This window comes from Magallana gigas, chromosome 4 (genome assembly GCF_963853765.1).
Source record: "Magallana gigas chromosome 4, xbMagGiga1.1, whole genome shotgun sequence".
Taxonomy (NCBI): domain Eukaryota; kingdom Metazoa; phylum Mollusca; class Bivalvia; order Ostreida; family Ostreidae; genus Magallana; species Magallana gigas.
This window is the reverse complement of record NC_088856.1, coordinates 20,196,379-20,268,467: the sequence shown is the minus strand read 5'-3', so window position 1 is coordinate 20,268,467 and position 72,089 is coordinate 20,196,379. Positions and strand designations below refer to the sequence as shown.

Here is a 72,089-nt window from a genome sequence, read left to right as displayed (position 1 = left end):
GCAATGAGTTCGCTTCCACAATGAAACGAACATGTAGAAAAACTACAGAAGTGGTTAATATGTGACAGATAGAATCTAATCTAAAGTTGTTTAAAACTCATGTGAATATTCTTTTTAAATAATCATCGAATGCCTCAACTCAGGACATTCTTTTATCGTGCTAGCACCTACCGCAAACATGTACATTTTTGTAACATGGAACTTTGATTATAATTTGATTTGAGTTTAAAACTACCTTGTACACTATCGTATACATCAATGCTTAATCAACTGTACAAGTAAAATAAATCTATCTTTTCACCTTAAACCAATGTAATAGTTGAAAACATAATAAAATATAGTTGTGTCCGTGCAAAATATGAAACATGAACGCGTGATAAGGTACATGCAGAAGATCACGAACCGACCGCCGATCACTTGTCCACTCGCGCCGGATCTCCTCAGCCATGTGCGATGGGTGATCATCATTTAAATGTTTAATATTTAGGGGTTGATGTTTTTGTTGATTTAAAGCATTATTAGTACAGTTTATAAAATATTTTACATTTACAAACCAACCATTAATTTATGTCTGACGATGTTTCCGATTTGGAGTAATATCGTTCATTAATATTCATTTACACTCAAATTTAATTAAATAAATACAAAATGGACAAACTTTGGTAACATAAAATTAAAACAGTTCTTGTATTTACGGTTATATTAACTCAAACACGTTCATGTTCATGGAAGTGTGCGTCTCGGTGTGCGAATCTTGTGTATTAAATAACCGCTAGGTAGTGCAGCCGTGGCTGAGATCCTCGGCCGTGGGCGAAGGATAGATTACGTAAAGGTACAACGCACAGACTCGCACAGCTCAGAACCCAGGAAGCTTTGAAAAGATTGCAGTATAATGACCTTACTCTATCAAATTGAAGTTCTTTATTTTAAACTTAAAACCCACAATTGATCTATGTTTATTATTGCTTTAGATTGAAAATGACATTCCTTTATTAATTAACTGAACGATTTCTTAATTGACACCCAATCGTTTAATCCATAAAAAAATATGTGTAATCAAAACGAAAACAATTCTTGAGTTCTTAAATAAACTCGATCATTTATGAGAGACGCAACTCTCGTGTATTAGATAACCGCTGACCGCTAGGTAGTCCAGCCGCGACAATGGTGACCGATTTTCTCGGCCGCGGGCGAGGGAGAGCTTACGTAATGGCACACACACAGCTCTGATTCAAGGTAGATTTTAAATGCATGGAGTTAATAACTAAAATGTAATGCATAATTTTTTTTTTAATTCCATATTTTGTGGTTTACTAGAAAAGAAAACAATGATTTGTTTTCCAAATCCCGTTTTTAAGGATTGTGCATTATAAGAACTTAACAACAATGACTTAAACTCCTAAAACAAAGCACGTATTCTAAAAAAAAAAGAATTCTTATGAATTAATGTCGTTTGTATAAACCACCATACTTTAGGCGGTAACTTTATGCCAGTTGTACGCGCAAAGACTTTTGTTAACTTGTCAAATGAAAACATGTACATGTTAACATGTAAAGCTTTTTACACTCATAGTACACAATTCTCATACAAAATAACATTGTAACGACCTTTATGAGATCCCAACAAACAACTTTTCCAGCGACAGCCATATCGAAATCCTAACCGTTTTTGAGTTATTAAGCAAACACTTTTAGGGGCCATTGGCCCTTGATTTAAGGGACCAGCCCTTTTTTATTGGTGTCAAATGAAAGCCCTTGATATTTTGCACAACTTTTATTCTACATGTCTTAACAAAATATTTTTCGTTTAAAAGATATAAAGGAAAACATGTCTAAATTTTTGCACTTTTTTGAATCCTGTTTTTTGACCCCCTACCCTCTCCTAAATAAAAAAACGTAATCTAAAAACAAAAACAGATGTGCACAACTACAATGTGTCTGTTATTCAAATTCGTTGGATTCTCATTTACTGCTATCATAGTCTCGGAGCCTTTGTCTGGAAACAAAAGGCCCTAAAAAAATTTAAAAGGGAAATAACTCTTTAACGGAAAGGGAATTCTAAATTTTATGAATTGCTTAAGATAGTGTTTTGTAAAGTACATTAGCCCTAAAAATTTGAGCAAAAACTGTTCAGAAATGAGCAAGATATGAAGCCTCAAAGTTCGCGTCTAGGAAACAAAAAAAAAAAAGAAAAACTAGAGCAAAGCTCGTTGCAAAGCAACGAGTGGGTCTTCCGTTAATGTCGTAAGTAAAGCTTGAAGTTTCTGTAAGAAGCAGAACTCTTAAACCAATAACAAGAGTAACTAAAATATAAAATATGAAAAGAATCGAATTATTCCTGGTACGACTTAACAAAATACGAATGCTTTTAAGTACGACTTAACAAACACCTTTTCCGATTTCAAGAACGACTTAACAAAAAAAAATCCGAATGTGTTCAAGTACGACTTAACAATTATTTTTGGTACGAGTTAATGTTGCTTTAAACATTACGCTATTTTTTAAACCAAGGACGCGGAATCAAAATTTCCGGAAAAATCAATTTTTAAACCCCGATATCTCTGTAATGCATCGTCCGATTTTAAAACGGGTTTCGGTTTTAAATAAAGCTTAATAAAAGCTTCTCTGCTGCTTTATGATTAATATCAAATTATTAGTCAGAAAATAGTTATTATGAAAAGATTTAGTAGCCCTTCTGGCCCCTAATTTGAGGGGTCAGCCCCTTTTTCTTGATATCAAATAAAAAGTCTCGCTACTATAAACATATTTTGTTCTACAAGTGTTCATGAATTGTAAACCGTTATCGAGATATCTAAACAACTGTATTTTAGGGGCCGACCCTTTAACTCTTTACCGGGGCCACTAACAAAAAAAATTAATGTATCATATTGTTTAGAACATTATTTTGAAGAACTTTTGTTCTACATTGCTTTTAAAAATATTTCTCCTTTTTCAGTTATTAATGATCAGAGTTTTGAGTTCTGGCCCCTTGAAACCCCTAATTACGTAATATATGACTTAGGTGTGGTAATGTATAGATGGACAGCTGTACAATGAACATTTTTGCTTCTATAATTAATAACAAAATATTGTTCAGTAAAGAGTTATTGTAAGAAGACATTAGAGCCCTCTTGACCCCTAATTTGAGGGGCCAGCCCCTTTTTCTTGACATCAAATGAAAGGTCTTGTAAATATAAACATATTTTGTTCAACAAGTGTTCACAAAATGTTTACCGTTCTGGAGATATCTGTACAAATGTGTTTCAGGGGCCGGCCCTTTAACTCCTAAATGGGGTCATAAACAAAAACATATAAGGTAACATATTGTACAAAACATTATTTTGAACAACTTTTGTTCTACATTTCTTTTCAAAATATTTCTCTTTTTTTTAGATATTAATGATCAAAGTTTTGAACTTCTGGCTCCTTGAAACCCCTAATTACGTAATATATGACTTAAGTATGGTACTGTATAGATAAACAGCTGTACAGTGAGCATTTTTGCTTCTATAATTGATAACAAATTATTGTTCACTAAAAAGTTATTGCTAAAAGACTTTAGAGCCCTCTTGGCCCCTAATTTGAGGGGCCAGCCCCTTTTTCTTGATATCAAATAAAAGCCCGTGCAAATTGAAACAGCTTTTGCATTACATGTTTTAACAAAATATTTATACGTCAAAAGATATTACGGAAAATGTGCGAAAATTTTGTGAAAAAATTTGGTGCTAATTTTCAGGTTCAGGCGAGCTTCTAGGCCTTGCGCATTTTTCGCAATTGGAAGCATGGAGGGAAATCTACAGACATTCATCTACAATCCCTACAAATTTCAAGCTTTTATCATGATTAGTTTCAGAGGAGATGCGTGGACAAAATGACCGTTAAAAATTTACAAAATCGTCCATATCTGAAACCGGAAGTGACGTAATCATTTGAAATTTTAAAAATTAGTAGCGACATTGATGCTTTATATCTCTTAAAAATTTTGTGTAAATCGGTTGAATAGTTTCTGAGCAATAACGCTCCAAAAAAGTCAGAAAAAGAAAAAAAAAGTATAATAATAAAGAAAAAGAAACCGTAGAATAACAGAAGGGTTTTCCGTTGAAAACGGAAAACCCTAATAAGAAAAATCTTAACCCGCACAATAATAGAAAGGTCTTCCGTTGGAAACGGAAGACCTTAAATATTGAACTTACATGAATCTGGTCAGCGATAACCTCCGTCCGTATTCATCGAAAGACATTAGGTCAATAAGCCGTATTTTGAAGTGTATTTCTCCTTTAGTTGGTACGTGTAGTAACTGATAATTGTGAAAACCATAGAGGAAAGCATGATCTGCATATAATAACTGCTTGATACAATATTTCTTTTTTCCAACATCCTTTTTGTCTATTATGATAAGAAAATAGCTTGACTTCAGATAGGAAATTACTCATTTTCTTTATTCCCCTTTTCAATAAACAAAACAAACCAACAAACAAAATTTATCCAGATAAATAAAATTATCCAAAAAAAGCCTCCAAAACAAACTACACAGTCATTCACCCACAATATTGCCTTTTCGATATTTGTCATCGTTGTAGATTCAGTTGATTCATAATTTTACTTTTATCATGATTAGAATATAATAACGGTATATTTTGTATATTTTCTCAATTAATGCTGAAACCTCAATACATGCATTTATACGCAAGGCTTAGGCACATTTAGTCTTTCCTGGCAACTTGTCGGCTGTGTTGTTTGAGCATTTTGAATTCATCACGAGAGAGAGAGAGAGAGAGAGAGAGAGAGAGAGAGAGAGAGAGAGAGAGAGAGAGAGAGAGAGAGTGAGAGAATTTGTCCTTTTTACATTGATATCATAGTATGGATAACTCTGTTTGTGTACAAAATCGTATATATTATTGGTATATAGTGAATACTAAAAAAAATCCAAAAGAGAGAAGCAATCTTCAAAGACCCATGTAATCTTTTAAGTAGGTGCTTGCATGACATAGAACCCCTTGCTGATCAACGTTTTCATTAACGCATATACAGAAATTTTTTTTAGATTTTTTCTTGAATTTCTTTTGATTTAAAAAAGAAGTTGTTCTCAGTCTCTCTTCAGGCTTGTTTGTTAGCAGTTTAATTAATCTAAGTTCATATTGTGCATATCTTTTTGTAATCTAAAAAAGAGATGTAAATCTTTGTCCCATGAAACGTTTCGGATAAAGCAATGAAGAGTTGTATCTTGAAACCTCAAAAAACAAATTATAAGACCCTGAAATTGTAAAATGCTAACACTGAAAATTGTGCCCGATTTCTTCCTTTTTTAAGGGAAAATCTCATGATGTAAAACAAATGACTCTTTAAGACAAAATAAATTGACATACTCATTAAGAGTTTGACAATCTCTAGCTGCCGATCTGTAGCTCCTAGTCTAAAAACGAATTTGATGGACGACCTAGGACCCAGATCATCCATCCTTATTTCTTGAATATTGCCATTTCTTTCGTACGCGGACGCATGTCGACCGAATACCCACTGAGACTAAATAGTTCGTTTTTTAAGTTTTAACTACGTTTTGAAAGGTAATATTACATTGGCATTCCGATAATTTTGAAAATGGTTAATTAAATAAAAATGATTAAAATTACCGAAAAATTACTGGCATCGGTTTCCCCCTCTAGAAAGGAAGGGGGAGCTCTCCTCTCCACCCTCAGCAAAATTCAAATTTCTTTAAATGACATGCAGATTATAAAATTACCAAAAATATGCCTAATTCATCCTGTGGCAAGCTTATCCGCCCCCCCCCCCCCCCGGGAAAAATTGTATGATCTGCGCATGCTCCCCCTCCTAAGAAAACAAAATTATTCTTCAAAACTCCCTGTAAAATTTCCAGGATCTCCGCATATATTTTAAAAGGTTCATTGGCGCTTGCCACGTTCGATAAAAAATGCGTGTAAAATGTTGTCTTTTAACTTTCATACCGGGTAAACCCACAGTGTAAATATTATCGTCTTCCTTTTTCTGTATGAATTGTATTTCACAAAGAAATCACCATGAAACAAACTCTTACGTATATCGAAAGCATTTGTCTCTTTTGCTCAGTGTTTATACATCTAATATTGTACCATAGTATAAAGCTACTTCACAAGTATGACGCAGCTACGACGGAAGACTTAATCGTTGCTCGCAACAAGTTCGTCTCTAGTTCTAGGCTATTTCTTATCCTGATATAATTAAGGTCTTCTGTTTCCAACGGAAGACCTTATAGTGATTGTAATGTTTCTTTTAATTATTTAGGTCTTCCGTTTCCAACGGAAGACCTTATAGTGATTGTAAGGTTTTTTAAGGTCTTCCGTTTCCAACGGAAGACCTTATAGTGATTATAAGGTTTTAAGGGTTTTCCGTTTTTCAACGGAAAACCCTTCTGTTATTCTACTGTTTCTTATTATTAGGGTTTTCCGTTTTTCAACGGAAAACCCTTCTGTTATTCTACTGTTTCTTATTAGGGTTTTCCGTTTTTCAACGGAAAACCCTTCTGTTATTCTACTGTTTCTTATTATTAGGGTTTTCCGTTTTTCAACGGAAAACCCTTCTGTTATTCTACTGTTTCTTATTATTATTTTTTTTTTTTTCCCGCAAATTTTGTGCACGAGATTTCTCGAACATTTTTTGTATGATTGCTATGAAACTTTCAGGGTATGTAGATGATATTAATATCTCTAGACGTTTTTTTCAAATTTTTAAAATTCACTTCCGGTTATGAGTTATTGCCCTTTAATTGAAAATTGGGGGGTCTTTTGTCCAGAGTTGATCTCGGGAACTACAGATGATAGATGCATGAAATTTAACGAAATTGTCGGTAACATTTTATAGTTTTGCTGGCATGAAAATTTTGGTAATTTCTTTGTTAGTTTTTGAGCTATTTGTCGCCAAAGTTTAAGATTTTTTCGGGGCTGAAATTTTGTTGCTTTTTGTATTATAACCTTTAAACTAAAAATATTTTGTTAATACATATAGAACAAAAGTTGTTTAGAATAACGAGAGCTTTCATTTAAAATTAAGAAAAAAGGGCTGGCCCCTATAATTAGGGGTCAGCAGCTCATACACGTATTTTTCTGATAGCAAAAATCGTTATCATTTTATGAAAAAAAATTAATTCAGTTATTGTTAATATATTAAATAATGTCATTTGGTATCAAATTTAAAAAGTTCTGTGCCCTATTTTTTTCAAATTTCATAAAACAAATATGTGTGAATCGTAACGTTACATGAACGAGTTAATTTGTCTACATAGACACACAAGCGAACAAATGCCACTTTAAGGCCCAGGCATATACTGCATTACGTTGTGTTGCGTCTTAGATAAATAGTTGTGATTCAATTTCATTTTTTTCATCTATATCATTTATGAATTCAATGAACACACATGTGCAACTATTTGTCGGGGCGCCCCTGTTTGTAACCCCCGCGCGCGCGCCGAATGTAAACAGTAACGAACGGCATTGTAGAAAAGAGAGAGCCGTAATGCAGAAGAGAAGTTGTGTATTCTTTCGACGTACAAATGCATTTTCAATTTACTGTGAAACATATGAACATGCACAGGGAACAATACTACATATTTGTTTAAGGAGGATATTTTTCTCGTGTGAATCGTTTACGAGGAAATTCTGACAGCCACACTTCTGTCGACGATAAAGGGGAAAAGATGGACATTAAAGTGTGTGATTTATGTGGATGTTACTGAAGAAGGTGAGGCTTTTACTCCTTTTAAAGTTTAAAAAAGTTAAAGTTAAAATTTAGTATATAGTATAGATGTACATGTAAGTACGTGCACACTGTTTGTTTTTGTTATGGTGTGGGTGTTTGTTTACTAGGCTAACGTGTAATTTTTACATGTTTCATGGATGTTTAGACTTTTATTAAATGATAAGAAATGAAGATACGTGCATACGCGCATTGATGAAGTTTTCCGCTCAATTTTTTCTTTGATACTTCGATCAATGAAAAAATTATTATCTTCATTTCTTAAATCTATTAGAGTGTCAACCAGGTACGTTTGGGGTTAACTGTACTGGAACATGTGTCCCATTTTATTACGGAAGACTGTGTCGCAGCAAATGTGATTGTCCTCTACACCAGTGTGATTTAAACGTGTAATTTTTTACATGTTTCATGGATGTTTAGACTCGCTCGAGGTTCATGGGGGACTGGAAAGGGTAACTGAATTTATCTATTGAAAAAAATAACAGATTGTGAATTTTCAACTCAAAATTCAAAGCAGGGTCTAATTAGAAACATATCATAAATTCTTGTGCAGAAGACTCCAAATGTAGTCATGAATATCCTGTAGACATAACTTCAAGTAAATAAAATTGTATACTTCAGACTTCAGAGTTAAAGCATGACTTTAATATCTTTATGATGCCAATCATTGTATCATTAGAAAGGTTTAGCAGACCAACGGGTACCCGGTACATGTACTTGTACATGTAGGTTACAAGTTAGAACTATGCGTACTATTCTACCAGTTCACATAATTTTTCTTGTTTAGCAGTTATGATGTGTACTTAAATTGTCCTTGTTAATGTTTTAAATGTAATTTTTTATTCTCTTTTTTTAATCTGACTACTGGCAGTACTGGCCTGCGAGCAGTTCTCGTCGAGGACCATTTCTCGCTGGTGCACTGTAACATCATATTTTCGTATATAATTTTATGTGTTGATAAAATGACGTAACAATGCACTGGTGAGAAATGGTACTCGGCGAGAACTGATCGCACGCCAATATTGATTAATTACAGACAAAAACTGAAGGTTGCGCGTGTTATTTTTTATTGAACAACATTGTTTAAAATAATTCTTTATATATGTGATGATCAGACCGGTTTGAATACCAGTGCCAGATAGCTCAGTTGGTAGAGCACCTGACTAGAGATTCAGGGGGCCCAGGTTCAAATCCCGGTTTGGTCCTTCATTATTTCTCCCATCCTGTTACAATATTGGTGTTGTGACCAACCCCTGGAACTAACAGGTTAACTCCTGCCAGGGGTGATCTTCGAGGGTGAAGATCATTTAAGGGGGAAGGAATGTGACGGTCAGACTGGTTTGAATACCGGTGACAGATACATGTAGCTCAGTTGGTAGAGCACTTGACTAGAGATTCAGAGGGCCAGGTTCGAATCCCAGTTTGTTCCGTCGTTATTTCTCCCATCTTTTACATATACATGTATATCAGATATATGACAGATGATTAAGGGTCATCACATGTTTTGCAAGATGCAATAAGTGTTAAAAACCTTTACTTTACAACACAATACATATAAGTGAATATTTATGTTTCCTGTTATTATTTGGTGTGGTTTTCTTGACAGTGTCGCATAAACAATTTACCCGCTCCTAAAACACAAACTTTCTTTTTGTGGATTCAGCTTACCGCTGATTGGCTGCTGTTGCAGCAGACAAATAAGATATGCACGCACAAAACACAATGAACTTATCAGAGAATGAGTTGAGTTTATTTCAACTGTTGGAATTTGGGGTTGTTTTTTTTTAAATGTATACTTGTGACAAAACATATATGTGGTACATACAGCTGTAACTTTGTGAAGAAAATTTTGGTTAGACCATATATACCTATCATGCAAGTAAATGATATTTACAAAAAACTTGCAATTTATGGCGCACAAAATATACGCTAGTTTTATAAAGATTGACATACATGTAATGTACCACATTCTGTGAAAAATAATCTATTAAAAATTCTTCATTAAGTTTACTCATACATGTTTTATGCTTATTACACATAGTATTGTTTTTAAAACATGTAATTTATAAGAAAATAAGCAAAAACCCTTGCTAAATTTATTTGCAAAAAAAAAAACACAGTAGAATTGATAAAAAATGGTATACCAGAAGCTAATACCAGTACATGTACTTTGACGCTGTTCGGTGGGTAATATTCGTTTGTAATTTACGAATTGAAATATTGACTGTTGCACTACAAGTACGGTAATAAACTCTCTCTCTCTCTCAAACTCTCTCTCTCTCAATTTGATAAGTGTTTATACCTATGAAAATTTTTTAATATTATATTATGACTTGATATGCAAATTTTTGATCTTGTACTGCCTAAATGTTATGTCATGTATTGGGATATGTCATACCTATTACACTGCATGGTCAGTGTATTTTTTCCAGAAATACTATGCATATGTTAATGTAAACACAGCTATTACTAGTACATGTATGTAAACACAGCTAATTATTATTTTTTTTTTTTTTCAGCTCAAAACAGACTCTTGTTACCACATGGCTTTTACCGGTACCTGTTGATTCTTGTGGGTCAGCTCCTGAGATTAACCTGTCACCTCTATCCACATGCATATTCCTTGTGTTCTACACACTATTTACCGGTAATTCAAATTAAATCCGATAATGCATAAACAATAATGGAACTTGAAGAAAGCATCATGCCATGTTCTGGTTTGTGTTTGATAAGAAATTATGAAAACAAAATTAAGGCTGTTTATAAAGAAATTCATAATTGCTGTGAAAATTTGTTTTTCAATAAAAGTATGCAATTATGTTTCCTTTATTTTTTATTTCATAAAGATATTTAGATGTGTTTACATAATTGAAAAATCCCCCCCCCCCTCTATTTAATTGTCTGCATTAAGATTACATGTAGGATATGTAAATGTACATTTGACTTTGAAATAACATCTGCTATGATAATTACTTTTGAAATGAACAAGAAACAACCTATTTCTACCTTTCTAAGGTATATATGCATAAAAAAAAGTAGAAAAACATGTCAAATTTGAAAATTTTTCATTGAAATCAACTCGATCTGTCTCCAGCTACCTGGGTGTGTTTAAATTTACTTTTAATTTAAGGCAGATGTCTAACTTGTAGGTTGTAACTTACTGTTTTAGCATGGTTAGAAGGAGACTAGAAATCAGAATAGATTAGATATTCACTAAATATGATTGTTAGCTTACTTTTTTCATGAAAACAAGAAATCACAAGCAGGACAGCTGTCTATTTGTTAATTAAAATGGTACAAATCATACAATAAACAAATAAAGATCAAATTTTAGAATCATTGATGATTGTTTTCATATGTGTGAGAAATTACTCAAGGAAATTGCCACACGTTTCATAAAATTAGGTAAAACATTTCAAACCATGACTTTTTATGAAAATCAAAAGATTGGGGGGTGGGGGGTATACATGTAAGGGTATTTCTAAGTGATGTGAAGCTTTTATCATGATTATATCATGTAGGGGTATGTTGTATTGAATAAGGTTTCTTTTTAAAGGTGGTTGAACAAAAGTTGACCTCTAAAAGGTCAGGTAAAGATGTTTTACTATGGAGAACCCTGTAAATCTGTGTTTACTAAAGGAAATTGGAAATGGTGGGTTCACTTAAATGGCCATATTTTTATTAAACCTCAATGGAATTGGCAATATGTGGTATTCTTTTTCTCAGAATTGCATTAGCTTTCTTAGTCTTTTCATAAAAATGTTAGTGTACTAAGTTAAAGGTACAAGGAACAGTTTCGGATAAAGTACCGTCAATATTTTTGTAAAATTGAGAGTGACTGTACTTGAAGGTTTATCATTGTTGCGTAGATTCATGAAATGAATTTTAATGATTATCAATAGTTAGAGGGATGTCTCTTGTTGGAATTGGTAAGCAATATTAAGGCCCCTGATTTTAAGTACATGAGAAGCAGAAATAAATTGTGAAACTTGCGGCTATGACAGATATGTTGACTTTACAGTGAAATTGAAGGTTACAAACGGGAGGTTATATAACATGAAATGTAGGTGGATGGGATATTATATGCCTACCGGGGTATTTAGTATTTACTGGGTATGAGGACAATAGCAAGTTTATTGTCCCCAAAGACAGCAACTATTTAATGAAGCAAAGCCAAGGGAAATAGTTGCTGTGGAGTGGGACAATAAACTTGCTATTGTCCGAATAGTCAGTTAATTGGTATTTCATTATACAGAAGAAAACTTTATTTGTCAGCGATGCACAATTTCTTGATGATAAACAAATTAGAGTTAAATCAAACTTTGTATTTAATGATGCGATCTTATTAGGTCAGAGGTGTTCCGAGTTTAAGGTGATATGGGACACTTCCATGTTGTGACGTATTGTTTATCGAAATAAACAATAAAATAAAGTGTAATTATATAAGTACATGTAGTTTCTTTTCAAAAATGGTCACATAACTCCTTAGCACAGTGGGTTAGAGGGTTACTAGGAACCTGTAAGTCATGAGTTCGAATCCCGCTGGGGTTTTTACAATTTTTACCTTTTCAAATATTTTTAAAAGCTATTTTTTGGTTAAATATTGTAAATATTGATGACTATTCACCATGGGCAGATAGCATGGATACTATTTTAAATTAGATAAAAAGGCATGTTTATGCGGGCGCCTTCTAGTGATCAATTTGTCCGTCTGTCCATCCGAGATGGCTTGACAGGAGCATAGCTTCTCTCCCCTTGGCCCAATCTGGCTCATACCTCATCCACAGGGTTCCTTTGGTTGAAGGATGTGCAGTGACCTTGAACCATGTTTTTAGGTATAAGGTTAAGGTCATAGCAGAATTATATATATAAAATCCTTGTCTGGGGCATATCTTTTTTCCCTTTGGTCCAATCTGGCTAATACTCACAGAGTGTCTCTATGGTTAAACGATGTGCAGTGACCTTGCATGAAATTTCTAGGTAAAGGGTGAAGATCATATCGGATCATGCAAAAATCCTTTTTTGAGAGCATATATAATTTCTACTAACCCTTATTTGGCTCAGACTTCACATAAGCAGAGCGTTTGAGTAAAGGGTGAAAGGGTGTGTAGTGACCTTGAACCTATTTTCAGTGAAAAGAAACTGTGAAGGTCATAGCAGAATTATATTTTTAAAAATCCTTGTCCGGAGTATATCTTCTCTCCCTTTGCTCCATTCAGCCTCATACTTCACCCACATGATGCCTTTGATCAAAATATATGCAATGACCTCGAATGATATTTGTAGATGAAGAGTCAAGGTCATATCAGATCACACAAAAATCCATATTTTAAGAGCATAGATATACTCTCCTTTTAGCCCCAATTTGGCTAATATTTTACCTTTACAGAGTTTATTGGTTAATGGCGTGCAGTGACCTTGAACCAAGTCTGTCAATGTGAAGGCAGGGCTCGACATTAACGCTTGTCCGCTTGTCCGGTACCAGTTAAAAAAATATGCGGACAAGTGAATATTGCTGGCCACTTGTCCGACTGGACAAGTGCATTTTTTATAGTAAGAAGTCTCCAACATTTAAAAAAGAAAAGAAAGTTTTGTGATAAGTTTATCTGTAGTCTCGTTATAAGTTTATCGATTAGTTATTTTGAATTTCGATCCCGACATCAAATTGCAATGCAATTGAGTTACTCTTGATCGGGATTGAAGTTCACTAATTTCAAACAACTTTCAAGGTGTGGATCTTAGTTCTTACAAAGTACCAAACACATATGTTAAGAAAAAGAAAGGAAGAAAAGGTAGCAAAGATAAAGGATTATGGAAAGAAATGTAACTTATTTTAGGTTTCATTCATCATTGATAGACTATGATGGCATTCCATGTTTAGTTTAAAAAACAGCTGAGAAATCAATATAACAGTTACATGTATTTTTAAACCTGATGCTAAATTTAAGATGTCTTGTAATTTGCCATGACAAAGCTACAGCTGACAAATCATGTTTAATGTTATATAGAACAAATACATGTACATAATTATAGGAAAGACACTTTAAGTTTCCATTTAAAAAGTCAGGTTATTAATTATAGCTAGAGTATTAATCAATAAATGATTTTATTTTAGTGATAGAGTACTGTAGTTCTCAAGTTGACAATATTTGATCTTTAATATTGAAAATTTTTCGGACAAGTGAAGTTGAAGTTCGGACAAGTAAATGTTTTGGTCACTTGTCCGAATGGACAAGTAGGAAAAAAAGTTAATGTAGAGCCCTGGAAGGTCATAGCAGATCTTTTTAAAATTAGTTTTAGACAGTAGATTATTTTCCAAATATGCTTAATCTTGGTCAGATTGAACAAAAATGCATGTATGTTAGGAGGAATGAAATTGAATTAAAAGTTCTATGCCAGCTGGAAAAATTTCAAGTTATAGCTCAAGGTCAAAGCAGAATTCTCTGAAATTACATAAGCGGGGCCCTTTGAAATGTTCACCATTTCAATGTTGTCTGGTTCATAGTAATTTTACATAGAAAATATTCACAGAGGTACAGTAAAGTAAACTTAACATCGATAAGTTTCTGACAATTAATGACGCAACGAGCACACAGTACGAAAGGTCAACCCTTTGAAAAGAAGTGAAGAGAAAAAGTTGCTCAGAATTATGTTTTAAACAAAATTGATTTTTTACGTAAATTTTAATTTTGCATTCCGGGTTAAGAAAAAAGATGTTAGTTCAAGGTAAAGTAAACTTGTACCTAAAATGAAGTCAAATTTGTTAAGTCGTACTTAAACACATTGGTTTTTTTTTGTTAAGTCGTTCTTGAAATGGTTAAGGGTTTTTGGTTAAGTCGTACTTAAAAACATTCGGATTATGTTAAGTTGTACCAAGAATCATTCGATTTTTTTTATCTTTTTGTACTTAGGTTTCTTTGTTACTAGATAAAGAACTCTGCTTCTTAGACGTACTTCTAGCGTTGCTTTCGACATTAGCGGAAAACCCACTCGTTGCTTTGCAACGAGCTTTGCTCTAGTTATTTTTTTTTTTTCCCGCAAATTTTGTGCACGAGATTTCTCGAACATTTTTTGTCTGATTGCTATGAAACTTTCAGGGTATGTAGATGATATTATTATCTCTAGACGTTTTTTTCAAATTTTTAAAATTCACTTCCGGTTCTGAGTTATTCCCCTTTAATTGAAAATTGGGGGGTCTTTTGTCCAGAGTTGATCTCGGGAACTACAGATGATAGATGCATGAAATTTGGCGAAATTGTCGGTAACATTTCATAATTTTGCTGGCATGAAAATTTTGGTAATTTCTTTGTTAGTTTTTGAGCTATTTGTCGCCAAAGTTTAAGATTTTTTCGGGGCTGAAATTTTGTTGCTTTTTGTATTATAACCTTTAAACTAAAAATATTTTGTTAATACATATAGAACAAAAGTTGTTTAGAATAACGAGAGCTTTCATTTAAAATTAAGAAAAAAGGGCTGGCCCCTATAATTAGGGGTCAGCAGCTCATACACGTATTTTTCTGATAGCAAAAATCGTTATCATTTTATGAAAAAAAATTAATTTAGTTATTGTTAATATATTAAATAATGTCATTTGGTATCAAATTAAACAAGTTCTGTCCTATATTTTTTTTTCAAATTTCATAAAACAAATATGTGAGAATCGTACATGAACGAGTTAATATGTCTACATAGACACACAAGCGAACAAATGCCACATTAAGGCCCAGGCATTTACTGCATTACGTTGTGTTGCGTCTTAGATAAATTGTTGTGATTCAATTTCATTTTTTTCATCTATATCATTTATGAATTCAATGAACACACATTATTTAAACGTTCTATGTGCAACTATTTGTCGGGGCGCCCCTGTTTGTGACCCCCGCGCGCGCGCGCCGAATGTAAACAGTAATGAACGGCATTGTAGAAAAGAGAGAGCCGTAATGCAGAAGAGAAGTTGTGTATTCTTTCGGTGTACACATGCATTTTCAATTTGCTGTGAAACATATGAACATGCACAGGGAACAATACTACATATTTGTTTAAGGAGGATATTTTTCTCGTGTGAATCGTTTACGAGGAAATTCTGACAGCCACACTTCTGTCGACGATCAGCCGTTGATAAGCTACGAGTAATAAAGGAGAAAAGATGGACATTAAAGTGTGTGATTTATGTGGATGTTACTGAAGAAGGTGAGGCTTTTACTCCTTTTAAAGTTTCTTGTTAACTGGTTAAAATTTAGTATATAGTATAGATGTACATGTAAGTACGTGCACACTGTTATACAGATGTTTTTGTTATGGTGTGGGTGTTTGTTTACTAACGTGTAATTTTTACATGTTTCATGGGTGTTTAGACTCGCTCGAGGTTCATGGGGGACTGGAAAGGGTAACTGAATTTATCTATTAAAAAAAATAACAGATTGTGAATTTTCAACTCAAAATTCAAAGCAGGGTCTAATTAGAAACATATCATATATTCTTGTGCAGAGGACTCCAAATGTAGTCATGAATACCCTGTAGACATAACTTCAAGTAAATAAAATTGTATACTTCAGACTTCAGAGTTAAAACATGACTTTAATATCTTTATGATGCCGATCATTGTATCATTAAAGAGGTATAGCAGACCAACGGGTACCCGGTACATGTACTTGTACATGTAGGTTACAAGTTAGAACTATGCCTACCATTCTACCAGTTCACATAATTTTTCTTGTTTAGCAGTTATGATGTGTACTTAAATTCAATCTAATTAAAATTAGATGTTTGATCCGCTCGCTTACTCGCTTTTTGTGTAGCGAGTAAGCGAGCGGATCAAACATCTAATTTTAATTAGATTGACTTAAATTGTCCTTGTTAATGTTTTAAATGTAATTTTTTATTCTCTTTTTTTAATCTGACTACTGGCAGTACTGGTGTGCGAGCAGTTCTCGCCGAGGACCATTTCTCGCTGGTGCACTGTTACATCATATTTTCGTATATAGTTTTATGTGTTGATAAAATGACGTAACAATGCACTGGTGAGAAATGGTACTCGGCGAGAACTGATCGCACGCCAATATTGATTAATTTCAGACAAAAACTGAAGGTTGCGAGTGTTATTTTTAATTGAACAACATTGTTTAAAATAATTCTTTATATATGTGACGATCAGACCGGTTTGAATACCAGTGCCAGATAGCTCAGTTGGTAGAGCACCTGACTAGAGATTCATGGGGCCCATGCAGGTTCAAATCCCTTCATTATTTCTCCCATCCTGTTACAATATTGGTGTTGTGACCAACCCCTGGAACTAACAGGTTAACTCGATCCTGCCAGGGATGATCTTCGAGGGTGAAGATCATTTAAGGGGGAGGAATGTGACGGTCAGACTGGTTTGAATACCGGTGCCAGATACATGTAGCTCAGTTGGTAGAGCACTTGACTAGAGATTCAGAGGGCCAGGTTCGAATCCCACTTTGTTCTGTCGTTATTTCTCCCATCTTTTACATATACATGTATATCAGATATATGACAGATGATTAAGGTCATCACATGTTTTGCAAGATGCAATAAGTGTTAAAAACCTTTACTTTACAACACAATACATTTAAGTGAATATTTATGTTTCTTGTTATTATTTGGTGTGGTTTTCTTGACAGTGTCGCATAAACAATTTACCCGCTCCTAAAACACAAACTTTCTTTTTGTGGATTCAGCTTACCGCTGATTGGCTGCTGTTGCAGCAGACAAATAAGATATGCATGCACAAAACACAATGAACTTATCAGAGAATGAGTTGAGTTTATTTAAACTGTTGGAATTTGGTTTTTTTTTTTAAAATGTATACTTGTGACAAAACATATATGTGGTACATACAGCTGTAGCTTTATGAAGAAAATTTTGGTTAGACCATATATACCTATCATGCAAGTAAATGATATTTACAAAAAACTTGCAATTTATGGCGCACGAAATATACGCTAGTTTTATAAAGATTGACATACATGTAATGTACCACATTCTTTGAAAAATAATCTATTAAAAATTCTTCATTAAGTTTACTCATACATGTTTTATGCTTATTACACGTAGTATTGTTTTTAAAACATGTAATTTATAAGAAAATAAACAAAAACCCTCGCTAAATTTATTTGCAAACAAAAAATACACAGTAGAATTGATTAAAAATGGTATACCAGAAGCTAATACCAGTACATGTACTTTGACGCTGTTCGGTGGGTAATATTCGTTTGTAATTTACGAATTGAAATATTGACTGTTGCACTACAAGTATGGTAATAAACTCTCTTTCTCTCAAACTCTCTCTCTTTCTCAATTTGATAAGTGTTTATACCTATGAAATTTTTTTAATATTATATTATGACTTGATATGCAAATTTTTGATCTTGTACTGCCTAAATGTTATGTCATGTATTGGGATATGTCATACTTATTACACTGCTCATCTTCGAAGATGTACACTGCATGGTCAGTGTATTTTTTACAGAAATACTATGCATATGTTAATGTAAACACAGCTATTACTAGTACATGTATGTAAACACAGCTAATTATTTTTTTTATTTATTTCAGCTCAAAACAGACTCTTGTTACCACATGGCTTTTACCGGTACCTGTTGAATCTTGTGGGTCAGCTCCTGAGATTAACCTGTCACCTCTATCCACATGCATATTCCTTGTGTTCTACAGACTATTTACTGGTAATTCAAATTAAATCCGATAATGCATGAACAATAATGGAACTTGAAGAAAGCATCATGCCATGTTGTGGTTTGTGTTTGATAAGAAATTATGAAAACAAAATTAAGGCTGTTTAAAGAAATTCATAATTGCTGTAAAAATTTGTTTTTCAATAAAAGTATACAATTATGTTTCCTTTATTTTTTATTTCATAAAGATATTTAGATGTGTTTACACAATTGAAACCCCCCCCCCCCCCCTATTTAATTGTCTGCATTAAGATTACATGTAGGATATGTAAATGTACATTTGACTTTGAAATAACATCTGCTATGATAATTACTTTTGAAATGAACAAGAAACAACCTATTTCTACCTTTCTAAGGTATATATGCATAAAAAAGTAGAAAAACATGTCAAATTTGAACATTTTTCATTGAAATCAACTCTGTCTCCAGCTACCTGGGTGTGTTTGAATTTAATTCTAATTTAAGGCAGATGTCTAACTTGTAGGTTGTAACTTACTGTTTTAGCATGGTTAGAAGAAGACTAGAAATCAGAATAGATTAGATATTCACTAAATATGATTGTTAGCTTACTTTTTTCATGAAAACAAGAAATCACAAGCAGGACAGCTGTCTATTTGTTAATTAAAATGGTACAAATCATACAATAAACAAATAAAGATCACATTTTAGAATCATTGATGATTGTTTTCAAATATGTGTGAGAAATGACTCAAGGAAATTGCCACATGTTTCATAAAATTAGGTAAAACATTTCAAACCATGACTTTTTATGAAAATCAAAAGATTGGGGGGTGGGGGGTATACATGTAAGGGTATTTCTAAGTGATGTGAAGCTTTTATCATGATTATATCATGTAGGCATATGTTGTATTGAATAAGGTTTCTTTTTAAAGGTGGTTGAACAAAAGTTGACCTCTAAAAGGTCAGATAAAGATGTTTTACTATGGAGAACCCTGTAAATCTGTGTTTACTAAAGGAAATTGGAAATGGTGGGTTCACTTAAATGGCCATATTTTTATTAAACCTCAATGGAATTGGCAATATGTGGTATTCTTTTTCTCAGAATTGCATTAGCTTTCTTATTCTAAGACAAACCGTCTTTTCATAAAAATGTTAGTGTACTAAGTTAAAGATACAAGGAACAGTTTCGGATAAAGTACCGTCAATATTTTTGTAAAATTGAGAGTGACTGTACTTGAAGGTTTATCATTGTTGCATAGATTCATGAAATGAATTTTAATGATTACCAATAGTTAGAGGGATGTCTCTTGTTGGAATTGGTAAGCAATATTAAGGCCCCTAATTTTAAGTACATGAGAAGCAGAAATAAATTGTGAAACTTGCGGCTATGACAGATATGTTGACTTTACAGTGAAATTGAAGGTTACAAACGGGAGGTTATATAACATGAAATGTAGGTGGATGGGATATTATATGCCTATTTAGTATTTACTGGGTATGAGGACAATAGCAAGTTTATTGTCCCCCAAGACAGCAAATATTTAATGAGGCAAAGCCAAGGGAAATAGTAGCTGTTGAATGGGACAATAAACTTGCTATTGTCCGAATAGTCAGTTAATTGGTATTTCATTATACAGAAGAAAACTTTATTTGTCAGCGATGCAGAATTTCTTGATGATAAACAAATTAGAGTTAAATCAAACTTTGTATTTAATGCGGCGATCTTATTAGGTCAGAGGTGTTCCGAGTTTAAGGTGATATGGGACACTTCCATGTTGTGACGTATTGTTTATTGAAATAAACAATAAAATAAAGTGTAATTATATAAGTACATGTAGTTTCTTCTCAAAAATGGTCACCTAACTCCTTAGCACAGTGGGTTAGAGGGTTTACTAGGAACCTGTAAGTCATGAGTTCGAATCCCGCTGGGGTTTTTACAATTTTTACCTTTTCAAATATTTTTAAAAGCTATTTTTTGGTTAAATATTGTAAAATTTGAAAATTCTAAACCGGTGAAAAGTTTTCAATTATATACATGTAGTACTTTAATCCACATTAATATCGACAGATGTCCCATACCACCTTAAAAAGGAGGGAAATCAAATTCTGCTGATGAATGGTTTTGATGACTATTCACCATGGGCAGATAGCATGGATACTATTTTAGATAAAAAGGCATGTTTATGCGGGCGCTTTCTAGTGATCAATTTGTCGGTCTGTCCATCCGAGATGGCTTGACAGGAGCATAGCTTCTCTCCCCTTGGCCCAATCTGGCTCATACCTCATCCACAGGGTTCCTTTGGTTGAAGGATGTGCAGTGACCTTGAACCATGTTTTTAGGTATAAGGTTAAGGTCATAGCAGAATTATATACATAAAATCCTTGTCTGGGGCATATCTTTTTTCCCTTTGGTCCAATCTGGCTAATACTCACAGAGTGTCTCTATGGTTAAACGATGTGCAGTGACCTTGCATGAAATTTCTAGGTAACGGGTGAAGATCATATCGGATCATGCAAAAATCCTTTTTTGAGAGCATATATAATTTCTACTAACCCCTATTTGGCTCAGACTTCACATAAGCAGAGCTTTTGAGTAAAGGGTGAAAGGGTGTGTAGTGACCTTGAACCTATTTTCAGTGAAAAGAAACTGTGAAGGTCATATCAGAATTATATTTTTAAAAATCCTTGTCCGGAGTATATCTTCTCTCCCTTTGCTCCATTCAGCCTCATACTTTACCCACATGATGCCTTTGTTCAAAATATATGCAATGACCTCGAATGATATTTGTAGATGAAGAGTCAAGGTCATATCAGATCACACAAAAATCCATATTTTAAGAGCATAGATATACTCTCCTTTTAGCCCCTATTTGGATAATATTTTACCTTTACAGAGTTTATTGGTTAATGGCGTGCAGTGACCTTGAACCAAGTCTGTCAATGTGAAGGTCATAGCAGATCTTTTTAAAATTAGTTTTAAATAGTAGATTATTTTCCAAATATGCTTAATCTTGGTCAGATTGAACAAAAATGCATGTATGTTAGGGGGAATGAAATTGAATTAAAAGTTCTATGCCAGCTGGAAAAATTTCAAGTTATAGGTCAAGGTCAAAGCAGAATTCTCTGAAATAACATAAGCGGGGCCCTTTGAAATGTTCACCATTTCAATGTTGTCTGGTTCATAGTAATTTTACATAGAAAATATTCACAGAAGTACAGTAAAGTAAACTTAACATCGATAAGTTTCTGACAATTAATGACGCAACGAGCACACAGTACGAAAGGTCAACCTTTTGAAAAGCAGTGAAGAGGAAAAATTGCTCAGAATTATGTTTTAAACAAAATTGATTTTTTACATAAATTTTTATTTTGCATTCTGGGTTAAGAAAAAAGATGTTAGTTCAAGGTAAAGTAAACTTGTACCTAAAATGAAGTCAAATTTGTTAAGTCGTACTTAAACACATTGGTTTTTTTGTTAAGTCGTTCTTGAAATGGTTAAGGGTTTTTGGTTAAGTCGTACGTAAAAACATTCGGATCATGTTAAGTTGTACCAAGAATCATTCGATTTTTTTTTATCTTTTTGTACTTAGGTTTCTTTGTTACTAGATTAAGAACTCTGCTTCTTAGACGTACTTCTAGCGTTGCTTTCGACATTAGCGGAAAACCCACTCGTTGCTTTGCAACGAGCTTTGCTCTAGTTATTATTTTTTTTTTTCCCGCAAATTTTGTGCACGAGATTTCTCGAATATTTTTTGTCTGATTGCTATGAAACTTTCAGGGTATGTAGATGATCTTAATATCTCTAGACGTTTTTTTTCAAATTTTTAAAATTCACTTCCAGTTATGAGTTATTGCCCTTTAATTGAAAATTGGGGGGTCTTTTGTCCAGAGTTGATCTCGGGAACTACAGATGATAGATGCATGAAATTTCGCGAAATTGTCGGTAACATTTTATAGTTTTGCTGGCATGAAAAGTTTGGTAATTTCTTTGTTAGTTTTTGAGCTATTTGTCGCCAAAGTTTAAGATTTTTTCGGGGCTGAAATTTTGTTGCTTTTTGTATTATAACCTTTAAACTAAAAATATTTTGTTAATACATATAGAACAAAAGTTGTTTAGAATAACGAGAGCTTTCATTTAAAATTAAGAAAAAAGGGCTGGCCCCTATAATTAGGGGTCAGCAGCTCATACACGTATTTTTCTGATAGCAAAAATCGTTATCATTTTATGAAAAAAAATAAATTCAGTTATTGTTAATATATTACATAATGTCATTTGGTATCAAATTAAACAAGTTCTGTGCTATATTTTTTTTCAAATTTCATAAAACAAATATGTGAGAATCGTACATGAACGAGTTAATATGTCTACATAGACACACAAGCATTAAGGCCCAGGCATTTACTGCATTACGTTGTGTTGCATCTTAGATAAATTGTTGTGATTCAATTTCATTTTTTTCATCTATATCATTTATGAATTCAATGAACACACATTATTTAAACGTTCTATGTGCAACTATTTGTCGGGGCGCCCCTGTTTGTAACCCCCGCGCGCGCGCCGAATGTAAACAGTAACGAACGGCATTGTAGAAAAGAAAGAGCCGTAATGCAGAAGAGAAGTTGTGTATTCTTTCGGTGTACACATGCATTTTCAATTTGCTGTGAAACATATGAGCATGCACAGGGAACAATACTACATATTTGTTTAAGGAGGATATTTTTCTCGTGTGAATCGTTTACGAGGAAATTCTGACAGCCACACTTCTGTCGACGATCAGCCGTTGATAAGCTACGAGTAATAAAGGAGAAAAGATGGACATTAAAGTGTGTGATTTATGTGGATGTTACTGAAGAAGGTGAGGCTTTTACTCCTTTTAAAGTTTCTTGTTAACTGGTTAAAATTTAGTATATAGTATAGATGTACATGTAAGTACGTGCACACTGTTAGATGTTTTTGTTATGGTGTGGGTGTTTGTTTACTAACGTGTAATTTTTACATGTTTCATGGATGTTTAGACTCGCTCGAGGTTCATGGGGGACTGGAAAGGGTAACTGAATTTATCTATTTAAAAAAATAACAGATTGTGAATTTTCAACTCAAAATTCAAAGCAGGGTCTAATTAGAAACATATCATATATTCTTGTGCAGAAGACTCCAAATTTAGTCATGAATACCCTGTAGACATAACTTCAAGTAAATAAAATTGTATACTTCAGACTTCAGAGTTAAAACATGACTTTAATATCTTTATGATGCCGATCATTGTATCATTAAAGAGGTTTAGCAGACCAACGGGTACCCGGTACATGTACTTGTACATGTAGGTTACAAGTTAGAACTATGCCTACCATTCTACCAGTTCACATAATTTTTCTTGTTTAGCAGTTATGATGTGTACTTAAATTGTCCTTGTTAATGTTTTAAATGTAATTTTTTATTCTCTTTTTTTAATCTGACTACTGGCAGTACTGGCGTGCGAGCAGTTCTCGCCGAGGACCATTTCTCGCTGGTGCACTGTTACATCATATTTTGGTATATAATTTTATGTGTTGATAAAATGATGTAACAATGCACTGGTTAGAAATGGTACTCGGCGAGAACTGATCGCACGCCAATATTGATTAATTACAGACAAAAACTGAAGGTTGCGAGTGTTATTTTTTATAGAACAACATTGTTTAAAATAATTCTTTATATATGTGACGATCAGACCGGTTTGAATACCAGTGCCAGATAGCTCAGTTGGTAGAGCACCTGACTAGAGATTCAGGGGGCCCAGGTTCAAATCCCGGTTTGGTCCTTCATTATTTCTCCCATCCTGTTACAATATTGGTGTTGTGACCAACCCCTGGAACTAACAGGTTAACTCGATCCTGCCAGGGATGATCTTCGAGGGTGAAGATCATTTAAGGGGGAGGAATGTGACGGTCAGACTGGTTTGAATACCGGTGCCAGATACATGTAGCTCAGTTGGTAGAGCACTTGACTAGAGATTCAGAGGGCCAGGTTCGAATCCCACTTTGTTCCGTCGTTATTTCTCCCATCTTTTACATATACATGTATATCAGATATATGACAGATGATTAAGGTCATCACATGTTTTGCAAGATGCAATAAGTGTTAAAAACCTTTACTTTACAACAGAATACATTTAAGTGAATATTTATGTTTCTTGTTATTATTTGGTGTGGTTTTCTTGACAGTGTCGCATAAACAATTTACCCGCTCCTAAAACACAAACTTTCTTTTTGTGGATTCAGCTTACCGCTGATTGGCTGTTGTTGCAGCAGACAAATAAGATATGCACGCACAAAACACAATGAACTTATCAGAGAATAAGTTGAGTTTATTTAAACTGTTGGAATTTGGGTATTTTTTTTTTTGAAATGTATACTTGTGACAAAACATATATGTGGTACATACAGCTGTAGCTTTATGAAGAAAATTTTGGTTAGACCATATATACCTATCATGCAAGTAAATGATATTTACAAAAAACTTGCAATTTATGGCGCACGAAATATACGCTAGTTTTATAAAGATTGACATACATGTAATGTACCACATTCTTTGAAAAATAATCTATTAAAAATTCTTCATTAAGTTTACTCATACATGTTTTATGCTTATTACACATAGTATTGTTTTTAAAACATGTAATTTATAAGAAAATAAACAAAAACCCTCGCTAAATTTATTTGAAAAAAAAAACAAAACACATTAGAATTGATAAAAAATGGTATACCAGAAGCTAATACCAGTACATGTACTTTGACGCTGTTCGGTGGGTAATATTCGTTTGTAATTTACGAATTGAAATATTGACTGTTGCACTACAAGTACGGTAATAAACTCTCTCTCTCTCTCAAACTCTCTCTCTTTCTCAATTTGATAAGTGTTTATACCTCTGAAAATTTTTTAATATTATATTATGACTTGATATGCAAATTGTTGATCTTGTACTGCCTAAATGTTATGTCATGTATTGGGATATGTCATACTTATTACACTGCATGGTCAGTGTATTTTTTACAGAAATACTATGCATATGTTAACCCTTACCAAAATATAAGGCCTCTGGCAAACAGTTGCCGCAAATTTGCAGAGAGGTTGCTGCAAATTTGCGACAAACAGTTGCAGCAAATTTGCGGCAAGTTCAGAATTCGTATGCAAATTAGCTTCTGGCAAACTGTTTGCTGCAAAGTTGCGGCAAGTTCAGAATTCGTATGCAAATTAGCTTCTGGGAAACTGTTTGCGGCAAAGTTGCGGCAAGTTCAGAATTCGTATGCAAATTAGCTTTTGGCAAACTGTTTGCGGCAAATTTGCAGCAAGTTCAGAATTCGTATGCAAATTAGCTTCCGGCAAACTGTTTGCGGCAAATTTGCCGCAAGCTTACAGATAGACATAGCAACTTTAAGATATTACAACATAAGAAAAACAATTAATAAACACTAATAATCATTTAATAATGAGTTACTAATACATGTACTATGCTTTTCAATCAATTAACAAATAACTTCTACTGGTGATTGACAAAGATGTTGTTTAACTTAAACAGTTGCAGCAAAATTAGAGATAAAGGACACAAGTAATTAACTTAAAATTTTACACATTTTATAAATTTCAAAAATAAACACAAAACTGATGAACAAACCATATTGAAATTTGACAAATAGTACTCAACCGATAGGTGATGATTTGTTGCTGCAGATCGATAAACTTGAATGCAGTTTGATCACAACATGCATGCACAGATGGACTTGTCAAAAGTTCACAATGAGCGAAGTTCAAACCATATACCATATTTTTCGGAAATTAGGTCGATACTTTTACCGGTAGTTCACAATTAAGCCCTGCACGGTCACTGGTCATGTTACAATTAATCACGGATTCTTTAAGGCATTCTCGATGTCTTTTTTATGACGGTCTCCTGTACGTGCTCTCCGATTTAATTTCACACATAAACAATATCACACAAATAGCCGAATATCACAATAATACCCACAATGGAATGGTCAGACTTCAGCACTGTTGTTTATATGCTTTTCTACGTAAGTCTTACACAAATTCTGTCTTCACTCTTTTTTGGTTGCATCATTTGATCATAAAATCAGTGGGTTTTTTTTTTTGCATGGTTTTCTTTAGGTCTGTGTAACCCAGTCACCAGGGCAGACACCTATTGGGAAGATAAATGGATTTCATATAAGCACAAATTGTTATCAGATTAAAACAAGTTAGCCTATCATATACTTACTCGATCTATAAATCTATATAAAGCTACAAATTTGCACTAGGCCTACTCTAACTCTGACTATGCGAGTAGAACATGAATTCTTTTATTTAAGTAATAAAAATGTAAATCATATAAAATGTACTTTTACACTATGTAATGATAATTTCCTAAATTTGGCGTTGTTTAAATAAATTTTAATCATTTGTTCATGCATCACAACGATGTCAATAACGAGCGTTTTGCTCGATTCGACACCCCGCATTGTCATAGGGACGGCCTTATACTGTTAAACTCATTATAAAAGATCACAGTCTTTCGTTTTATATTCCAATAACTGTTTAAACTGCCATTCAACGAATATGTTTTCATTACTTCACTTACTTTTTCAAAAACGTGCTCATGATCATGCAGATGGTGCATGCAGTGGCCATGGGTGTTGAGACTCGATTCATTCACTTATATTCGTCCTCTGTTTAGCCGTGGATTTTCCAAAAGTAAACACTCCATTGACAATGTTTCTTTTACCTTGTGCACAGCCTTATTCCCTTATTTTCATTCACTTTACCATCTCGGTGATGGCAGACAACATGGCAGCATCGAATGTGAAAATTGGCGGCTAGCTATTGATCGACCAATCAGCGCGCGCGTAGCTTAACATTGAAACAAAAGTAAAAGTAGAAACAAACACTGAACAGCATAACGTTACGGGGGGGTCATTACGAATTAAGCATCATGCGATTAAAGTTGATCTTATTTTCGTAATAATAAGCATTTTTATCGAGACTATCTTAGAATAAAACTTAAATCCAAAAATATTAATTAGATTTATTTTTTCTCTATACACAAATTATAAAAGCAATTCATTATAATTGACAGTCTTAAATTTGTGCTGAATGTGTATATGAAATTGTATAAGTCTTATTTCTGGTAAAGCTTTGGCAAGCTCACGAAGTAAAAAAAACAGAGAAAAAAGAAGAAATGTTTGTGATAAACTTCTGGCAAATTTTTAGGTGTTTGCCAAAAGTTTGCCACTTCTGGCGAAGAAGCTGCAAACATAATTGGGTGTCTGGTAAACTTTTGGCAAAATATAAGAGGTTTACCAGAAGTTCGCTACTACTGGCAAAGATCGGCAAACAAGTTCGAAAGTTTTCTGGTAAACTAATCAGTTTGCCGAAAATTTGCGGCAAGTTTGCTGCAAGTTTGCCGCAAACAATTCATTTTGGTAAGGGAATGTAAACACAGCTATTACTAGTACATGTATGTAAACACAGCTAATTATTTTTTTTATTTATTTCAGCTCAAAACAGACTCTTGTTACCACATGGCTTTTACCGGTACCTGTTGATTCTTGTGGGTCAGCTCCTGAGATTAACCTGTCACCTCTATCCACATGCATATTCCTTGTGTTCTACAGACTATTTACCGGTAATTCAAATTAAATCCGATAATGCATGAACAATAATGGAACTTGAAGAAAGCATCATGCCATGTTGTGGTTTGTGTTTGATAAGAAATTATGAAAACAAAATTAAGGCTGTTTAAAGAAATTCATAATTGCTGTGAAAATTTGTTTTTCAATAAAAGTATACAATTATGTTTCCTTTATTTTTTATTTCATAAAGATATTTAGATGTGTTTACATAATTGAACCCCCCCCCCCCTCTATTTAATTGTCTGCATTAAGATTACATGTAGGATATGTAAATGTACATTTGACTTTGAAATAACATCTGCTATGATAATTACTTTTGAAATGAACAAGAAACAACCTATTTCTACCTTTCTAAGGTATATATGCATAAAAAAGTAGAAAAACATGTCAAATTTGAACATTGTTCATTGAAATCAACATTGTCTCCAGCTACCTGGGTGTGTTTGAATTTATTTCTAATTTAAGGCAGATGTCTAACTTGTAGGTTGTAACTTACTGTTTTAGCATGGTTAGAAGAAGACTAGAAATCAGAATAGATTAGATCCTCAATGGAATTGGCAATATGTGGTATTCTTTTTCTCAGAATTGCATTAGCTTTCTAATTCTAAGACAAACCGTCTTTTCATAAAAATGTTAGTGTACTAAGTTAAAGATACAAGGAACAGTTTCGGATAAAGTACCGTCAATATGTTTGTAAAATTGAGAGTGACTGTACTTGAAGGTTTATCATTGTTGCGTAGATTCATGAAATGAATTTAAATGATTATCAATAGTTAGAGGGATGTATCTTGTTGGAATTGGTAAGCAATATTAAGGCCCCTAATTTTAAGTACATGAGAAGCAGAAATAAATTGTGAAACTTGCGGCTATGACAGATATGTTGACTTTACAGTGAAATTGAAGGTTACAAACGGGAGGTTATATAACATGAAATGTAGGTGGATGGGATATTATATGCCTATTTAGTATTTACTGGGTATGAGGACAATAGCAAGTTTATTGTCCCCCAAGACAGCAACTATTTAATGAGGCAAAGCCAAGGGAAATAGTTGCTGTGGAATGGGACAATAAACTTGCTATTGTCCGAATAGTCAGTTAATTGGTATTTCATTATACAGGAGAAAACTTTATTTGTCAGCGATGCAGAATTTCTTGATGATAAACAAATTAGAGTTAAATCAAACTTTGTATTTAATGCGGCGATCTTATTAGGTCAGAGGTGTTCCGACTTTAAGGTGATATGGGACACTTCCATGTTGTGACGTATTGATTATCGAAATAAACAATAAAATAAAGTGTAATTATATAAGTACATGTAGTTTCTTTTCAAAAATGGTCACCTAACTCCTTAGCACAGTGGGTTAGAGGGTTTACTAGGAACCTGTAAGTCATGAGTTCAAATCCCGCTGGGGTTTTTACAATTTTTACCTTTTCAAATATTTTTAAAAGCTATTTTTTGGTTAAATATTGTAAAATTTGAAAATTCTAAACCGGTGAAAAGTTTTCAATTATATAGTACTTTAATCCACATTAATATCGACAGATGTCCCATACCACCTTAAAAAGGAGGGAAATCAAATTCTGCTGATGAATGGTTTTGATGACTATTCACCATGGGCAGATAGCATGGATACTATTTTAAATTAGATAAAAAGGCATGTTTATGCGGGCGCCTTCTAGTGATCAATTTGTCCGTCTGTCCATCCGAGATGGCTTGACAGGAGCATAGCTTCTCTCCCCTTGGCCCAATCTGGCTCATACCTCATCCACAGGGTTCCTTTGGTTGAAGGATGTGCAGTGACCTTGAACCATGTTTTTAGGTATAAGGTTAAGGTCATAGCAGAATTATATATATAAAATCCTTGTCTGGGGCATATCTTTTTTCCCTTTGGTCCAATCTGGCTAATACTCACAGAGTGTCTCTATGGTTAAACGATGTGCAGTGACCTTGCATGAAATTTCTAGGTAACGGGTGAAGATCATATCGGATCATGCAAAAATCCTTTTTTGAGAGCATATATAATTTCTACTAACCCCTATTTGGCTCAGAATTCACATAAGCAGAGCTTTTGAGTAAAGGGTGAAAGGGTGTTGTAGTGACCTTGAACCTATTTTCAGTGAAAAGAAACTGCGAAGGTCATACCAGAATTATATTTTTAAAAATCCTTGTCCGGAGTATAGCTTCTCTCCCTTTGCTCCATTCAGCCTCATACTTCACCCACATGATGCCTTTGTTCAAAATATATGCAATGACCTCGAATGATATTTGTAGATGAAGAGTCAAGGTCATATCAGATCACACAAAAATCCATATTTTAAGAGCATAGATATATGCCTTTTAGCCCCTATTTGGCTAATATTTTACCTTTACAGAGTTTATTGGTTAATGGCGTGCAGTGACCTTGAACCAAGTACGTCAATGTGAAGGTCATAGCAGATCTTTTTAAAATTAGTTTTAAATAGTAGATTATTTTCCAAATATGCTTAATCTTGGTCAGATTGAACAAAAATGCATGTATGTTAGGGGGAATGAAATTGAATTAAAAGTTCTATGCCAGCTGGAAAAATTTCAAGTTATAGGTCAAGGTCAAAGCAGAATTCTCTGAAATAACATAAGCGGGGCCCTTTCAAATGTTCACCATTTCAATGTTGTCTGGTTCATAGTAATTTTACATAGAAAATATTCACAGAAGTACAGTAAAGTAAACTTTACATCGATAAGTTTCTGACAATTAATGACGCAACGAGCACACAGTACGAAAGGTCAACCTTTTGAAAAGCAGTGAAGAGGAAAAGTTGCTCAGAATTATGTTTTAAACAAAATTGATTTTTTACATAAATTTTAATTTTGTATTCTGGGTTAAGAAAAAAGATGTTAGTTCAAGGTAAAGTAAACTTGTACCTAAAATGAAGTCAAATAAGTTAAGTCGTACTTAAACACATTGTTTTTTTTTTGTTAAGTCGTTCTTGAAATGGTTAAGGGTTTTTGGTTAAGTCGTACTTAAAAACATTCGGATCATGTTAAGTTGTACCAAGAATCATTCGATTTTTTTTTATCTTTTTGTACTTAGGTTTTTTTGTTACTAGATTAAGAACTCTGCTTCTTAGACGTACTTCTAGCGTTGCTTTCGACATTAGCGGAAAACACACTCGTTGCTTTGCAACGAGCTTTGCTCTAGTTTATTATTATTATTTTTTTTTTTCCCCCTTTTTTTGTCCACAAGATTTCTCAGAGATAGCTGGATAGATTTTCTTGAAATTTTCAGGACTAATAGAAAGTGTTAATATCTCGAGGCGTTTTTTTCATTTTGTCAAAAATCATTTCCGGTCGTCCGTTTCCTGTCCCGCGATGAAAAAGCTTGTACATTCGAGATCTCAGAAACGGTAGAGACTTAAACATCCAAACTTTGTGGGATGATAGACCTATAGTTGTAAATGTGTTTAAACTATTTTGTTTTGTTCGTCGTAACTTCCGGTCGTCACCGGAAGTACTTCAACATTAACAACTTTTACGCATTAAATTCCTTTTCAATAGAATAAATATTTTAGCATAAATATACACAAAAGTAATCTTTGCGATGTTATATCAACAACAAAATTCCACTTCCGGTGAAATATCTCAAATATCTCAGGAAGCTTTTTTGAAACACATTTTGTACAAACGAGATATCAGTGATTATAAGAGATCAAAAGACAAGACTTTTATGGATGATAAACATTGGATTGGGGATGTGTTTAACCGGTTTCATTTTGTCTTCCGTCACTTCCGGTCCACACAGGAAGAGTTCAAACAAATCGAGCTGTTTATCAGTTTAACTTTTTGTTTTTGATATCTGTAGTGTGCTCGATGAACAATAAATGCAAAGGGCAAGTATACAAAAAATAACTAATAAAATTTACATTAAGCACTTCCGTTTGTCCGTTTCCTGTCCCGAGACAAAATACCTTATTTCGATGAGATCTCAAAAACGGTGACAACTTGAACAATCAAACTTTGTGGGATGATAAACCTATGTATGTACATGTGTTTACACTAATTTGTTTTGCTCGGCGTAACTTCCGGTCGTCACCGGAAGCTCTTCAAAAATAACTATTTTTACGCATTAGATTATTTTGCCATAGAATTTATATATAAGTATAAATCTATACATACGTTATCAATGCAATGCTATATCAACAAAAAAATTCTACTTCCGGTGAGATATCTCAAATATCTCAGGTAGCTTTTTTGAAACACATTTTGTACAAACGAGTTCTCAGAAACTATAAGTGATCATAGCGCAAAACGTTCATGGATGATAGACATTTTATTGAAGATATGTTTAACCGGTTTCATTTTGTCTTCCGTCACTTCCGGTCCACACAAGAGGAGTTCAAACAAATCGAACTTTTTATCAGTTTAACTGTTTTTCTTTGATATTTGTAGTGAGCTCGATGAACAATAATGTACAAAAGACAAGTATACAAGAAATATTTAATACAATTTACATTGAACACTTCCGTTTGTCTGTTTCCTGTCCAGAGACAAAAAACTTTATTTCGACGAGATCTCATAAACGATGTCGACTTGAACAATCCAACTTTGTGGGATGATAGACCTATATATGTACATGTTTTTAAACTATTTTATTTTGTTCGGCGTAACTTCCGGTTGTCACCGGAAGCACTACAAATGATATGTTTTTTCTTTATTTATTTCTTTTACATGGAATGAATATATCAGTATACAATCTTAGATGTGTTATCTTTATAATGTTAAATTTTCAAATAACTGTTCCTTCCGATGAGATATCTCAAATATCTCTATGTAGCTTTCCGTTTTACAAATTTGATGCCCGCAAGATTTTTGTCACTGTAAGTGAATGAGACACAAAGTTTCATGAATGATAGACATTTGATTGATGATATGTTTAGTGGGTTTTATTTTGTCAACTGCCACTTCCGATTTTCACCGGAAGGATTAAAAAAAATCATATTTTTAACAACCAAACTTTGTAACCTGTTTTGTTTAGTTCGGCATTACTTCCGGTCGTCACATAAAGTACTTCAAAAATTGATTTATTTTTCAATCTCGTTGTTTTACATGGAAGTAACGTCTGGATATATCATTTACAATACTTATCATATTAACTATTTTCTGTATGTAAGAGAAGCAATGTCTACGGTTAAATTGATTCCTGTATATCAAAACGGAAGACCTTTTTGTTGCTTTTGCAACAAGAGTCTAGTTATTATTATTTTTTTCCCAGTTTTTGTCCACAAGATTTCTCAGAAATGGCTGAATAGATTTACTTGAAGTTTTCAGGACTGATAGAAAATGATCATATCTCTAGGCGTTTTTTTCATTTTTTCAAAATTCATTTCCTGTTGTCCGTTTCCTGTCCCGCAACAAAAAGCTTGTCACATCCAGATCTCAAAATCGGTAAAGACTTGAACATCCACACTTTGTGGGATGATAGACCTATAGTTGTAGATGTGTTTAAACTATTTTGTTTTGTTCGGCGTAACTTCCGGTCGTCACCGGAAGCATTTCAATTTTTTTTGTTTTTACGTATTTAATTTATTTTCAGTAGAATAAAGGTATTAGTATAGATCTACTTATATGTCATCTTTGCGATGTTAAAGAAAGAAAAAAAATCTACTTCCGGTGAGATATCTCGGTTATCTCGGGAAGCTTTTTTAAAACATATTTTGTACCCGCAAGTTCTCAGGTACTGTACTTGATCAAGGCACACAATTTTCAACAATCATAGACATTTGATTGAAGATGTGTTTAAACAGTTTCATTTTGTCCTCTGTCACTTTCGGTCCACAGCGGAAGAGTTCAAACAAATCAAACTGTTTCTCCGTTAAACTGTTTTTATTGGATAGTTTTAGCTATTTCGATGACTAATAATGTAAAATAGGAAAGTAAACAATATATAAAAAAATTAAGTTTCATTATGCACTTCCGTTTGTCTGTTTCCTGTCCCGAGACAAAAAACCTTATATCGACGAGATCTCTAAAACGGTAACGACTTCAACAACCAAACTTTGTAGGATGATAGACCTGTGTATGGGCATGTGTTAACACTATTATGTTTTATCCGGCGTAACTTCCGGTCATCACAGGAAGTACGCAAAATTTTGATTTTTTAAAAATATGTTGGTTATTTAGCAGGGAAGTAACATTTTGGTTATAAAAATACAAGAGGTCATCTACACATGGTTAAAAAACAAAAAAAGTTCTACTTCCGGTGAGACACCTCAAATATCTCAAGTAGCCTTCTTTTTAAAAAAAAAACTACCCCCAAGATCTCAGAAACTGTGAGAGATCAAGACACAAAACTTGTATGGATAATGGACATTTGAATGAACATATGTTTAACGGGTTCCATTGGTCGTACGTCACTTCCGGTTTTCACTCGAAGCGTTCAAGCAATAAAAGGTTTTTTTTCTTTTGAATTTTTTAAGCATTTTATTCAATGTGATGAACAATAACGTATCATAGGTAAATGTACTAAAATACGTATTTTCAATTTCTTAATCACTTCCGTTTGATCGTTTCCGGTACCGAGACAAAAACCTTTTCTCAACGAGATATTGTAACTAACAAAAACTTGAACATCCAAATTAAACTTTGAGGAAAGACAAGGCAATGTATGAAGATATGTTTACTATGTTTTGTATGATCCGGCGTGACTTCCAGTCGTCACAGAAAGTACTCAAAAAATGACGTTTTGTCTTTTTGTTTTGTTTATTTCTTGGGAATTCCTTTACAGTATAAATTATATCCATTTTCTGTTTACAAGAAAAATGGATCTTTTACACAGATTTATACATAAGGAACGGAAGACCTTTTTGTTGCTATAGCAACAAGAGTCTAGTTATTATTATTATTAGGGTCTTCCGTCTTCAGTGGAAGACCCTTCTATTATTGTAATGTTTCTTTTTCACTTTTTTAGGGTCTTCCGCTTTTTTTTATTTTGTAAAAATCATTTCCGGTTCGGACTAATCCGCCATTTTGTCATTTTTAAAAAAGTTCTTGTCCACACATTTTCTCAAAAACGAGCAAAGATAGGAAGCTGAAATTTTCAGAAATGATAGATGATATGAACATCTAGCCTCACGAGGAAAATCATTGTCCGGAAATTCCGAGTACGGAAGCTAGCTGGGGTCAAAATACAGGACACGTTTTTTACGAATACTCCTTGTCCACACATTTCCTGAAAAACGAGCAAAGATAGGAAGCTGACATTTTCAGAAATGATAGATGACATGAACATCTAGCCTCACGAGGAAAATTATTGTCCGGAAATTCCGAGTACGGAAGCTAGCTGGGGTCAAAATATAGGACACGTTTTTTACGAATACTCCTTGTCCACACATTTCCTCAAAAACGAGCAGAGATAGGAAGCTGAATTTTCAGAAATGATAGATAACATGAACATCTAGCCTCACGAGGAAAATCATTGTCCGGAAATTCCGAGTACGGAAGCTAGCTGGGGTCAAAATATAGAACACGTTTTTGACGAATTCTCCTTGTCCACACATTTCCTCAATAACAAGCAAAGATAAGAAGCTGAATTTTCCTAAATGATAGATGACATGAACATCTAGCCTCACGAGGAAAATCATTGTCCGGAAATTCCGAGTAGGGAAGCTAAATTTTAAAACTCAAGAAATGTGTTATAATGACCTCAGAATAATTTTAATACATATTATCTAAGTTGCACTTTAATTCTGCGTCTAATAAAATCGTTTTCAAATTGATGGGATGAAATTTAATTTTTTTGAAAATTTTAAATTTAATTAAATTGTAATAAAATGACATCAGACTAATTTTAAAACATAATATCTAAGTTGCACTAACAATTTTGTGTCCAATGAAATCTTTCTCGAATAAATTAGATGAAATTTAATTTTTTTAAAAATTTAAAATTTAATTAAATCGTGTTAAAATGATCTCAGACTAATTTTAAAACATGATATCCAGGTTGCGCTTACAATTCTGCGTCTGATGACATCTTTTTCGAATTGATTGGATAAATTTTAAATTTTAAAAAAAAATTAAATTTAATTAAATCTTTATAAATTGACATCAGACTAATTTATAAATGTGATATTGAAGCTGCGTTTACGATTCAGCTTCTAATGACATTTTTCTCAAATTGACTGAATGATTTTTAAATTTTAAATTTTTTAAAATTTAATTAAATCGTGTTTAAATGACTTCAGACTTATTTCAAAACATAACATTTAGGTTGCGCTAACAATTTTGCGTCTGATGACATCTTTTTCGAATTGATCGAATGAATTTTAAATTTTTTAAAAATTTTAAACTCATTTAAATCGCGTTAAAATGACCTCAGACTAATTTTAAAACATGATATCTAAGTTGTGCTTAGAATTCTGCGTCTAATGACATCCTTCTTGAATTGATTGGATGAATTTAAAAATTTTCAAAATTTTTAAACTCATTTAAATCGCGTTAAAATGACCTCAGACTAACTTTAAAACATGATATTTAAGTTGTGCTTAGAATTCTGCGTCTAATGACATCCTTCTTAAATTGGTTGGATGAATTTAAAAATTTTCAAAATTTTTAAACTCATTTAAATCGCGTTAAAATGACCTCAGACTAATTTTAAAACATGATATTTAAGTTGTGCTTAGAATTCTGCGTCTAATGACATCCTTTTCGAATTGATTGGATGAATTTAAAAATTTTTTAAATTTTTAAACTCATTTAAATCGCGTTAAAATGACCTCAGACTAATTTTAAAACATGATATCTAAGTTGTGCTTAGAATTCTGCGTCTAATGACATCCTTCTTGAATTGATTGGATGAATTTAAAAATTTTCAAAATTTTTAATTTCATTTAAATCACGTGAAAATGACCTCAGACTAGTTTTGAAACATGATTACTAAGTTGCGCTTACAATTCTGCGTCTAATGACATCTTTGTTGAATTGATTGGATGATTTTTAATTTTTTTGAAAATTTTGAATTTAAAATTAAATCATGTTAAAATGAGCTAAAACTAATTTAAAAACATAATATTTAAGTTGTGCTTAGAATTCTGCGTCTAATGACATCCTTCTTAAATTGGTTGGATGAATTTAAAAATTTTCAAAATTTTTAAACTCATTTAAATCGCGTTAAAATGACCTCAGACTAATTTTAAAACATGATATTTAAGTTGTGCTTAGAATTCTGCGTCTAATGACATCCTTTTCGAATTGATTGGATGAATTTAAAAAATTTTTAAATTTTTAAACTCATTTAAATCGCGTTAAAATGACCTCAGACTAATTTTAAAACATGATATCTAAGTTGTGCTTAGAATTCTGCGTCTAATGACATCCTTCTTGAATTGATTGGATGAATTTAAAAATTTTCAAAATTTTTAATTTCATTTAAATCACGTGAAAATGACCTCAGACTAGTTTTGAAACATGATTACTAAGTTGCGCTTACAATTCTGCGTCTAATGACATCTTTGTTGAATTGATTGGATGATTTTTAATTTTTTTGAAAATTTTGAATTTAAAATTAAATCATGTTAAAATGAGCTAAAACTAATTTAAAAACATAATATTTAAGTTACGCTTACAATTCTGCGTCTGATGACATCTTTTCAGAATTGATCGAATGAATTTTAAATTTTTCAAAAATTTTAAACTCATTTAAATCGCGTTAAAATGACCTCAGACTAATATTAAAATATGATATCTAAGTTGCGCTTACAATTCTGCGTCTAACGACATCTTTGTTGAATTGATTGGATGATTTTTAAATTTTTTGAAAATTTTAGATTTAATTAAATCGTGTTTAAATTACCTCAAACTAATTTTTAAACATTATATCTAAGTTGCGCTTAGAATTCTGCGTCTAATGACATCTTTCTCGAATTAATTGAATGAATGTTTAATTTTTTGAAATTTTAAATTTTCTTTAATCATGTTAAAATGAGCTGAGACTTATTTAAAAACTTAATATTTAAGTTACGCTTACAAATATGCGTTTGGTGACATCTTTTTCGAATTGATCAAATGAATTTTAAATTTTTCAAAAAAATTAAACTCATTCAAATCGCGCTAAAATGACCTCAGACTAATTTCAAAACATGATATCTAAGTTGCGCTTACAATTTTGCGTCTAATGACATCTTTGTTGAATTGATTGGATGATTTTTAAATTTTTTGAAAATTTTAAGTTTAATTAAATCGTGTTAAAATGACCTTTGACTAATTTTAAAACATAATATTCAGGTAACGCTTACAATTCTGCGTCTGATGACATTTTTTTCGAATTGATTAGATGAGTTTTAAATTTGTCAACATTTTTAAACTCATTTTAATTGCGTTAAAATGACTTCAGACTAATTTTAGAACATAATATCTAAGTTGCCCTTTAAATTCTGCGTCTAATTACATAATTTTTGAAATGATTGGATGAATTTTAAATTTTAGATTTTTTTTAAATTTAATTAAATCGTGTTTAAATGACATCATAATAATTTGTAAACATGATATCTAAGTTGCGCTTACAATTCTGCGTCAAATGACATCTTTGTTAAATTGATTGGATGATTTTAAATTTTTTTGAAAATTTTAAATTTAAGTAAATCTTAATAAATTGACCCGAGACTAATTTTTAAATGTAATATTGAAGTTGTGCTTACAATTTTGCTTCTAATGACATCTTTCTCGAATTGATTGGATGATTTTTAAATTTTTTGAAAATTTTAAATTTAATTAAATCGTGTTTAAATGACCTCAGACTAATTTCAAAACATAATATTTAGGTTACGCTTACAATTCTGCGTCTGATGACATCTTTCTCGAATTGATTGGATGAATTTTAAATTTTAAAAAAATCTTAAAACTCATTTAAATTGCATTAAAATGACCTCAGACTAATTTTAAAACATAATATCTAAGTTGTGCTTACAATTCTGCGTCTGATGACATCTTTCTATAATTAATTGAATGAATTTTAAATTTTTAAAAAATTTTAAACTCATTTAAATCGCGTTAAAATGACCTCAGCCTAATTTTAAAACATGGTATCTAAGTTGTGCTTAGAATTTCGCGTCTAATGACATTTTTGTCGAAATGATTGGATGATTTTTAAATTTTCAAAAATTTTAATTTCATTTCAATCGCGTTAAAATGACCTCAGACTAATTTTAAAACATAATATCTAAGTTGCACTTACAATTCTGCATCAAAAGATATCTTTGTCGAACTGATTGGATGATTTTTAAATTTTTTGAAAATTTTAATTTAACTAAATCGTGTTTAAATGACATCAGACTACTTTTAAAACATAATATCTAAGTTGCGCTTACAATTCTGCGTCTAATGACATCTTTTTCGAATTGATGGGATGAATTTAATTTTTTTTTTTTAATTTAAATTTAATTAAATTGTGTTAAATGACATCAGAATAATTTTCAAACATGATATCTAAGTTGCGCTTACATTTCTGCGTCTAATGACATCTTTGTTGAATTGATTGGATGATTTTTAAATTTTTTGAAAATTTTAAATTTAATTAAATCGTGTTTAAATGACATCAGACTAGTTCTTAAACATAATATCTAAGTTGCGCTTTGAATTCTGCGTCTAATGACATCTTTCTTAAATTAATTGGATGAATTTAAAAAATTTTTAAAAATTTAAATTTAATTAAATCGTGTTTAAATGAGATCATAAAAAATTTTGAACATTATATCTTAGTTGCGCTTTGAATTCTGCGTCTAATGACATCTTTGTCGAATTGATTGGATGATTTTTCATTTTCTTGAAAATTTTAAATTTAATTAAATCGTGTTTAAATGACATCAGACTAATTTTTTAACATAATATCTAAGTTGCGCTTTGAATTCTGCGTCCAATGACAACTTTCTCGAATTGATTGGATGAATTTAAATTTTTTTTAAAAATTTAAATTTAATTTAATCGTGTTTGAATGAGATCAGAAAATTTTTTGAACATGATATCCAAGTTGCGCTTTGAATTCTGCGTCTAATGACATCTTTCTTGAAATGATTGGATGAATTTTAAAATTTTTGAAAATTTTATTAAAAATTTAAATCATGTGAAAATAAATTATTGAACGGAAGACCCACTCGTTGCTCGCAACGAGATCGAATCTAGTTATTATTATTATTCTTATTTTTTTCCCCGATTTTCTCAGAGATGACTGGATATTTTTTCTTGAAATTTTCAGGGATAATAGGAAATGATAAAATCTAGGGACTTTTTTTCATATTTTAAAAATTCATTTCCGGTCGTCCGTTTCCTGTCCCGCAACGAAAAAGCTTGTCACCTCGAGATCTCAAAAATGGTAAAGACTTGAACCACCATTCTTTGTACGATGATAGACTTGTGTATGTAGATGTGTTTAAACACTTTTGTTTTGTTCGTCGTTACTTCCGGTCGTCACCGGAAGCACTTCAAAAATAGTAATTTTACGCATTTAATTCATTTTCCATAAATTAAATATATAAGTATAAATCTATACATTAGTTATGCGATGTTTCATCAACAAAAAATTTCTACTTCCGGTGAGATATCTCAATCATCTCAGGAGCTTTTTTAAAACACATTTTGTACCCGCGAGATCTCAGAAACTATAAGTGATCAAGACACGAAACTTTCGTGGATGATAGACATTTGATTGAAGGTGTGTTTAACCGGTTTCATTTTGTCTTCCGTCGCTTCCGGGCCACACTAACAAATGGAGCTGTTTATCAGTTTAACTGTTTTTCTTTGGTATGTTTAGTTAGATAAATGAAAAATAATGTACAAAAGGCAAGTATTCAAGAAATGTTTAATACAATTTACATTGAACACTTCCGTTTGGCCGTTTCCTGTCCAGAGACCAAAAACCTGATTTCGACGAGATCTCAAAAACTATAACAACTTGAACAACCAAACTTTGTGGGATGATAGACAAATGTATGTACATCTGTTAACACTATTTTGTTTTATCCGGCGTAACTTCCGGTCGTCACAGGAAGTACACCCACTTTTGATTATTTAAAAATATTTTGGTGTTTTAGCATTGAAGTAACATTTTAGCTATAGAAATACAAAATGGTCTTCTACACATGGTAAAAAAAAGTTCTACTTCCGGTGAGACATCTCAAATATCTCAGGTAGCCTTTTTTTTCAACAAAGTACCCACAAGATCTCAGAAACTGTGATAGATCAAGACACAAAACTTATATAGATAATGGACATTGATTGAACATGTGTTTTACGCGTTTCATTTGGTCCTACGTCACTTCCGGTTATTACTAGAAACGTTCAAGCAATAGAACTTTTTTTTTAAATTTTTACTTTTTTAAAACATTTTACTCAATGTGGTGAACAGTAACGTACTGTAGGTAAATGTACTAATATATATACTTTCCCTTTTATAAATCACTTCCGTTTGTTTGTTTCCGGTCCCGAGACAAAAACCTTTTTTTCAACGAGATATCATAACTAACAAAAACTTGAACATCCAAACTTTGAGGAAAGACAAAATGTACATATCATATCCATTTTCTGTTTACAAGATAACTGGATTTTTTGTGCAAATTAATACATGAGGAACGGAAGACCTTTTTGTTGCTATAGCAACAAGAGTCTAGTTTGACTATTATTTCTTGAAAATTTATCTACTTTCCATCATACAGTAAATAGCTAATACTGAAATATTATGCGATTAAACTCGTACCGACTTTTGCAGCAAACATTAAGGAAGTAGTTTCCTCATGGGTTTAGTTGTCAAATTCAAAATATTGTTAAGTTTATTGTCATAAGTAAAATTTGTTCTGCACAAAATATTATTAAACGATATTAATATAGTTTCGCATTTTTTGGTTTAAACCTATTTAAAAATAAATCTAAAGCAAAACAGAGGACATTCGATCAAATTTCCTTAGTTGTTTTCTTCAAGACTATTTTTGAACTAAAAAAAAGTTAAAATGTATTTGTTAGTCAAAATAATTTGCATGATTTTTGTTGATTCTTTTCTTTCTGATGAATTTACGACAATTATATGGCACGCAATTTAAACATGTTAAAAAAAGCTGTAAATTCACCACAGTTGTCATCTGTCAAATTCTGCAAACTCATAGAGATTTAATGCAAGAAAAATAACTTCAGCATAAAAAGTTAAGGATAATAAATATTTAAGTATTATCATTTCTTGTTACTTTTAGCGCAAAACCTAATGCTTTTAGTTTGTTGAGCTTCACCGCCCATCGTGAGTAAGCAATAAATGGTAAAAAGAATATTCGATAAATAAACAGTAAAATGTGTCGTTTCTATTTACGTCTAGTCATTAAACATTTTCTGTGGTTGAACAAAGGCATTTAAAAGTAAATGCTTTTAAATGGTATACATAATACATAGAAATAAGTGATGTTGAAAAACAATTTGTTTTAGAAATTAATCAATACAGCTGTGTGTTTACGTTATTTGTGTAAATACTTCATGATATCCCCTGCAAGCGCGGAAATTTACACTTTACACATGAATATTATACAATGCGGTTTTGTTCATTTTTGTATATTCTGTGTCCAACATTTTTCTTAATGACTTAAAATATTCTTGAAACTTCAAATACAAAAAAACCCCTAAATACATTGCTGAGTATTTAGAAGAGCGGACAGGGATGAAAAATCTAAACTAAATTGAATGATGTATACATGTACAATTGTGGCCTTAATTTCTTTTAGTTGAAGTTATTTATTGTTGTGGTTATTCCATATTTATTGTTATTTAAGTTTTAAACTTTAAAACAGTTATAACAAAAAGTATCTTGAATTGAACGCGATTCAACAGATTTGTTTAATTTGTATACAAATTAAACCACTACCACATCAATGTTAAAAGCTGAATAAAGCCTGTAAAGGTGTTAATTCAATTGAAAAAACTACTGCTAGAAATAAAGTATGAAACAACTGTATTTACATGTAGGTATATCTTACTACATGTGTTTTTTTCTGATTCCTGAGTAAAATTTAGATTACTAGATAACCCACCTCGAATACAATGGACGTTCTTACTGGAGAGCGTCACACACTGATCGTCAGTAGAACCCGTCAGGCATTCACCTGGTACATTGGCAGTCTACAAAACGGTCACGATGGTTGCTATTGACATGAATCAACAATATCATGAACATGAAAGATGTCGTTGATTATTTGCAAAGTTTATTTTAACCATTGTAATAAACTCTCTGAAATCTAGTTAATGAATATTTGTGACTACCATAATTCAAAAAGCGAATATCTAAACAGTTGATAACAAAAAATTATAATTATCAAAAACATAAGTCATAAACAACATCTCTGGAGAATGTAGGTAGAAAGATCCTAAATTGAAAGTCCATAAAAGGATGTGAATTTAAACTCCAAATATTCTTAAAATCAACATAAGTGGTGTATGGTCACGATTTTAGTCAAGTTTTATTTTCCTTTTTTTTTTATTGTTTACAAAGCTTTAGAAATGCACTTCTACGATCAAGGAAAATTCGAGTATCAGTTAAACAGTTATAAACAAGATACAGAGCTCACTATTCTTTTAATGAAAACAAGGTTTGTGCCTTGCATTTGTTTACATCAATTCAATAACACGGTAAGAATTCTTTTTCAAGCTGATTTCTGTCTGTTCTCATTCATTTTAAGCATGAATAAATAGTTTAAATATAGTTAACTAGTTAGCATTTATCAGATTTATTTCAGGTCTTAAACTGGAATTATTACTTCAATTCAAAGAAAAAGAATCGCGAGATGTGTATCTCGCTTATAACATGACCATCAACATTTGGTTGAATATTAGAAATGCCATACAGAAGCATCGTAAACAATTAAGCGTTGGCCTTTGGTTAAAGATCATACTGAGCTGTTGCCTGGACCTTGGGAAAAATATTCTGGTATATTGACTTCTGAAGCAATAAATAATTGTATACTATTATAAAGTTCTATAGAAATTCCACCCTCTCCATCCTGGCCTCACTCTACCTCCAGGAATCATGATTTGAATTAACTAGAATATTCACCATTAAGATGCTTTCATACAACTTACACTATTTCTGTCGAAATTGTTTTCGAAAAGAACATCTTAATTTATTATGTCTCCCCTTTCAAAGGGGAGACATATTGTTTTTGTCGACTTTCTTATTAAGGTCTTCCGTTTCCAACGGAAGACCTTATAGTGATTGTAAGGTTTTTTTTATTAAGGTCTTCCGTTTCCAACGGAAGACCTTATAGTGATTGTAATGTTTCTTTTTATTATTATTATTTTTTCCCCCGTTTTTCTCAGAGATGACTTAATTTATTTTCTTGAAATTTTCAGGAATGATAGAGAATGATAATATCTCGAGCCCTTTTTTTTAATTTTTGAAAATTTATTTGCGGTTTTCCGTTTCCTGTCCCGGGACGAAAAAGCTTGTCACCTCGAGATCTCAAAAATGGTAAACACTTGAACAAAGAAACTTTGTACGATGATAGACCTGTGTATGGAGATGTGTTTAAACTATTTTGTTTTGTTCGTCGTAACTTCCGGTCGTCACTGGAAGCACTTCAAAAATAGTAATTTTACGCATTAAATTCATTTTCCATTAATGAAATATATAAGTAAAAATCTATACATAGGTTATCGTTGCGATGTTAAACCAACAAAAAAATTCTACTTCCGGTGAGATATCTCAATTATCTCAGGTAGCTTTTTTTTGTACCCGCGAGATCTCAGAAACTATAAGTGAGCAAGACACGAATCTTTCATGGATGAAAGACATTTGATTGAAGATGTGTTTAACCTGTTTTTTTTTTGTCTTCCGTCGCTTCCGGGCCACAGCGGAAGAGTTCAAACAAATCGAGATGTTTATCAGTTTAACTGTTTCCCTTTGACATTTTTAGTTAGATAAATGAAAAATAATGTATAAAAGGCAGGTATACAAGAAATATATAATACAATTTACATTGAGCACTTCCGTTTGTGTCCGTTTCCTGTCCCGAGACAAAAAACCTTATTTCGACGAGATCTCAAAAACGGTGACGACTTGAACAACCAAACTTTGTGGAATGATAGACCTATGTATGAACATGTGTTAACAATATTTGGTTTTTTTTCGGTATTACTTCCGGTCGTCACAGGAAGTACATCCAATTTTATTTGTTTAAAAATATTTTGGTTATTTAGCATGGAAGTAACATTTTAGCTATAGAATTACAAAAGGTCATCTACACATGGTAAAACAACTAAAAAAAGTTAAACTTCCGGTGAGACATCTCAAATATCATAGGTTGCCTTCCTTTCTAAAAACAAAGCACCCACAAGATCTCAGAAACTGTGAGAGATCATGACACGAAAATATATGGATTATGGACATTTGATGGAACATGTGTTAAACGGGTTTCATTTGGTCGTACATCACTTCCGGTTCTCACTCGAAGCGTTCAAGCAATAGAAGTTGTTTTTTTTAAACTTTAATTCTTTTTTAAACACTTTACTCAATTTGATGAAAAGTAACGTACCGTAGGTAAATGTACCAAAATATCTACTTTCAATTTCTTAAATCACTTCTGTTTGCTCTTTTCCGGTCCCAAGAGAAAAACCTTTTCTCAACGAGATATTATAACTGAATTTTTGTTTTGTTTAACTTAGAAATAATTTCTTTGGATTCCTTTACAGTATATATTATATCCCTTTTCTTTTCACAAGTGAAATGGATTTTTATGCGCAGATTGATACATGAGGAACGGAAGACCTTTTTGTTGCTATAGCAACAAGAGTCTAGTTCTTGTTTTCTATTTACATAACGAGAAATTCGACACGCTAACTAGAAAAAAATCGAGACCTTGCCCAGCCAGCAGCAAAATCTAAGAGGCGACCTAGGCAACATGACGTGGCAGCTACTGTTAAGCCCCAAGTTCAGACAGCTACTATACCCAGCGAGCTTGTTACATGCACAACTGGCGTTTCAAGCCGTGGCGTATATTCTAGGCCAAAATCAGACCCGCCAGTGCCCATCGAGCCACTACCGCCATGCATGGTGGGCCATGATCAGTGTGCAGGTACAGTGCCTGAAATCATTTGACATTTGTTTTGCCTGCATGATGCCCAGCTAAATCTCAGCAGACCTCTCTTATGAAGTGCTATGTTTTCAACTATATGGGACAATGTAGCAAATACCAATGTCAATAAGAAACATGAATGTTTTGTGTTCACTAACTCACTCTTACATTAGGCACATAACATACATAGCATTTAGTTTGAATTTTAGGTCTAATGGTGGGCAGACAACATGGCGACCCTAGCTCCACAAGATGCCCCCAGCCCGAAGTGCAGCCAGTCGTGACCCTTATTCCCAGTCATATAGACAAATCAGTAACATTGGTACCAACAATGGGAGGCTCTTATAGATTGATACACCATCTATCCCAAATCCACCACCTGCAGTCAGTGTCAATGATTTCAAGGACAAAAACTACATGTAAGCAAAGACGCAATGTTATAAAGAAATCAAAATTGTACATAATATTTTATTCACTTTTTGTAGATTTGTTTCAACTGCTGCATCGAATGATATTATTACAGTAAAGGTAGAGTTCTCACTTTTAATTTCAATTAATATTAAAAATTGAGATATTTACAGTGTATTGCTTAATCAGGTACATGTACATATATTCTTCTTTTGATGAGGCATTAAGCATGATCTCTAATCTATTTTCGGGATTGCCATGGACAATAATGTTATTTTTATGTAACAACTATGTAATTGTTCTTCTTTAAAAAAAATGTTAAAAGATTATGGAATGTTTCTTTTCGGGGACATGATGAATGAGTATGGATTAATTCTGCTCTAAGACACAATGTCTTGCATAACAGGAATGTTTTGTGTTGTTTGACTCCTTTACTCTGTGACACAAAGCTTGACAGCGGGCAGAGAAAAAAAGAGAGAAAGAGAGATAGATTGATTAATTGATTGATCGATTGATTGATTTTGTTGTACGTCTGTAAATATTTTTTATGTAAAGCATTGAAGGAACATGCTTTTTTGTCTAACCTTGAAGAGTTTCCGTGCTATCTGCCCATAGTGAATAGTCATCGGAACTATTAAACTGCAGCATTTGATTTCCCTCGTTTTTAATTTCAGAACACCTCTGGTATTATCCAAGTCGTTAAGTCTAACTAAAATTTGTTTACAAGCAAGAACAGATCTGCATCCCCGATAAATAAGATTATTTTCGGTAATGCAAATACAAACTCATATTGATTTTTCACGTTTAAAGACGGATTAATACCAGTTTAAAATAACAGTAAGGCCGAGATAGTTGCAGAAGCTTCCATTTCATTTCGAGGGACTAAGATGTATTTTTATCATGTCTTCGGTGAGTAATTAGATTTACAAAATATTTAGGAGATTATTTAAATTTTTAATTTAATAAAAATGATGCAAAGACAATTAAGAAAACTTCTAAGCATAAAACAACAATGGAGTTTTATCTTATTAATATTTTGTTTTAAAGAATTGTTTTGTGTTGCAATCATGTTTAAATTCTTTATCAGCTCTGATAGGGTTTTTTGAAGTTTGTGAAATATGATTGATAAAACAGAAAATTTTAATTTGATCAATAAATTATCATAGACATTGTTTTCCTTTTAAAACATCAAGAATAAATTAGATTTAGAATTTAAGTTTAAGATGTTTATCAATTATAATTTATTTTATAGTAGAAGTGATGTGTGTAGTATTTATAATGAAAAGATGATCAAATATTTTCCTTTAGGAGTTTTCAGCTTTATGACACTTGCACATACCCATGCTACCAATACAGAGTTCACACGAATTGAAAATGGAATATTGGACGACCTCTATGTTCATTCACAACAATCCGTTTTGTTGAACAGCTTGGCATCATGCTCAGCTCATTGTTCTCAAAGCGTCGGTTGTAAGTCATATACTTGGAAGAATGCCACATCCAGCTGCGTGTTGTTGTCAACGGACATTACAAGAAACTTGTTGGACCCGTCAATTCCCCAAGACATTGCAGTATACACTAAATGTAAGTTTTCTTTAGAAATCATGTCAAAATCAATATCCAATTTGGTAAATACATTCATTTTATCCATTCATTTTATACATTCATAAACGCATTTACTTATCACCGACGGGAAACAAGATAGTATGAAATTACTGTATATTAAGTTATTTTTGCGTTAACTTTTAAATCGAAGAATACTTAACTCAGGCATTACATTTGGATTTTTGCTAGTAAGAATAAAGGAATATTTTAATCGCAAAAAATGACTGACGCAAGATAAAAACGTTACACACAGATTCCTGTGGTTTCATCAATATTCGTTGAATTCCAATTCTCGTGGATTTCGTCTTTAAGTTGATCGACGAAATTAAATGTTCATTGAAATGCAATTTCTATTAATATTTTGTACTGATGGGGTTATTGGCCACGAATTTACATATCCTTAAAACTGTGATTTTCACTTAATCCATGAAAATTAATACCCTTGAATATTAATGAAACCACAGTATTTAATATCTGCTAATTTTGTAACGTGCGAAAACGCCCGGATGTAAGGTATCCTTACTGTTTGTTAAAACACGTTTTTTAATCATTGAATCGATGAATAACAATTCAATTTTTCATTGCGGTTATTTGGATTATTAAAAACCTAACAGATACGAATACACCCATACTCAGAGACTTTGACCTTTAAACATACAGCATCATAATCTAAAAAATGACATTTTATTGTGTAAATCATCTGTTATTCTTGATACAGATTATCGCCGCTGCTCTGAGTTTGGATACGAACAAATTGATGGCATAAATGGATATTGTTTCAAAAATTATGGTGTAAAGAAAGCATACTCTGAAGCACAGAACACGTGTCGAAACGATGGAGGACATCTTGTACGGATATCAACATGGACAAAACATGGACACATTCAATCGTTCATGAAGCTGAAATCAAGTATGTATCAACATTATTTTGTCATTATTTTTAAACATAAAACTGTTTTCCCATTCAACGTAAGAATTCTAGATTATTTTTTTAACATTTTTGTAAATTGATAAAAAGTCCTCAATGTCTGGACTGGTTTTCGCGATTGAGATACATTGTAACAATTTCTTGGTGAGCAAATATGTAACACAGTTACTAAGGTTAATATACTTATGATAATCACTTTTTAATTAACATCTAGTGTGGTTATAAATCGGCATTTTTTCAATCCCATAATAATGAATAAATCAAGAAATATCGACTGTTTGATTTATACCTCCTGCTGCCATGAGAGATGCCATAATGATTGAACTTTAATATATGACATCACACTATCCATTCCTTTGTTTTATCAATTTAACTAAATTAATGTCATTCTCGCTCTACACTGAAACATTTTTGCGAAAATTGTACATTATCCATTTGAGACAGTTTTTTGTTTTTGTTTTTTTTTTCCTTTGGCATTCCGTTATATTTGAGTTGACGAGTACAAACCATAAACATTGTAAACAAATATTGAACATTATAGAATATATCATTTTGCGTTATTTAGACATAAAAAATAAAATGTGTGAGCGTTTTTCAAAACATCCCAATTACACTTAACTTCTAAAGTTGAGGCGTAGAAGTTTTACTTGGGTCGAACATTTACTCGGGTATCATTTTCAATACTGAATATTAAAATCAAGTTTGTTGAATAAAGATTCATATAGTTGTTAGATGTAAGATTTTAGCGTCGTTGAATTCCGATTGTGACATCAACAACGTTTAGAAATACAGACTTTGGGTTAAATTAAGGTAAATGAGTCCAACCAGCACATATTTTACGCTGTGAAATTTGTGTTTCGTAATTTTGACAATACAAACATTAAAAACATGTGGGAAATATATTTGTTTGTTTGATAGTTTGTTTTTTAATTCAAAATAGGTAAATTCTATCATACATCATATAATTATATATATATATTTTAAATGTATGCAAATGTTCATTAGATCGAAAAAATGATACCAGATCTGGTAGACTACTAGTAATTGTTCTTGAACAATTAGAGGTCTTTTTATCTTATTAGTTTTCATGTCTTGTTTCCATATAATTAATAAATCATTTTATCTGTGTTAATTTATGAAAAAAGTCAAAATCTTAAATATGCAATTTTTTTCGTTTGACCTTGACCATTGACCTTGATGTCATATTGACTGGTAAAGGTCAACATTTCAATTTAAAGTGGTTTGATGACCCTCAATGTAAGGTTCAAAAGTTGTAGGTGGTTTTTTTTACAAACTTAAGAAACTTTCAGGGGCGATAACTGATAGAAGAGGGCATCGGGTCTTTTTGATATGAATTGATGGAAGAAGCCCCTTAATGTACTGATTACATTAGTACATGTACAAGTTTGAAGTCTCTACCTAGTAGCGATAACAAGCATTTCGAACAATAGGGGCAATAACTTTTTAATTGATTAAAGGTAGAAGTTAAGGGGTTATATTTTATGTCCTACTACATCCATGGAAAAAATTTTCTCTTCCACCCTAAACAAGAGAGATCTGAAAACTCATTATATAACGGATTTCCGAATGAGATTTGACCTTTGACCTATATGTCATTTTGGTAGACGCTTCCATCCCAAGTAGTATGGAATCTCTATGACAAATACAAAAAAAAGTTGGAACTGTTTTATAGAAATTTAAATACTTTCAGGGACAATAACTACTAGAAGGGGGCATCATATCCTGTCGATATGAATAGATTAAAAAAAACCTAACTGTACATTGGTACATGTAAAAGTTTCAATTCTCTATCTCTTATGGTTTCAGAGAATAGCGATAACAGGCTTTTCGTACACAAGGGCAATAACCTTTTAAGTTTTGGGAGTTATCAAACAAAGGGTCATTTGGTACCATAACTATTAATGCTCAATAACAAAAAGAAAGAAATGTTTCAATATCTCCAGAAACAAAAAAGCTGTCCCTGGGAAAAAAAGAAGAAGAAAAGAATAACAAAAAAACACAAAAAATACAAAAAGTATTTCACTTAAAAGGTGAAACGACCTAATGAATCAGTATCAAAATAGATTTGGAAAAAGACATCAAGTGTAAAAAAAAACCACTGTGTTCAAAATCAAAAGTCCAAAGGGCAATACAAAACAGGAGCAAAGCAAACACGGACCTCTGAAAAATAGAGGACTGGTATGATCAGGTGACATGGACTTATGCTCTTTGTCGTAGTCGGATAAAAACCCGGAAAATCCGTAGACAGTAATGTGATTAATTAGGTCGAACAATAGGTATGAAAAACGTCAGTCATCATGCGACCCAGTGGACTACTCAGTATCGTATTTCTGGCAAGGTCGTTGGTCGTTTGAACAACCTTTTAAACAACTTGCATTTTAAAGTTGTTTTGTTCTTTTCTTTGGACATCAAATAATATGTATTGAATATCTATTTCTAGATCAATTAATTCTTTAAGACATATAGAATCTTAAACATAATCGCAAAGATGAAGTCAGCATCATTTAAAAGATTAAGATATTCAAAGATATTTGTTACTCAAAATAAAGAATATATATTAAAATAGAAACCGTTTGGGTTTATTCACCTATCACTTAGGTTGACATTTTATTTAATTCATAATTTGAATATATTGACAACATTTTTTAAAATTATACCTGTGTTTTTTTCGCTTACCTAACACGATGTTTGAAAAAAAAACTACGATGTTTTGGTCCATTGCAATTTCCTCGGCAATGTTTGGTAAAGAAGAGTATATCTCTGAGAAAACCATTAAGTTCGGTTCAGATATAATTTTAACAAAAATGATAAGGAGTAAAACCATAAAATATGTTGCATCTTAATTAAAAAACATTGCCACCTTCATTTAAACTTTGTTTTTCTGTACTGATACATGTGTAGCTGATAACAATTATTACACATATTACAATAAATGATGGCGAATGTGGTGATAAATATGAATATAAATACGACGATTATGATGATGATGATGATGATGATGATGATGATTTATAGAATTATGATGATATTAGGATTTTAGGATGAAGTGATTTTGACTGATTCTATTATTCATGTTTTGAATAGGTAGAGAAATATATATTGATGGAACTAAAATCTCTAATGGAAGTTGGTGTCTTTCTGATGGAAGCCCGATGTTTCTGGATTGGCGGTCAGGGGAACCAACGGGCGGTGATGGCGAAAATTGTGTTATTATTTTTGATGACGGGACGTACAATGATGTTTTTTGCAATTTTATGATTCCTTTTATGTGCGAAAGACAACTCAATGTATAAGTTTCAAAATTTTAAAAGTTTATAAAGATTTTAAAAAAAAAATCAAGACGAGCTACTAAAATACAGATAATGAAAATGACACATTTTGTTTAAAGAAAGTAATTGACAAACAAGATTTTTAGCTTATAATGTAAAAGATTTTTTTAAAAATGCAATGTTTCATTCTTTATCGCAGACAACAGAGATTTAAAGATAACTATATCTTATTATAACAAACTAACAATTTATAAGATATTTGATCAATAGTGTTAATTATGATATCGTATTTTTTCCAAGTGTATGATTAGTCTATTCGGTCACGTGACTCTGCTGTCAATTCTGTTATTAACTTTGTTACAAAAATCAAAGTACTGAAGTACTGACGGGAGTTGATTTTAGCGAGTATCATTTATTTTAAAATCAACTTATCTTGCATGGCAATTAGTTTCTAGTCTGAATTTGAATTACGCACCTTTTTATTATATGAATTTTAGACTTTTCCGACAAGAATTTCGAGAAACCCCATATGAATAATGTTGTGTACTATTTAAAGATAGATTTAAAACTATGTATACGTAATCGAAGCAATTCTAAAAATTTTATGAATCCAAGCACTATCGATATCGAACTCTAGTCTCGTTCAACCAGACGCTCAGCTGTCTCCGTTAATCTCCGACAAGCAAGAGAACCTTTCTGCTTGTTGGAGATTTACGGAGACAGCCGAGCATTTGGTTGAACGAGGCTATGTTAAACTCTGGTGTAGGAATACATGAGACTATAAAAATATCTTAGTTGTTCGTAATATATAAAATCCTACTATTTTCAAAGTGTTTATTGATAAGTTTTCTTGAAAAAACAATGCTTCAGCATACGTTACTTTGAGTTTTTCTATTATTTTCAAGAACTAAGTCTTGTCAGCAGTGATGATTTGTGCTTAGGTCCAAACACTGTTTCACTTTCGGTTTGCCAGAGTAACTGCATAGGAGAGTTGATTAAAATCAGCTCCCAAAAAAGAAAGAAAATTTAGCCTTACTTTACTTCAAATAGATTTTCATGACAAAATACTGGTTAAGGCATTTGTGACATCGTACATTCACAATACCAAAGTCAACGCCTATAAATCATGAGCCAGACACTTTTTGTTATACTCTTGAATAGAAATCGTTTTTGTTTTTTATTGTGAAAAATTATAGCCTTTCAATAAATCGGTCAATGCATGGTTTTATAGACCTGATGGGAGTATATCAACCTCGTCTTTTTGCGATTTATTTTCATCAGGTCTATAACATCTTTTGTTACATTCAGTAGTATTTTCTCACTATATAACTCTATATAGACGAATAGTCAATAATTGTAATATTTGCTCGTCCGAAAAATATTAACCGGTCAATATTTTTTTAATATTGACTGGCTAGGAATAAGATCTAGAGAACAATCCTTCTATTTCAAATAATCGCCTCTGATTTGTTGATTCGTAAACGATGACGCGAATAACTCTTCGCGACTCCAAAACAAGATGACGTCATAATAGACAGTCAGTCAAGGCAAGTAAACAACAGACCCGCAATGCGACGGTTTGCTATCATAACTGATATAAGGAATTGCGAATTACTGTGAAGTTAAATCAGGTAGAACATCTGTATGTTAATTCTTACGGTCGGCGGAATATCACCAGTGGCCGTTCGATGCCGAGGATATTTTAGATATGAACTTTGTACAAAAATGAATTCGTGAATTCTTTGTTGAGCTGAGAAAATTACGGCGATCTGTTTTCAATTAATTTTTTAAATTTTAGTTTGTTTCTTCATATAACAAAACAAATGTTGACTGTGTTTCGGGAACATTGATTATATTAGCCCCCTTGGGACGAAAATATTGCCCTCCGCTTCGCGTCGGGCAATATTTCGTCCCTCAGGGGCTAATATAATCAATGTTGCCCTCAACCCCAGTCAATATTTGACAATGTATAGTATTGACCTGATCAAAAGGCTAAACTTGTATAATAATACAAGTGTTGAGCATGAACAACTTCAGAATTGAAATTAAATGTTTTTCAGCTTGAATATGGCAATTTCTCTTAATATTGTATGCATATATTGCCTTCTTTAATACATGAAAAGAAATAGTGATTTTTTTGTGAGATTGATACCCTCATATATAAAAATACTTATTCATAAGAACTTCGATTACCATTTTGAAATGATATTTTATCCAAAGATTTAAATGGTCCTTTAAGACATTATTTTAGGCATTTTTATTACATGAGATGTCATTCAAATAACCCTGACAAGAAAAAAACCACTCAACTTCCACAAACCCAGCCCTAAACGTTAAGTTTGACTCTAACTTTATGTCCAGATAAAACTATTAACCGTTAACTTGTTGTAAACTTTTTTTAAAAAGAAGTTTGTTGAATATTTTCTCTCTCTCAAAAAAAAAGTATTGATAAATAAATACATGTTTACCCTGAATATTTATTTGTGAACATTTTTTTGAAAAGTGGAATCAGTTTTAAGCATTATAAAAATTTAATAGCATATAGCTAATTATAAACTAAAAATAACCTGAGCTGAAAACTCAAGTGGCCTATTCTGATCACATTTTGTCCGTCGTCCGTCTTTTGTCCGTCCATCTGTAAACTTTTCACATTTTGAACTTCTTCTCTAAAACCGTTTGGCCATTATCAACCGAATTTGGCACAGAGCATTCTTATGGGAAGGCAAATATGAATTACAGAAATGAAAGACCGATCTTTATTCAAAGCAGAGAAAACCTCAAAAATGTAGAAAAAGGGGGTGCATTTTTAAAAATCTTCTTCTTAAGAACTATAGAGTCAAATTCATCGTAATTTAGCATATATAATCATTATGGAAAGGAAAATGTAAATTACAAAAATTATGGGATAATTCTGTTTCAAATCTTAGTTATTACGAAAATAATAATAAAGGAAATGCATGTTTCAATCAGATTATACCTTCGGGTTCGGTATTCCATACTTCTAAAACGGGACGGGGTAAAAGTAGGTTCTTTGTTTAAAGCAGCCATGTTATAAACGAGTCGATCTGACAAATGTTGTGCAACAGTTGGAGTGCAAAGGGGATCTTTGAAACATGAAGATAAATTGGTGCCGATTTTGAGTAATAAATTGAGGTTAAATATTTCAATGAGTTGACAGTTTTCACATTTTACGGTGGTGTTATGTAAGCTTATTTTGATTTTCGTTTCATTTTCTTATTATTTAAGCTATGTAACTTGGGAAACTATCGCCTGTATTTTGTAATTTTTACGTATCAAATCAAACATAGACTTTGGTATATTTAGACAGTTGACTGTTGACTGAAAATCTGATGTATCAACAAAGTACTAAAATACAATTCATTCTATCGGTAATTTGGTATGATCTTTTGCGTAATTGATTAATGCAATGTGTTTTGTTGAGATGCTCAGCATTTTCTCGAGTTTACTCAGTTTGAACAGAGTTTAATATCGCTGACGGAAATACGTACTAGGTATATATATGATTCATTTTGAAAATTAAATTGTGCTTTTTGTTTTAGTGTATGTTTCGTTGGTTAAATTGTTTACAATTTCTATTTACTAACACTATTTTAGTGGTAATCTTCAAATTATAGACAGGATACAGAGATTTGTTCACAGATATGAGGCCATTTTTGTTTACATTTTAAATGCTGAATAGGAAATACCAAGTTAAAAATCTAGCAGAAATGTGAGCTCTGTATCTTGCTTATAATTCTAAGATTGACGCTGAAATTTTGATTGATCATTAAAAATGTCTCGCTAAACGTGAAATACTTGTACAAAAAATTTGAAAGTTGATATGCTGAAACTACTTTCTGGGGCCCTCTTATTATACTGTGAATTATATGAATTCCACATTAATTTTGATAGAGTTTCAGACAAGAGTGAATAAAATCAACACCGTAAAAACAGTTTCCATAGTTCTGACACATTTTGTTACGGGATAAAGGCATTATCGCTATTCCTAAGAATATATTACAGCAGGAAATTATCCTGGTTTGTAGTCATTTATTGTGTTTGAATAAAGATGAAAATAAAGGTGAAAATAATGGGTAGGTCTTAGTAAAATAGAGTGATATGCCTGTCAATACATTGACTATAATAGCTTATTTACATGTCACGTGACAACATTTTTCATTCGAGTGTATTCATCAATCAGGTGAGTAAGTTAAAAAAATCACGGCAGTTTATTCCAGGTAAACAACAGTCGTTTATAATGGGGAAGACCAATTAAATTTTTGAATGTTTTTAATTTGAAGAATTGAGCGCATTGGGACACAATATTACCCTTCATATCTATTGGAATTTTTAAAATCTTCTTCCCATATAGTTTTTTCCAACAACTGGTGTAATATCGAACAATCAATATTATAGTGATTTTAAAAAAAATACAGTTGAACTTCGATATCAGAACGCCGATATCTCGAATACAATGGATAGTGATTTTTAAGTCCCAACCACCTATTTTTAAGTATTTTACTCTTGATATTTCGAATACTCGGATATCTAAAAGTTTTCAACAGCCCCATCTATAGCTAGTTTGAGATAACGGAGTTTGACTGTATCTAGTAAGTAGTTACGGAAGAAAATGTAACTATATGCTCTGAAATATATGGATCGCTTGATAAAGTGTGTGTGTGTGGGGGGGGGGGGGCAGAAACTAGTAAATAGTTAAGGAAGAAAATGTAACTATATGCTCTGAAATATATTGATCGCTTGATAAAGTGTGTGAAGGTGGGGGGGGGGGGGGGGGGGGCAGAACGATAATATAGGGAATTTAAGTTTACAGTGTACCCCTACCAAAAGTTTAGATTTATATCTTACATAGGATTTTTTTATTTTTAGTAAAATTGGTATTCCATAAAGGTAAAATGTCAAAGATTAAGTATGTGCAAAAGTAAGTGAAAAATTCTATAACTAGATAGATATTCAAATGAAGCTTTACCCTCAGGCTGTTTATTAAGAAATTATATTAAAAAATCTACGTTACAATCGGCTGCAACGAGAAAGACGTTAGAACATAGAGAAGGACAAACGCTCGATCTGTTGTACTCGGGTAAATCGGCCCTGCCGTGCGGATTTTATTTACAGAACTTGTAAATAAATGATATCAGTTTATATGATGCGATGAATTAATTTAGGTCTGTATATTTTTCCTATTATGTTATGTAAACAACAAATAACTGCTTGTTGTTTTAACAACGTTTTGAGCGTAAAATAATGTTCTAGATATTTTCCCATGGTGAATAGATATTACAACTTTTCACTGGTAGCATTATGAAAAATAAAATTAAAATAAATCAATAATACCAGATAGTTAAAAACAACAATGAAATAAATCAGAAATGTAATTTTCTCTATATAATGGGTATAAAAACGTTTATAATTATACTTCTGTGTATTTTTCTATGATGATACATTTATATAAAAGAAACATATTATAACGTGTTCTTTCGCTTAGCTTGAAATACTGTCTTTGCTACGGTATTTGTCCACGGTACATATATATTCAGTTATCGAAACTACTCACTACAAGAAATAGATATCTTTTGCGTTTACATTGTATTTTTGGAACCGTTTTGACATGATTTAGGCCAAAAGAAATCATTTTAATTATTTTTTTTCATCATTGATAATAGTGTGCAAATAAGAAAGATATCTTTAAAAATTAATCAAACCTTAAGCGTCAGACTTTGAAATAAAATCAAAATACAAAGCTGAAATTAAAACTCTGTCCATTTTATTGTGTATATATTGATGAAAACATGATGAATTGTCGGGCTGTCCCAGGCTCTTTTAAATGCCCTTATAAAACGTTGATGAACAAAAATATTGACGATCACTTTATAATGCAAGCCAAAAAAAGAATCCCACGTTAAATTACTTTAAATGAGGAATGTTAATTATAAATTAGATGCAAAAATATCCGCTAGAGTATTGGAAAAGGAATTTTAAAACAAGAAGACAAATGTCAAATAATTACATACATGTATTTCTACTTGGTAAAACGTAAATATCAGCTAACGAAATGTTTTTGAAGTTAAATTGCTTAAAATGTTTATATACTAGTTTTGCGACATCATAAAAGCTTTTAAAAGTATCATTTGATTTGTCGCGTGACAGAGAATACTACATGTAGGTGCTGTCCTCTGAATAATAGAACATTTTATGAACATCAAAATGTATTTAAAAAACAGACGGCGTTAAGATACAATAATTTTACAATCTTTTAATGGATTTTTTTAGGATAAAAAAATTAAATAGACAGAGTTGAGGAACATAATATCGCAAGCATGACTGTCACGATCAGATGTTTTGATTAACAAATCATTATTGCACAAATGAATAAGATATAAGTTGACTGGTTTTCCAGAACAAAAACCCAGTTTTATTTCGAGGACACCCATTGAAAACACACATTTTTGCATAGATAAGAAAACTGAAACAATTTTAGCCTTAATTCATATACATGATACATTGAATTGTTAGTTACATAGTTTTGTAGTGACCGGGTACGGGAAGATACCCGGTTAGTAAAATTCATACCTTTCGAGGCGAAACCGAGCTGGGTATGAAATTTACTAACCAGGTATCATCCCGTACCGGGTCACTACATGACTACGGAACGATTATATGTTACTGACTCTTTTTGTGTAAATGATATAAAGATAACTAAACAATAAAAATCAAGCGTTTTATAACAAAGTTACGATACCTTACCTGACGTCACAATAGTCTAAGAATGACGTCATAATGCTCAAAGGGGGTTACATTTCTTACTTACTTAGTATAGGATATACATGGTCTCGATGTGACTGTTGTTCGTTAATATCAATATCTCACCAGAGGGCGTATTACGCTGCGCTACAACACCTCTGTTAACGTCTAAATGCCAAGAATCTTGACAAAACCTATTCTCAATCATGATATTATAAATTATAGTTTTATATGTATTTAGTCTACATTTCGAAGTTAAAGCCTCTCTAAAAATATTGAAATAAAAAGATTGTTATTGGTAAATCACGGTAACAAACAAAGAACTATTTCTCGGAGTAATACTCCATTACCAATGTTTTCGTGGCACTATTTCTTAGACGTTAACAGAGGTATAAGTGGAGCGAAGCAGGAACGATAACTCTGGGTAGAGATTGGGCTAATATGAGGAAAAAGGAGAGGCCATTTTTTCAAAATGACAGCTTTGACAAAATGTACGTGGATACGTCGGAAAAAACAAAAAGTTTTTTTTAACATTCTACTACAGTTATTGCCAAGATTAAAGAGATGCCGTGGACATTACATGTATTATCCAATATACAACGAATGTCATCAGTAAATTATCAGATCACGAATACCTTTTTGTCTCGCACTAATCCTGAAAGTACAACTTCCAACCGTAAACAGTTTTAAAACCAAGTCAATGTCACGTGTTACTTCAAGTCAAAACGATGTGTATTGCCTCAAATGTTCATTTTTAAGAGATCAATGCTGCTGTTCCTCGGACCTCCCTAGCACATTTTCACTGCTTGTTTATACATAAACAAGTTGCTGTCCTTTAAAAGAGGACTACAATACGTGGACCATTTGCATGTGTTTCCAACGAAAACGTAAAAGCCTTAAGAGATTCCACCAACTCTAGCCCTCTGCTTTTAACCACTAAATTTGTACGTTGAACTTGTATTACGTATACATGAATGTATAGCCCTGACTTTTTATCTCAGAATTTAAAGGATTCATGCTTGATACATTTTCTTGAGATTTAAACTTTGATACAGTGACATAATCATTCAATCACACTTAAATGCTTAAAAAATTTAATCGGGAAGTTCACTAGCCTCGCCTACTATAAAAGTAAAGTTAAGTTACATGTGTATTCGTAGTCCGAAATATCTGACGTTTTTCTGGCTTTTTTTAACGATTTTGATATTTACTTGCCAGGAAAACGTCAGAACCGGCGCCATTACGAAAACTGGAAATTTCGCCGCCTCCAACTGGAGGCGGTGTTGTATAGCAGTTTTTCCCCCATAGTAGCTTTCCCCCCCGGAAAACCTACTATATAGTAGCCTTTCCCCCCGGGGGAAAAAGCTACTATATAGTAGCTTTTCCCCCATAGTAGGGTTTCTCCCTCACTTTTTTGGTTCAGATTTTATAAAAAATATTTATGGAAATCCAGTAAGGATTAAAATCAATGTTTCTACACTCCCAGGTTGCATACATGTATATCTGCATTCATCTGTACAGGTTAAGTTTCGTGTTGCCGATTTATTATTTTTATAGACAATGGTGAAAGTTGAACATGTGTGTAATGAAATTACACATAGAACTTAATTTAGGTAATTTAATGAAAAAAGTTTTACAAGTTATACACTTATATGCATAATTCTGTGTTCTGAAATTGTATTAAACGAGAATGTTTTAAGAATTTCTTGATAGATTTATCAGACTGTTTGTCTGTTTGTGAAAATTTCATCCAGGCTAAACCTCTGTTTTAGAGAAATTTTATTTCCGATGTTCCAGAGCCCGATTTTTAAAATCCTATTATAATAATTATAGTGCATATTCTTTAGGGTCCAATGTCTCATAAACTAGAGATGACTATATCACCATATTTTTATAGTGGCAGTGGTTTACCACTTAAGGATGATTCTGAAAATTTCAGCTCTCAGGGTAGGGGCCCTTGATGTTTCAGGCCCCGATGATTAAAACCCCATTATAATGATTGAATAGTGTTCTATAAGTGGGGACCCGAATCTCAAATTCTAGAGATGACCAATTAACCATATTGTCACAGTGATAGTGGTATAACACTAGTAGATGACACCGACAATTTAAGCCCCCATGCAGGGTAGGAGCCTTTGTTGTTTTCGAGCCCGATGTTTGAAATCCAATTACATGTATAAAGAATATGTATTTTTTAGGGCCCCATATCTCAAACTATAGATGACCACATGAACCTATTGTTACAGTCATTTAAAATTAAAACATCATTTAAAAATACACAATCACTCATATATTTCTTTATCACAATCTTATTTTTTTAATTTACGAACAATTTTTTTTTAAAAAGGTACGCGGGTAAAATTCATTATTCTTCAAAACATTTAATCAATTCATAAGATGACTAATGATATAATAAATAATAAGATAAATAAATCAATGAACTTTTATTCATAAAAGGAGAAACCGAAAATCAAAAATAAATAACCAACCTAAGCGCATATACGACTTTTTTACTTGTTAGTTGATTAGAAGAACAAGCTTATATTTAAAAAAGTCAACTCATCACAATATATGTGTTGGTTGTTTTTTTTTTTGTTTTTTTTTTAATTACCCTTGTTTAATTGTTCGAAGAAATAATATGGTACACAAGTAAATCTTTATTGCAAAAAATTTGCAAATAGTGAGTGACAATATAAACATAAAGTTAGATCATGTTCCATTTCACATTTTCCAAAGTAACCAGCAAAGATACCGACATTTTTCTGGTTGTGAAGACATTTCATTGTTTTTTAAAATGTTTACATCATAATATCTCGTGTTTCGTAGAAATGTGCTTAAAAATATGAATATGCGTAACTTTAAAACGAAATGGTAAACACTAACTTTACACATGCTTTTAATTCATAATTAGAATACCCCTTAACCATGATTTAGAACCCCATCAATCAAAGTAAAACTAAAACATTTCAGTTTCTCATCATATCATTACATCCTGTCTCCCGTTTGATATTTAGAAGAAGAAATATATAATTGTTTTTAAGATCGTAAATTCTAACGGTATTAATTTAAAATTGATAGCCTTTTTGGACGAAGGGAGTAATACATTTCCACTTTTTGCGTGGACCCTGAGGTCCACGCAGAAAATAAATAAGCGAGGTTAAACCGGATGCTTTGGGGAAAATTCAGCCTGCGCATGAGCTAGCCTGGTTCCTGTGCGTAATGGGTAGCTCAGGGAACCAGGCTAGCACACGTTTATCTGAATCGGGATCGGGATTCCATGCCATATGCTTGCATAAGTTCAAAGGCGCTGCAATTTTGTAATGTTGTCGGTAAACAATACAGAAACAAAGTATTCCTTTTAAAGAAATGATTGGCATGTGATATGAACTATCAGTGTTATGAATAAGTTAATGCTATGCCGCAACTCCAACATGCATCAAATAGCATAATTTGCAATGTTTTGTTGTTTTCCGAATACACATGTAACTTAAATTTACTTTTATAGTAGGCGAGGCTAGAGTACTTCCTGATTAAATTTTTTAAGCATTTAATCATGATTAAATGATTATGTCACTGTATAAAAGTTTAAATCTCAAGAAAAATGCATCAAAATATGAAATTTTTGAATTTACACAAAGCTGTCACTGCATAGTTAACAAAGTAGTGCGAATCGTAATGTGTACGCAAATAGTAGAATTCACCGAATGCCTGATACTATACAGGCAATCTTCATTCATAGACAGCTCATAATTATTTTAGAAGTATGAACCCTTTAAATTCTAAGATAAAAAGGAGGGTTATACATATATGTGATGCAACGTACAAATTTAGTGGTTAAAAGCAGGGGGCTGAAGTCGGTGGAATCTTCTCTGTTTTGGATTGGAATCTGATAATCTTATGGCTTTCACGTTTTCGTTTGAAACACATGCAAATGGTCCACGTATTGTAGTTCTTTTTTAAAGGACAGCAACTTGTTATTCCATTCCTCTACAAAATTAAGTTAAGATTGGTCAGTTAGTTCCCTGGGAGAAGCTTATACATTGATGGTAATACATTGGAAAATTAAATTTCCAAACCGGCGTATTTTCACTCAAATGTGTTCTCACGTGTTCATAACGCCGAAGTCAAAACTGTAGATAAGCATCGATTAGATGAAAAAAGATTCGAGGTATTATGAAATCCGTGTAAAAGGTGTTCCAAAAAGGGGTGAGAACAGGTAAAATAAACGATGATGACACATGCATGTTGTGAAGGCGCATGCCTTAGTTCATATTTGGGGTTGAAAAACCATGTTTTTATTCTATGTATTAATAAATGCCATAATTATCCTTTTTTATGAGAAATTAATATCATATCAATTATTGCAAATTATTGCCACGAATGATCCGCCATATACATGGCCGGAATGTAAAAAAAGGGGAAAATCCACTTTATAGTAGGTTTTCCGTGGGGGTAATCGGGCTATAAAAAGGGGGAAAGCCCACTATATAGTCAGCTTTCCCTGGGAGAAAAACTGCTATATAGCCATTTTTCCGGGGGGAAGAACTGCTATATAGCCATTTTTCCGGGGGGAAAGATGGCTAGGGGGAAAAGGCACTATACAACAGCGGCATTCTCGGCCCGATTTTAAATACTTGCGAATTGTATCAAATATTTAACTCACAACTTAACAATAAAAAAATGACTTTACTACTCACTCATATCGCTCAAAATTAAATATGACTTCCTGGCAAGTAAATATCAAAATCGTTAAAAAAGCCAGAAAAACTTCAGATATTTCGGACTAGTGTATTCGGAAAACAACAAAACATTGCAAATTATGCTATTTGATGCATGTTGTAGTTTCGGCACAACATTAACTTATTTCATGATACTGATAGTTCATATCACATGCCAATCATTTCTTTAAAAGGAATACTTTGTGTCTTTACTGTTTACCGACAACTTTACAATTACAGCGCCTTTGAACTTATGTGTGCATATTGCACGGAATCCCGATCCCGATTCAGATAAACGTGCACTAGCCTGGTTCCCTGAGCTACCCATTACGCACAGGAACCAGGCTAGCTCATGCGCAAGCTGAATTTTCCCCATGGCATCCGGTTTAACCTCGCTTATATATTTTCTGCGTGGACCTCAGGGTCCACGCAAATATATAACGTGTAGTAGTAATAATCGTATTAAATCGACCTTAAATATTAGGAATATGATTCAAAGATACTTTATAAATAAGTGTAAAGTATTTAAAATCCAAAGAAAAACTCTGTCATCTGCATGTGATTCCTTTGATTGATACACATGTAAACATTAATAACACAACCGTTGGGGTCACACGGAACAGCCGTAAAAATGACCTAAATCGCCTCTCTATAGGTGGAACGATTTGTAGAAATACTGAGCTATTAGTAGAATAGAAATAAAGTTCTTGTTATCGTGAATGTTGCAGGATAACCTCCTCGGTCTCGAAATGTATTTTGAAATATAAGGTTTCGGCTAACACCTCGGCTTTTATATTTCAAAACAACATTTCTCGACCTCGGAGGTTATTTTGCAACATTCTCAAAAAAACTGGTACTTTATTTCTTTAATATAACTAGGCTTCTCAGCAGCAATTTTTTGTCCTAACCTCCTCGGTCTCGAAATGTATTTTGAAATATAAGGTTTCGGCTAACACCTCGGCTTTTATATTTCAAAACAACATTTCTCGACCTCGGAGGTTATTTTGCAACATTCTCAAAAAAACTGGTACTTTATTTCTTTAATATAATAACTAGGCTTCTCAGCAGCAATTTTTTGTCCTAATTGAAAACTATATACGCTATCAATTGCGAGAGAATATAATACTTGCTTTTGAAACGCGCGAATCAATACATCAAACAAGTTTAGTTGAATTCTGTATGATGCTTTAATAAAGCAAAAAAATCAATACATTAATTTATTTCTAAAACCGCCAAATTCCGTAACACGGAGGTCAAGATCGCGGTCATCAAAAATCGATCGAATGACAAACTCAAAAAATGTTTTACCATGCATGACCACCTAACATATTTCAACGCAAAACTTTTGCGCAATCTTTAAATGGTGACCCTCGAATCCAGTCTGCCTGGTACTACAACGGCAAGATTTTTGCGCTGGACGAACAAGGACGCCGCCACAGATTCGATATTCTGGACAATGTTTCTGAAAAACTAAAACGGCGCTAGTACACTTTTTTGATAGACAGCGGAGTGGAACCTGGATGCTTCGGGATCGGTCAACGGTTTTCAGATCGGGATCGGTATCTCAATTTCAGAACTGTTTACTTTCTGTTTAGGCATGTGTGTATGTGTGAGTGTGCGTGTTTCTCCCTTTATAAGTGTTCTTAATGAACTGGTAGGATGCTTAGTTTCTTATGTGTGTGTAATATTTTTGGGTATGGTTGGATCAGAAAATTTGGTAATGGTAAGTGGTTATTTGCTTCTCGCATGTGTTATTTTTGAATACTTTCTTTGTCTTGCATGTGTTGCTTTGTTATTTTCTATTTAATACGTAAATATGATGTCGTCTGACAACATTTTAATAGCTACGGTGAACTGTCAGGGGCTCGCCACACCATCAAAACGTAAAGATGTTCTTAACTACTATAAACAAAAACATTATTCTATCATTTGCCTGCAAGATACTCATTTTATTTCTGAACATGAACAGTTTATAGAAACACAGTGGGGATATAAATGTGTGTTTAATTCGTATTCATCTAACTCAAGAGGGGTCTGTATACTTTTCAATAACAACTTTGAGTTTAAAATTCATAGAGTGAAAAACGACTGTGAAGGTAATTTGTTAGCTTTGGACATGACAATTGAGGACCACAAGGTTACCCTCATTAATATATACGGTCCTAATATTGACAACCCTGAGTTTTATGAAAATGTAAGAAGTATCTTCCTTGAATTTGATAATGAATATTTTATTTTATGTGGGGACTTTAATCTTGCATTGAATCCCATGCAGGATACTTATAACTACTGTAGTGTTAACAATCCAAAGGCTCGAAGTAAAGTCCTGGAAATAATGGAGGACTTATGCCTCATAGATTACTATAGAGTCCTAAATCCTGAAAAAAAAGTATATACATGGCGGAAAAAAAATCCTCTTAAACAAGGTCGCCTTGATTATTTTCTCATTTCTGACAGCTTAACAAATCTTGTTGAAAACTGTACTATCAAACCTGGATACAGGTCTGATCATTCTATAGTTTTGCTCGAGCTTAAATTTAATCCCTTCCGGAGAGGGCGTGGTCTTTGGAAATTTAATAATTATTTACTTACAGATAAAGACTACGTTCAAAAGGTAAAAAATGTAATAAAATGTGTTAGTAATCAATATTTAGAGAATGCAGAGAGTAAAAATTTCCAATGTAAAAATAACATGGATGAAAGTTTATTTCTTGAGGTACTACTGATGGAAATACGGGGAAATACTATCTCATATTCTTCATATATCAAAAAAGAAAAAGACCAAAAAGAAAAAACACTATTGCAAGAAATTGAGGATTTAGAATCAGATGCTTTCATTGATTTAAATAAATTAGATGAAAAAAAAAGGGAACTCGAGAGTATTAGAAAAGAAAAGTTACTAGGCCACATGATAAGGTCCCGAGCTCGCTGGATAGAAGAGGGTGAAAAACCATCAAAATATTTCTGTAATTTAGAATCTAGGAATTATTTAAATAAAACAATAAAAAAAAATTGAATTAGAGGGTACTGGCACTATATATGAACAAACAGAAATTTTAGATGAAGTTAAGATATATTATGAAACTCTGTATAAAAGTGCAGATTCAAGTTTAGTTAAAATAAATTTAGAAGAAATGTTCTTGAATTCTAATAATCCTAAAATGGATACAAATACGTCCAAAGGTCTGGAGAAAGACATTGAGGAAAGAGAAGTTCTTAACGTATTAAAGCACATGAAGAATAATAAGTCCCCTGGTAGTGATGGGTATACCGCAGAATTTTTCAAGTTTTTTTGGAGTGATATTAGAAATTATGTTGTTAGAGCTATTAACTGTATTTTTCTTAAAAAAGAGCTTCCTATCTCTCAAAGACTTGGAATAATTTCATGTTTGCCAAAAGGGGACAAACCAAGACAGTTTCTAAAGAACTGGCGACCAATAACCCTTTTAAATGTTCTCTACAAGATCATATCTGGTTGCCTAAGCTTTAGAATCAAACAAGTTTTGGACATTATTATTTCAAATACACAATCTGGTTTCATAAAAGGTAGATACATAGGGGAAAATACTCGCTTTGTTTATGATCTGATGTCGTACACAGAGATACATGAAATTCCAGGGCTTTTGGTCCTCATTGATTTCGAAAAAGCCTTTGACTCTATGTCATGGTCATTTATTTATAAAGTTTTAAGTTATTTTGGGTTTGGAGAATATATTATCCAGTGGATAAAAATTTTAAACACAAATTTCCATGCCTGCATTTTACAAAGTGGGTTTTTATCAGAACAATTTGACATACAAAGGGGTTGTAGACAAGGAGATCCTGTTGCTCCATATTTATTCATTATATGTGCAGAAATCCTTTCAATTCTTATAAAGCAAAACAATGATATTAAGGGCATTTTTGTTCATAATAAAGAACATATAATATCACAGTATGCAGACGACACTTTGTTAGCCCTTGATGGTTCACCAAAATCCTTGTTCGAAGCATTAGAAACTATAGATTTTTACTCCAGCTTTTCAGGACTTAAAATTAATACATCTAAGACAAAAATTGTGTGGATTGGTTCAAAAAAATTCTCTGATCAAGTGTTTCATCATACCAGATGGAAATTAGACTGGCGATCTACATCTTCTAATTTATTAGGTTTCCAATTTTCCGTTGAACTTTCTGAAATTGTTGATATTAATTTTGGTAATCAGATTCCAAAAATCATTGCACTTATGGAACAATGGAAAAGAAGAATTCTTACTCCAATTGGTCGTGTCACTGTCATTAAGAGTTTGTTAATTCCAAAACTAAATCATTTATTTATATCGCTTCCTACTCCCAAAAAGGAGATTGTAGCATTTATATGCAAAGCTTTTTTTGAGTTTCTATGGAAATCCAAAACAGACAAAGTTAAAAGGTCTCTTATAACACAAGACTACTTGTCAGGTGGTATGAAAATGGTAGATGTTAGAAGTTTTATTACATCACTTAAATGTACATGGATTAAAAGGTTAACTTGCTCACATAAACCATGGATGGATATTTTCTATGCTCTCAATGGAGATGATATTTTACAGAAATTGTATGATTTTGGAGATAGTTTTGTGTTTGATTGTTTGTTAAAAGAAAATAACGCCTTTTGGAAAGATGTTTTGATTGCTTGGTCATGTTATATGAAATCTTTTACTTACTCTCCGCACTTTAAAAACAAATTTCATTATATTCCAGTGTGGTATAACTCTAAAATAAAAGTTAACAACAAACCATTTTTTTTTAAATCCTGGTATGAAAAGGGAATAAAGGTTGTGCAAGATTTTTTTGATGATGATTGTAATCTTTTAGACTTTAGAGTTCTTAAAAACACATACAATCTATCTGATAGTTGTGTGATGCAATACAATAGCATTGTTACAGCTATTTCAAAATATTTGAAATCATTGTTAATAGATAGGTCTTCTTTCAAAAGACTTCCTAATCCATATGTACCTTTATTTTTTGAACCTCTCATATCTTCTGAAAAATGCTCAAAAATCTTTTATAATTTCTTGAATAAAAATGAGGCTATTCCAACCTCAATCAGCAAGTGGGAGGCAGAGCTTAGGCCATATGGAGTAGACACAATATCAGTGCAAGATGTTTTTAAAATTTGTTATAAAACCACTAGTGATTCTTCTGCCCAGTGGTTACAATTTCGAATCTTACATAGAATTGTTCCTGTTGGAAAATACCTTAAGAAAATGAACATTAAAACTTCTGATTGTTGTGGTTTTTGTATGGAAAATGTTGAAACAATAATACATGTTTTCATTGCTTGTGATAAAGTACAAACACTCTGGAGTGATTTAAGTCTTCATATATACAGAAAAACCTCTGAAAGAGTTGGTTTCAATGTTTCGAATGTTATTCTCGGTGATCTACCATTGTCAAACAATAACAGGGTTATAAACTTCATAATTCTATATGTTAAACAATATATTTTTATATCCTTAATGCAAAACAAAATGCCAAATTTTCTTGGATTACTCAGTCATTTAAGAATAAAATACCATGTAGAAAAATATGCTGCTATCCAAAATCAAAAGCTGCGCAATTTTGAAAAATTGTGGCTTACATGGAAAAACATTTTAGATTAGTTTATGATATGAAGATTATTACTATTCGTATTATTATTTGTTATTTATTTTTTTGTTTTTTATTTTTTTGGTTTTTTTTTTTCTTTTTTTTTTTGGAAGCAAAGTAACCATTTACCACTAATATTGAAAAATGTATGTAATTATACTTGTGTGTGAGTGAGTATGCATGTGTATAAAATTTATCAAAACTGAATTTAATAATGTCAACATTAGTATTAGTATGTATGGAACAAAAACAATAAATTATAAAAAAAAAAAAAAATTATTTCTAAAACCAATATGGATGTTGCTATATTTATTGCTAAAACTTTAGAATTCTAGATTTTAATTAAAACGTAAATAAACCAACATTATTAAAGATAAAAGTCATATTGATTCCTTTACTTCAATGTATGTGTGTGTATATATATATATATATATATATATATATATATATATATATATATATATATATATATATATATATATATATATATATATATATATATATATTACGGATGTAATAGCCGTCAGGCTCTCGGGCTGATATACAGCGACCGAGAGCTAATATAGGATGCGATATAATAATTTGCATGTTATGATTTTTATATCATACATACTAATAGAAAATATCAAAGAAACAATAAATAACACCATGTGATGAATGATTATTGTTTAATAATCGCTCTGTGTCTATATATTTTCTATCTCTGATAAACGTCCCTGGAATTTTTGCGCCAGTTCTTTGTATACCAAGTTGCACCATTCAACTTCGATCCCCGAGTATATCGTCTAATAGTTACATCGACGTCAACTTGATATACAAACAGCTAACGCAAAATTCCAGGGAAGTTTAGCAGAGATAGAATATATAAACACAGAAAGATTTTTTAACAATAATCATTCATCACATGAAGTTTTTATTGTTTCTTTGATATTTTCTTTAAGTATATGATATAAAAATCACAACGTGGCAATTTTTATATCGCATCCTACATGTATATTAGCCCGAGGTTGCTGTATATCAGCCCGAGAGCTGTCTCTCTCTCTCTCTCTCTCTCTCTCTCTCTCTCTCTCTCTCTCTCTCTCTCTCTCTCTCTATATATATCGCGGAGGGCACAGGGCGGAAAAGGGTATATTTTCTATAAGTATACATGTTTTTATTACCGAGCATATTTTTTTTGCGTGTACATGTACAATAAATGCAAGTAGTCTAGGGACTAGATCGCGCATCACGATCATGTTACATCGCGCATCTGAGCAACAATTGTCATAACTTTGGCTAATGATTTTTGAAATTCTAACATGTCTATATATCATTTAAATTTTTATTACCGATTATGATTACAGGTATGTCTTTTGCGTGTACAATAAAAGCCAACGCATCGCTTACGTACATTAGCAACAAAGAACGTCATGGAGTACATGTAAACTAGAAAAATAGATGCATCTTGACAACTAAGTAGATGAAATGTTGTTAAAAAAAAGTTTTTCAATATTTTTTTTTATTTTAAACTTTGATCCCTTCTCAGGGTTTGTACATGTAGATCGTTCAACAATTAGAATATAAACATACAGTACAGCTCACGAGTATCCCGACACCCACCGTGTAAAAAACACGGTGGAAAACGGTCTGTGTCGCACCGTGCACACGGTGTGACACCGTGTATGTGTATTGGAAAATTCAAGAAAAAGCACCGTGTCGCACCGTGGCTGCCTGTGTAACTCCGTGGCCACTGTGTTACTCCGTGGATATCGTTACCTGAGACGTTGATAGATATAGCGTATGTTTAGAAATAAAGAAATTATGGCTAAACAAGGGTTGTAACATATACATCCTTTTCATATTTAAAAAAAAAAAATGTCGACTTATATAAGTTGCACGGACCCAGAAAGTTGTCGAGGCTGTCAACGTGAAGTTAATTTTTTGTGATCTGAAAACTCGACGTAAATGGGTACCTTTTAATTCATTTGTTCTTAAATAAATTGAAATAAATTCACCAAAAATATTTAAATTCAAATCAATTTAATTCATCTTGTTTTTTTTCTTAACACACGTGATGTTGTATCTGACGATCCTATTAAAATGTCGGGAGCTTAAACGTCTTATTTCTGTTATCTGTAAACACTTTCTGATTTATTAATTAATTTACTGCCTTACTTTAAACCAATTAAAATTGAGAAATGAAAACATTTCAGATCACGTTTTTCTAAAAACATGTGCTGTTGATGTGCTATAGTAAATAACAACCCCATATTACCGGTGACTCGAATAATTTGGACTTCAGCTATTTATGTAGCAATAAATAAACAAAAAATCACTTTTATATTATAGATTATAGATAAATGCATGTACAAACTCTTGTTAAATTATATTCAAGCATTGTACATGTATTAAAAATATACCCGCATTTCATAAAATAATTTTCAACTTTATTTCCGTATAGTTCGTAATGGCCTCGTGATTTCACATGAAAAAATCTCACTCGTGCGATGTACGGAAGCTGATCAGATACACAGCATTGTCTTTCATCTTGGGTTCTATACACAACAGGTGTTATTGTCTGTCTTGTTAGGTGTCATTGGAATTTACAACTAACTGTGTGTATATTTGGACGTCTGAA

General features: G+C 32.4%; 3 long non-coding RNA genes across 3 annotated transcripts; 2 read left to right on the top strand and 1 right to left on the bottom strand.

Annotated features, from left to right (window-relative positions):
* The first annotated feature begins 22,807 nt into the window (after positions 1-22,807).
* Positions 22,808-28,249, top strand: LOC136274535 (uncharacterized). The gene is made up of 2 exons (XR_010712944.1): positions 22,808-23,275; positions 27,951-28,249. It is a non-coding gene; the product is annotated as an uncharacterized lncRNA (long non-coding RNA).
* Positions 25,868-27,355, bottom strand: LOC136274534 (uncharacterized). Its single transcript, XR_010712943.1, has 2 exons — positions 27,035-27,355; positions 25,868-26,596 (listed from the first exon to the last, which is right to left on the bottom strand). It is a non-coding gene; the product is annotated as an uncharacterized lncRNA (long non-coding RNA).
* Positions 28,250-47,377: 19,128 nt separating the features above from the next.
* LOC117682963 (uncharacterized) lies at positions 47,378-55,636 on the top strand. The gene is made up of 4 exons (XR_010712942.1): positions 47,378-47,468; positions 47,868-48,143; positions 48,883-49,074; positions 52,198-55,636. It is a non-coding gene; the product is annotated as an uncharacterized lncRNA (long non-coding RNA).
* The last annotated feature ends 16,453 nt before the right edge of the window (positions 55,637-72,089 follow it).